Source organism: Triticum aestivum, chromosome 7A, assembly GCF_018294505.1.
Source record: "Triticum aestivum cultivar Chinese Spring chromosome 7A, IWGSC CS RefSeq v2.1, whole genome shotgun sequence".
Classification (NCBI taxonomy): Eukaryota; Viridiplantae; Streptophyta; class Magnoliopsida; order Poales; family Poaceae; genus Triticum; species Triticum aestivum.
In genome coordinates this window covers 22,166,608-22,238,696 of record NC_057812.1, presented here as the reverse complement: position 1 = coordinate 22,238,696, position 72,089 = coordinate 22,166,608, and the positions used below count along the sequence as shown (strand labels likewise).

General features: G+C 44.3%; 2 protein-coding genes and 1 long non-coding RNA gene across 3 annotated transcripts; 1 reads left to right on the top strand and 2 right to left on the bottom strand.

Moving 5' to 3' along the window:
* Window positions 1-41,232: 41,232 nt before the first annotated feature.
* Window positions 41,233-45,334, top strand: LOC123149160 (GDT1-like protein 5). Its single transcript, XM_044568714.1, has 12 exons — window positions 41,233-41,411; window positions 41,506-41,574; window positions 42,407-42,466; window positions 42,545-42,592; window positions 43,070-43,158; window positions 43,272-43,308; window positions 43,390-43,437; window positions 44,372-44,440; window positions 44,541-44,585; window positions 44,686-44,747; window positions 44,829-44,901; window positions 44,992-45,334. The coding sequence occupies exons 1-12, from the start codon at window positions 41,391-41,393 to the stop codon at window positions 45,067-45,069; spliced, it is 699 nt and encodes a 232-aa protein (XP_044424649.1). The 5' UTR covers window positions 41,233-41,390; the 3' UTR covers window positions 45,070-45,334.
* A 7,614-nt stretch (window positions 45,335-52,948) lies between these two features.
* LOC123154683 (disease resistance protein RPM1-like) lies at window positions 52,949-68,899 on the bottom strand. Its single transcript, XM_044573344.1, has 6 exons — window positions 68,641-68,899; window positions 65,904-65,917; window positions 64,227-65,459; window positions 54,910-55,076; window positions 53,454-54,463; window positions 52,949-53,345 (listed from the first exon to the last, which is right to left on the bottom strand). The coding sequence occupies exons 1-5, from the start codon at window positions 68,708-68,710 to the stop codon at window positions 53,485-53,487; spliced, it is 2,463 nt and encodes an 820-aa protein (XP_044429279.1). The 5' UTR covers window positions 68,711-68,899; the 3' UTR covers window positions 52,949-53,345; window positions 53,454-53,484.
* On the bottom strand, window positions 66,724-68,187 carry LOC123154684 (uncharacterized). Its single transcript, XR_006476989.1, has 3 exons — window positions 67,899-68,187; window positions 67,237-67,558; window positions 66,724-66,965 (listed from the first exon to the last, which is right to left on the bottom strand). It is a non-coding gene; the product is annotated as an uncharacterized lncRNA (long non-coding RNA).
* Window positions 68,900-72,089: the final 3,190 nt, after the last annotated feature.

Genomic DNA, 72,089 nt, shown 5'->3' with positions numbered 1-72,089 from the left:
TTTCAAATTTATTTCATAATTTTTGGAGTTACATAAGTTTACTGAACCTTCAGATTACTACAGACTGTCCTGTTTTAGACAGATTCTGTTTTTCGTGTGTTGTTTGCTTATTTTGATGAATCTATGAGTATCGGGGGGTATGAACCATGGTGAAGTTGGAATATAGTAGATATAGTTCTAAAATGAAATTGGAATGAGTTTGAAACAGTACCTAAAGGTAGTGATTTGCTTTATTATACTAACGGATCTCACAAAGTTTTTGTTAAAGTTTTTTGTGGATGAAGTGTTCGAAGAACGAGGAGTTACCGATGTGAGAAGAATAAAAAGAGGCAAGAGCTCAAGCTTGGGGATGCCCAAGGCACCCCTATTAAATATTATAAGGATACTCAAGCATCTAATCTTGGGGATGCCCCGGTTGGCATCCCATCTTTCTTCTTCAACAATTATCGGTATACCTCGATTTTTGTTTCATTCACATGATTTGTGTCCTTTGTGTTTTTTTTTTGTTCTTCCTTTATGAACCATGCTAGTATGAGATAGCCCTTCATTGATTTATAGAATGCTTCATGTGCTTCACTTATATCTTTTAAGTATGATCTTATAGAATTGCTCTTTGTGCTTCACTTAAATCTTTTGAGTATGGTTTTATAGAATGCTTTGTGTGCTTCACTTATACATTTTGAGCTTGGACATTGGTTAGTTTATATTAATTGTATAAAGCTCCATGAAATTCACTTATATATTTTGGAGTATGAATAATACTATCATCTAAAGCGGGTTTGGAAGAGTGTCAACTCTAGGAACTAGTGATCCCGCTATTCCGAATGAGAAGAATTTTGCTTATGTGGAGAGTAGAAAAATTTCTATGCTTGTAGATCATGAAAAGAATGCTTTATGTGATGGTTATATTGTTGAAATCATTCATGATGCTACTGAAAATTATTATGAGGGAGGAATACATGCTTGTAGGAGTGCAATAATATCAAGTTTTCTCTCTATGTGCTTAAAGTTTTGAAGTTATACTTGTTTTTCCTTCCTATGCTAGTTGATTCTTGTTCCCATAAATTGTGTTCTCACAAAATCCCTAGGCATAGGAAGTGGGTTAGGTTTAAATGTGCTAGTCATATTCTTCATGATGCTCTCTTTATGTTCAAGTCTTATCTTTCATGTGAGCATCATTGAAATCATCATGCGTAGCTAAAAGACATTAAAGAAAAGCGCTTGTTGGGAGACAACCCAATATTTACCCTTACTATTTTTGTGTGTTTACATGATTAAGATACTGTAGTAATCATGTTTTATAGATTTTGTTTCAATAAAGTGCCAAGTAAGACCTTTGGGAAGACTTGGGTGAAAGTTAATGTGATCTTGCTGTAAAAAACAGAAACTTTGTGCTCACGAGATTAGCTGCCATTTTTTACAGAAGAGTGATTTGGTGCTGATTATTTTTGAAGAAGATTAATAGACAAATTCCTCACGTCCACCAATTTATTTCATAATTTTTTGAGTAGCATAAGTATGGTTAGTGTTCAGATCATTACAGACTGTTCTGTTTCTGACAGATTCTGTTTTCATTGCATAGTTTGCTTGTTTTCTAGTTTCTATGACTTATATTCCTCAATATAAATTATAGAAATGATATGGTAAAGTAGGCATTGTGTGAGAACAATCACGTCTTTGTCTTTGACAGTACCAAGGTGAATGGTTTACTCTTTATCATACTAACCTATCTCACGAAGTTCCGTTAAGTTTTGTGTGATTGAAGTTTGCAAGCTTTGGGTGAGATATCAATATGAGGAGAATAAGGAGTGGAAAGACCCTAAGATTGGGGATGCCCAAGGCACCCCAAGGTAATATTCAAGGAATACTCAAGCGCCTAAGCTTGGGGATGCCCCGGAAGGTATCCCCTCTTTCGTCTTCAAAACTATCGGTATACCTTACTCGGAGCTATATTTTTATTCGTCACATGATATGTGTTTTGATTGGAGCATATTTTCGATTTTACTTGCTGTTTGAATAAAATCATTGGATCTGAAATCTTAAATGAAAAAGAATCCTCCCATGGCTAGTTAATTATTTGACTACTCAGTGTCCTTCACTCATATCTTTTTGGAGTAGTTTGTCATTACTCACGTGCTTCACATATATCCTATGAGTAAATGGTTGAATGAATTCAATATCATAAATCTCAATTTATATATGTTTCATATGCTTATACCATGGGGAGTAATGACTTCACATAGAATAAGTATAGTTAGTAAACTTATTGAAAGTTAGCAAACGTAGAATTGGTCACTTGAACAATTCATGAAAGAATATTGAAGGAAGAGAGATTTCACATATAAATATACTATCTTGGACATCTTTGTAATTGTGAGCACTCATTAAAATATGACATGCTAAAAGGTTTATGTCGGACAAGGAAGACAACGTAATGGGTTATGTTTTCTTATATTCAAAATAAAGTATATTGTCTTGGATCCTCCAACATGTTGAGCTTGCTTTCCCCCTCATGCTAGCCAAATTCTTTGCACCAAGTAGAGATACTACTTGTGCTTCCAAACATTCCTTAAACCAGTTTTGCCATGAGAGTCCACCATACCTACCTATGGATTGAGTAAGATCCTTCAAGTAAGTTGTCATCGGTGCATGCAATAAAAATTGCCCTCTAAATATGTATGATATATTAATGTGGAGAAAATAAGCTTTATACGATCTTATGACGTGGAAGAAATAAAAGCGACAGACTGCATAATAAAGGTCCATATCACAAGTGGCAATATAAAGTGATGTTCTTTTGCATTAAGATTTTGTGCATCCGACCATAAAAGCGCATGACAACCTCTGCTTCCCTCTGCGAAGGGCCTATCTTTTACTTTTATCTTCTACCTTATGCAAGAGTCATGGTGAGGGAGTCCTGGATTAGGGGGTGTCCAGATGGCCGGACTATACCTTCAGCCAGACTCCTGGACTATGAAGATACAGGATTGAAGACTTCGTCCCGTGTCTGGGAGGGACTTTCCTTGGCTGGAAGGCAAGCTTGGTGATACGGATATGTGGATCTCCTACCATTGTAACCGACTTTGTGTAACCCTAACCCTCTCCAGTGTCTATATAAACTGGAGGGTTTTAGTCCGTAGGACAATATACAGAACAACAATCATACCATAGGCTAGCTTCTAGGGTTTAGCCCCTCCGATCTCGTGGTAGATCTACTCTTGTACTACCCATATCATCAATATTAATCAAGCAGGACGTAGGGTTTTACCTCCATCAAGAGGGGCTGAACCTGGGTAAAACTTCGTGTCCCTTGCCTCCTGTTACCATCCGGCCTAGACGCACAGTTCGGGACCCCCTACCCGAGATCCGCCGGTTTTGACACCAACGTTGGTGCTTTCATTGAGAGTTCCTCTGTGTCATCGCCGTTAGGCTTGATGGCTCATACGATCATCAATAGCGATGCAGTCCAGGGTGAGACCTTCCTCCCCGGACAGATCTTCGTCTTCGGCGGCTTCGCACTGCGGGCCAATTCACTTGGCCATCTGGAGCAGATCGAAAGCTATGCCCCTGGCCGTCAGGTCAGATTTGGAAGTTTAAACTACACAGCTGACATCCGCGGGGACTTGATCTTCGATGGATTCGAGCCACTGCCGAGCGTGCCACACTGTCACGACGAGCATGATCTTGCTCTGCCGCCGAACAGTGCCCTGGAGGCCGCACCCGCATCGGCTTCGACCCTTAATTCGGAGCCAACTGCGCCGATCGAGGATGGGTGGTTGGACGCCGCCTCGGGGGCTGCGATCCCAACGGTGATCGAGCCGAACACCAGCCCCGCACTCCGCGAGACTCGTGACTCCAAGGAGCCGGACTCCTCTCCGGACTCCGAACCCTCCGCGCCCCTGCCGATCGAATCCGATTGGGCGCCGATCATGGAGTTTACTGCCGCGGACATCTTTCAGCACTCGCCTTTCGGCGATATTCTGAAGACACTAAAGTCTCTCTCTTTATCAGGAGAGCCCTGGCCGGACTACGGTCAGCAAGGTTGGGATACGGACGATGAAGAAATTCAAAGCCCACCCACCACCCACTTTGTAGCCACTGTCGACGATTTAACCGACATGCTCGACTTCGACTCCGAAGACATCGACGGTATGGACGCCGATGCAGGAGACGATGAAGAACCAGCGCCTATTGGGCCCTGGAAAGCCACCTCGTCATATGACATATACATGGTGGACACCCCAAAAGAAGGAGATGGCGATGGAACAGCGGAGGATGACCCCTCCAAGAAACAGCCTAAGCGCCGGCGTCAGCGGCGCCGCTCAAAATCCCGCCAAAGCAAATACGGTGATTCCAGCACGGGAGATAATAATACTCCGGAGAGTGCCGAAGAAAACCCCCTCCAGCAAGATTCAGCACAGGAGGATGGAGAAGCCAGCCCTCATGAGAGAGCGGCAGACAGAGAGGTCGAGGACGATAATTATATGCCTCCCTCCGAAGATGAGGCAAGCCTCGACGACGACGAATTCATCGTGCCAGAGGATCCCGTCGAGCAAGAGCGTTTTCAACGCAGGCTTATGGCCACGGCAAGAAGCCTCAAGAAAAAACAGCAACAGCTTAGAGCTGATCAAGATTTGCTAGTCGACAGATGGACTGAAGTCCTTGCGGCCGAAGAGCATAAACTCGAACGCCCCTCCAAGAGCCACCCAAAGCGCAGGTTGCTACCCCGATTAGAGGAGGAAGCACTTAAACCTACATCACCAGCACTTGATACGGCCGACCGGCCACCTCGTGGCCGCGACAGAGAGGCCTCTCGGCCCTCCACTCAAGCCGCACCCCGTACCAAGGCACGGGAAAATGCGCCAGACCTGCGAGATATGTTGGAGGACAAGGCAAGGCAAACAAGATCGATCTACGGATCGCGTGGGCGCCCCACGACTCGAGACGATAACCGTCACGCCGGACACAAATCCGGTATGGCCGAACACAGTAGACAAAGCTCATTGGAGCTACGTCGTGATATAGCCTAATACAGAGGCGCCGCACACCCACTATGCTTCACAGACGAAGTAATGGATCATCAAATCCCCGAGGGTTTCAAACCCATAAACATCGAATCATATGATGGCACAACAGATCCTGCGGTATGGATCGAGGATTATCTCCTTCATATCCACATGGCCCGCGGTGATGATCTCCACGCCATCAAATACCTCCCACTCAAGCTTAAAGGACCAACTCGGCATTGGCTTAACAGCTTGCCACCAGGATCAATCAGTTGTTGGGAGGACCTGGAAGCCGCATTCCTCGACAATTTCCAGGGCACTTATGTGCGACCACCAGACGCCGATGACCTAAGCCACGTAATTCAACAGCCAGAGGAATCGGCCAGGCAATTCTGGACACGGTTCCTAACAAAGAAAAATCAAATAGTCGACTGTCCGGACGCAGAGGCCCTAGCAGCCTTCAAGCACAATATCCGTGACGAGTGGCTTGCCCGGCACCTTGGACAGAAAAAGCCGAAATCTACGGCAGCACTCACGACACTCATGACCCGCTTTTGCGCGGGAGAAGACAGCTGGCTTGCTCGTAGCAACAATATGACCAAGAACCCTGGTAATTCGGATACCAGGGACAGTAGTGGCAGGTCGCGTCGCAACAAGCAGAAGCGCCGCATTAACGGCGACAATGCTGAGGATACGGCAGTTAATGCCGGATTCAGAGGCTATAAATCCGGTCAGCGGAAAAAGCCATTCAAAAGAAATCCTAGGGGCCCGTCCAGTTTGGACCGAATACTCGACCGCTTGTGCCAGATACATGGCACCCCCGAAAAGCCGGCCAATCACACCAACAGGGATTGTTGGGTGTTCAAGCAGGCAGGCAAGTTAAATGCCGAAAATAAAGACAAGGGGCTGCATAGCGATGACGACGAAGAGCCCCGGCCGCCGAACAACAGTGGACAGAAGGGTTTTCCCCCACAAGTGCGGACGGTGAACATGATATACGCAACCCACATCCCCAAGAGGGAGCGGAAGCGCGCGTTAAGGGACGTATACGCGGTAGAGCCAGTCGCCCCAAAGTTCAACCCATGGTCCTCCTGCCCGATCACCTTTGATCGAAGGGACCATCCCACTAGCACCCGTCATGGCGGATTTGCCGCATTGGTTCTAGACCCAATTATTGACGGATTTCATCTCACTAGAGTCCTTATGGACGGCGGCAGCAGCCTGAACCTGCTTTACCAGGATACAGTGCGGAAAATGGGCATAGATCCCTCGAGGATTAAGCCCACCAAAACGACCTTTAAAGGCGTAATACCAGGTGTAGAGGCCAACTGTACAGGCTCAGTCACACTTGAAGTGGTCTTCGGATCTCCGGATAATTTTCGAAGCGAGGAGTTAATCTTCGACATAGTCCCATTCCATAGTGGCTATCATGCACTGCTCGGGCGAACCGCGTTCGCCAAGTTCAATGCGGTACCGCACTACGCATACCTTAAGCTCAAGATGCCAGGCCCTCGAGGAGTAATTACGGTCAATGGAAACACCGAACGCTCCCTCCGAATGGAGGAGCACACGGCGGCCCTTGCAGCGGAAGTACAAAGCAGCCTCTCCAGGCAGTTCTCCAGTCCGGCCATTAAACGTCTGGACACCGTCAAGCGTGCCCGGAGTAACCTACAACAAGACCGCCTGGCACGTTCCGAGCAGGCGTAGCAATGCGGCCCCAACCCCAGCCCTCGCAAAAATGCGACACCAGTGCTTCGCGTACATAACTACGCTCTAGAAATACCATGGGTACAGGGGGAGGGGCACCATCACGGCACGCCCGAAACACGGCTTAAACCGCACCAGGGGCTGCCGATTTTTTAATTTTCTCTTACTTTCAGGACTCCATTCTTCGGAAGGCCTGTTCGACAGTTCAATTGCCGCACAAACGATGCAAGAACCAGGGAAGCAGACAAGCCATGCCGCATTACGGAACTCCCAGGTGGTCTCTATCACGAGCAGTATACCTGTTTCGCATACCATTCCGCAGCCTGCCCCTGGAACGGACATGTTAAATAGTCCAACCTTTTGCTTATCGCATTATTTGTATCGTTCTGCTTTGATCGCAGCCCTTTTTAATAAACAATGCATAGCTTTTGTCTATTTTTGCATTACTCTTTTTTTACAAATATATGTTCCTTAACGACATGTTGCACCCGTACACTTTGGTACGGCCAAAATACGCCAGGGGCTTTAGTACCCCTCAATATGGTGTGAGAAGTCCGAACACTTTAACAAGTGCGGCACCCCGAACTTATAGCATTATATGCATCGGCTCCGAATCATGTCTTGGGTCAATAGTTGGGTTTGCCCGGCTCCTATGTTTTGGTGCCTTACGTTCCGCTATGTCGGCTAAGGTAGCACTAGGAGAACTACTGCGATTGTGCCCCAGTTGAGCTGGGTCGAGCACCTCAGTAGAGAAAGCTAAAACTGACTGTCATGATGAAGCGAGAGCTGGTCGCTGTTCGAGAGGTTTTTCGAGTCCCTAAAGACTTATGCCGCTTAGAGCGAGGAGTCGGCTCTGTCCGGCCAAGGCGTGGATAGCGCCCCGAACTCGGTCTTCCGAATACCAGGGGCTTCGCCGAAATTTAAAATTATAGAATTCTATGGCTAAGTGAGAGTGTTCACGCATTATAGTCCGATTGCCTTGTTCGTTGTGCTGAGCGCCTCCCTCGAAGGACCCAAACATGGGAAAAAGAGCGCTCAGGTTTATCCCCGAACACCCCAGCACTAGCGGCACGGGGGCAGAAGCCGACGACTCGCCATCTCTCAGAATTGATAAACAGCCGCACAGAAGGTAATATTTTAAATTCCAACAGCATTGCTTAGCGCATATGAACAAGTTTTCAGCGCACAGGACAAAACGAGCGAGTTTTACTCAAAAATTACATCCCTGGAACATTCATCCGCCATAAGGCGGGCACCCTTCAGAACATCCTTATAATAATTCTCGGGCTTGCGATGCTCTTTCCCCGGCGGTGGCCCGTCCTTCACAAGCTTCTCAGCATCCAGCTTGCCCCAGTGCACCTTAGCACGGGCAAGGGCCCTATGGGCACCTTCAATGCAGATGGAGCGCTTGATGACTTCGAGCCTTGGACAGGCCCCCACCAGCCGCCGCACCAGCCCGAAATAGCTCCCAGGCAGAGCCTCTCCAGGCCACAGCCGAACTATGAGGCCCTTCATGGCCTGTTTGGTCGCCTTGTGGAGCTCAACCAGTTGCTTCAGCTGGTCGCTCAGGGGCACGGGGTGTCCGGCCTCAGCATACTGAGACCAGAACACCTTCTCTGTCGAGCTGCCCTCCTCGGCTCGATAGAATGCGGCGGCATCGGACACGCTACGGGGAAGATCTGCGAATGCTCCTGGAGAGCTCCGGATTCGGGTAAGTAACAAGTAACTCACGTTTATGTGTTTGCTTTGCATAAAGAATGCCTTACCCGCCGCTATCTTTTTCACCACATCCAACTCCTAGAGGGTCTTCTGGGATTTGGCCTTAGCAGACTTGGCATTTTCAATAGCCACCGCGAGCTCGGACGCTCACGTCTTTGAGTCAAGCTCCAAACTCTCATGTTTTTCATGAGAGCCTGGAGCTCTTGCGCACCTTGCCAACCTGGGCCTCATACTTCTCCCGCTCGGTGCACTTCGTGGCCGCCCTCTTCTCGGCCTCGGACAGTGCTTGCTTAAGGGTCACCACCTCAGACATGGCCCCTACAATAGCCACGATAATCCTGTCATTTTTTGCAATTGCACCTTTTTTATATATATTTAAACAAGGTATTTCTTACCTTCCTTGTCCTCGAGCTGCTTCTTGGCATGCTCGAGCTCTTGCTCGGACTGCTCGAGGTTCTGCTTTAGCGTGTCCACTTCCGCAGTCAGTGCGGCGGATGCCAGCAGAGAAGCCTGCATATGCATATTGACTCCTTTTTGTTAGACTCTTGCGAATTTTATTTGATCCTCTATTCGGCTTTTCTTCCCGAACGCCAAACAGAGCATCAGGGGCTACTGTCTATGCAGTAATATTATTTACACATTCCTTACTTACCTCAAAGCCTGTTAAAAGGCTAGCACAAGCTTCAGTCAGTCCGCTCTTGGCGGACTGAACCTTCTGGATGAGTGCGGTGCTCCTCGTCGATGGAGGCGCCTTTGAGCACCTCCAACGGATTGTCCGGCGCCTCCGGTTGGACGGGGGTCACCGGCACGATGGGCTTGCTCCTCTTGGAAGGAGGTCGCCCGCCGGACTCTGGAACCTTTGAAGGTTCTGGAGCGGTGTCCGGCCTAGTGCCGGACTTGGAGCCCTGGGGGGTTTTATCCCCTTTACTCCTGGAGTCTGGGAGGTCGCCTTGCGGCGCCTCCAGGACCACCTCCTCCTGGCTTGGAACCTGTTGGGACAACACTTCGGCGTCGTCCGTAGGGCGGGGGGAGGTAGCCGTCAGAAGCAAATTCACATCCGACGAGTCCAGTGAACCGCTCGACGACGCGTCGAGCCAGTCTTTGGGTGGGCTGCATAATCATATTCGACATAAGGGAAAGCTGTGCAATAAAGGAATACTATGAATTACTCTGGTATCCGGATACTTACGATTTCGCCAGGGGCTTGGCCCTGAGCGGCCACTCCTCTCCGCCATCGTCGGTGTTGGTGGAGTAGTCCGGAGGAAGCGTTTTCCCCTTCTTGGACCCTTCGGCCTCCCCAGTGAGGGCGGCCTTCCTTTTCTTCTCTCCCCCCGCTGAAGGGGGGAGAGGTCTCTTCTTCCTCCTCTTCGTCTTCACGGGAGGAATGCGCCTTGGAGCCGTCGGATGATGAACCCGACACCTCCTGGAGCCGGGCACTTGTTCGAGTCCCCGTGGCCTTCTTCGTGGCCTTCTTCTCCGGCACCACATAGGGTGCCGGAACCAGCAGCTTCGCCAAGAGGGCATCGGCTGGGTCTTCGGGCAAAGGAGCCGGACAGTCGATCTGTCCGGACTTCGCCTGCCAATCCTGTCAAAGGTAAGGGAGCTTAGATCCCGCATAGAGTTAAACTATGAAAAACTAATACCCTGTAAAAGGTACAAACAACTTACCGCGCTAGCGTGACGCTGCGTGTTGAATCCGCGATCCTCGGTAGCAGATGCGGGAGCCTCAGCGCCCTTGAAAAGCACCTTCCAGGCATCTTCGTACGTCATGTTGAAGAGCCTGCTCAGAGTTCGGTGCTGCGCCGGGTTGAACTCCCACAGATTGAAGGCCTGTTGTTGACACGGGAGGATTCAGCGGATGAGCATAACCTGGACTATGTTGACAAGCTTGAGCTGCTTGTTCACCAGGGTTTGGATGCATGTTTGCAGTCCAGTCACCTCTCCTTTGCTGCCCCACGACAGGCCCGTCTCTTTCCAGGACGTGAGCCGCGTTGGGGGTCCGGACCGGAACTCGGGGGCTGTGACCCACTCAGGGTCGCGCGGCTCGGTGATGTAAAACCACCCCGATTGCTACCCCTTCAGGGTCTCCACAAAGGAGCCCTCGAGCCATAAGACGTTGGGCATCTTGCCCACCATGGCGCCTCCGCACTCCGCCTGGTTGCCGTGCACCACCTTCGGCTTGACATTGAAAGTCTTGAGCCATAGGCCGAAATGGGGGCGGATGCGGAGGAAAGCCTCGCACACGACGATAAACGCCCAGATGTTGAGGATGAAGTTCGGGGCCAGATCATGGAAATCCAGGTCGTAGTAGAACATGAGTCCCCGGACGAATGGGTGGATAGGAAAGCCCAATCCACGGAGGAAGTGGGGAAGGAACACTACCCTCTCATGGGGCCTTGGGGTGGGGAGGAGCTGCCACTCTTCGGGAAGCCGGTACGCGATGTCGTTAGACAAGTATCCGGCCTTCCTCAGTTTTTTGATGTGTCCCTCCGTGACGGAGGAGACCATCCACTTGCCTCCCTCTCCGGACATGGCTGGAGAAGGTTGAGGTGGGGAGTGCGGACTTGGGCGCTGGAGCTCGAGTGCGCGAAAATGGATAGGCAAAGGAGGAAGAAGGCGTAGGTGAAAAGGTGGATCCTTATCCCCTTATATGGGTGGACGCAACTACGTGTCCCCACCAGCCTGGTAAAACTCGCTTATCTCCAAGTTTAATCAATGGCGCAGTTGGGTTACCCACGCCCGTATTGATGAGAATCCCGGAATAAGGGGACACGATCTCTGCTTTAACAAGATGTGCCAAGGAAACCGCCTCGCGTGACACGCTGAGGTGGGATAATAAAACGATTCGAATAAAGGCTTGGCTGTGGTGTTGTCATGCTACGGAATACGGCAGCCGATTAGATTTGTGTAAATATTATTCTCTCTATGGCAATATGTGGAAACTTATTTCGCAGAGCCGGACACTATCTTTGTGTTCAAAATCTTCTATGAAGTACTTGGAGGAGGAACCCGCCTTGCAATGCCGAAGACAATCTGCGCGCCGGACTCGTCGTCATTGAAGCCTGGTTCAGGGGCTACTGAGGGAGTCCTGGATTAGGGGTTGTCCGGATGGCCGGACTATACCTTCAGCCGGACTCCTGGACTATGAAGATACAAGATTGAAGACTTCGTCCCGTGTCCGGGAGGGACTTTCCTTGGCGTGGAAGGCAAGCTTGGCGATACGGATATGTGGATCTCCTACCATTGTAACCGACTTTGTGTAACCCTAACCCTCTCTGGTGTCTATATAAACCAGAGGGTTTTAGTCCGTAGGACAATATACAGAACAACAATCATACCATAGGCTAGCTTCTAGGGTTTAGCCTCTCCGATCTCGTGGTAGATCTACTCTTGTACTACCCATATCATCAATATTAATCAAGCAGGACGTAGGGTTTTACCTCCATCAAGTGGGCCTGAACCTGGGTAAAACTTCATGTCCCTTGCCTCCTGTTCCCATCCGGCCTAGACGCACAGTTCGGGACCCCCTACTCGAGATCCGCCGGTTTTGACACCGACACATGGTGATCTTTGTTGGGGAATGTAGTAATTTCAAAAAATTTCCTACGCACACGCAAGATCATGGTGATGCATAGCAACGAGAGGGGAGAGTGTTGTCCACGTACCCTCATAGACCGAAAGCGGAAGCATTAGCACAAAGCGGTTGATGTAGTCGTACGTCTTCACGATCCGACCGATCAAGTACCGAGCGCACGACACCTCCGAGTTCAGCACACGTTCAGCCCGATGACGTCCCTCGAACTCCGATCCAACCGAGTGTTGAGGGAGAGTTTCATCAGCATGAAGGCGTGGTGACGATGTTGATGTTCTACTGACGCAGGGCTTCACCTAAGCACCGCTACAGTATTATTGAGGTGGACTATGGTGGAGGGGGGCACCGCACACGGCTAAAAGATCAAACAGATCAATTGTTGTGTCTCTGGGGTGCCCCCCCCGCCCCCATATATAAAGGAGCAAGGGGGGGTGTGGCCGGCCATAGGAGGAGGCGCGCCGGAGGAGTCCTACTCCCACCGGGAGTAGGACTCCCCTCCTTTTTCCTAGTTGGATTAGGACTTGGGGGGGGGGAAGGAGGAGAGAGGGGAAAGGAAAGGGGGGCGCCGCCCCCCTCCTTGTCCAATTCGGACTGGGGGGGGGGCTGCCCCTTGGCCGCCTCTCCTCTTCCTCCACTTGGGCCCATAAGGCGCAATAGCCTCCGGTGGGTTTCGGTAACCCCTCCGCTACTCCGGCAAAATCACAATTTCACCCGGAACACTTCCGATATCCAAACATAGGCTTCCAATATATCAGTCTTCATGTCTCGACCATTTCGAGACTCCTCGTCATGTCCGTGATCACATCCGGGACTCCGAACAACCTTCGGTACATCAAAACACATAAACTCATAATAAAATTGTCATCGTAATGTTAAGCGTGCGGACCCTACGGGTTCGAGAACTATGTAGACATGACCGAGACACGTCTCCGGTCAATAAGCAATAGCGGAACCTAGATGCTCATATTGGCTCCTACATATTCTATGAAGATCTTTATCGGTCAGACCGCATAACAACATACATTGTTCCCTTTGTCAACGGTATGTTACTTGCCCGAGATTCGATCGTCGGTATCTCAATACCTAGTTCAATCTCGTTACCGGCAAGTCTCTTTACTCGTTCCGTAATACATCATCCCGCAACTAACTCATTAGTTGCAATGCTTGCAAGGCTTATGTGATGTGCATTACCGAGAGGGCCCAGAGATACCTCTCCGACAATCGGAGTGATAAATCCTAATCTCGAAATACGCCAACCCAACAAGTACCTTCGGAAACACCTGTAGAGCACATTTATAATCACCCAGTTATGTTGTGACGTTTGGTGGCACACAAAGTGTTCCTCTGGTAAACGGGAGTTGCATAATCTCATAGTCATAGGAACATGTATAAGTCATGAAGAAAGCAATAGCAACAAACTAAACGATCAAGTGCTAAGCTAACGGAATGGGTTCAAGTCAATCACATCATTCTCCTAATGATGTGATCCCGTTAATCAAATGACAACTCATGTCTATGGTTAGGAAACATAACCATCTTTGATCAACGAGCTAGTCAAGTAGAGGCATACTAGTGACACTCTGTTTGTCTATGTATTCACACATGTATTATGTTTCCGGTTAATACAATTCTAGCATGAATAATAAACATTTATCATGATATAAGGAAATAAATAATAACTTTATTATTGCCTCTAGGGCATATTTCCTTCAGTCTCCCACTTGCACTAGAGTCAATAATCTAGTTCACATCGCCATGTGATTTAATACCAATAGTTCACATCACCATGTGATTAACACCCACAGTTCACATCGACATGTGACAAACACCCAAAGGGTTTACTAGAATCAATAATCTAGTTCACATCGCTATGTGATTAACACCCAAAGAGTACTAAGGTGCGATCATGTTTTGCTTGTGAGAGAAGTTTAGTCAATGGGTCTGCCACATTTAGATCTGTAAGTATTTTGCAAATTTCTATGTCAACAATGCTCTGCACGAAGCTACTCTAGCTAATTGCTCCCACTTTCAATATGTATCCAGATTGAGACTTTGAGTCATCTAGATCAGTGGCAAAACTTGCATCGACGTAACCCTTTACGACGAACCTTTTGTCACCTCCATAATCGAGAAACATATCCTTATTCCACTAAGGATAATTTTGACCAATGTCCAGTGATCTACTCCTAGATCACTATTGTACTCCCTTGCCAAACTCAGGGCAGGGTATACAATAGGTCTGGTACACAGCATGGCATACTTTATAGAACCTATGGCTGAGGCATAGGGAATGACTTTCATTCTCTCTCTATCTTTTGCCGTGGTCGGGTTTTGAGTCTTACTCAACTTCACACCTTGTAACACAGGCAAGAACTCCTTCTTTGACTGTTCCATTTTGAACTACTTCAAAATCTTGTCAAGGTATGTACTCATTGAAAAACTTATCTAGCGTCTTGATCTATCTCTATAGATCTTGATGCTCAATATGTAAGCAGCTTCACCGAGGTCTTTCTTTGAAAAACTCCTTTCAAACATTCCTTTATGATTTGCAGAATAATTCTACATTATCTCCGATCAACAATATGTCATTCACATATACTTATCAGAAATGCTGTAGTGCTCCCACTCACTTTCTTGTAAATAAAGGCTTCACTGCAAGTCTGTATAAAACTATATACTTTGATCAACTTATTAAAGCGTATATTCCAACTCCAAGATGCTTGCACCAGTCCATAGATGGATCGCTGGAGTCTTGCATATTTTGTTAGTACCTTTAGGATTGACAAAACCTTCTGGTTGCATCATATACAACTCTTCTTTAATAAATCCATTAAGGAATGCAGTTTTGTTTATCCATTTGCCAGATTTCATAAAATGCGGCAATTTCTAACATGATTCGGACAGACTTAAGCATAGATACGAGTGAGGAACTCTCATCGTAGTCAACACCTTGAACTTGTCGAAAACCTTTTTGCGACAATTCTAGCTTTGTAGATAGTAACACTACTATCAGCGTCCGTCTTCCTCTTGAAGATCCATTTAATCTCAATAGCTAGCCGATCAATGGGAAAGTCAATCAAAGCACATACTTTGTTCTTATACATGGATCTCATCTCAGATTTCATGGCCTCAAGCCATTTCGCGGAATCTGGGCTCATCATCGCTTCCTCATAGTTTGTAGGTTTGTCATGGTCAAGTAACATGACCTCCAGAACAGGATTACTGTACCACTCTGGTGCGGATCTCACTCTGGTTTACCTACGAGGTTCGGTAGTAACTTGATCTGAAGTTACATGATCATCATCATTAGCTTCCTCGCTAGTTGGTGTAGTAGTCATAGGAACAAATTTCTGTGATGAACTACTTTCCAATAAGGGAGCAGGTACAGTTACCTCATCAAGTTCTACTTTCCTCCCGCTCACTTCTTTCGAGAGAAACTCCTTCTCTAGAAAGGATCCATTCTTAGCAACGAATGCCTTGCCTTCGGATCTGTGATAGAAGGTGTACCCAACATTTTCTTTTGGGTATCCTATGAAGATGCACTTCTCCGATTTGGGTTTGAGCTTATCAGGTTGAAACTTTTTCACATAAGCATTGCAACCTCAAACTTTAAGAAACGACAGCTTAGGTTTCTTGCCAAACCATAGTTCATATGGTGTCGTCTCAACGGATTTAGATGGTGCCCTATTTAATGTGAATGTAGCTGTTTCTAATGCATAACCCCAAAACGATAGTGGTAAATCGGCAAGAGACATCATAGATCGCACCATATCTAATAAAGTATGGTTACGATGTTTGGACACACCATTACACTGTGGTGTTCCAGGTGGCGTGAGTAGTGAAACTATTTCACATTGTTTTAACTGAAGACCAAACTCGTAACTCAAATATTTTACTTCTACGATCATATCGTAGAAACTTTTATTTTTGTTACGATGATTCTCCTCTTCACTCTGAAATTCTTTGAACTTTTCAAATGTTTCAGACTTGTGTTTCATCAAGTAGATATACTCATATCTGCTCAAATCATCTTTGAAGATCAGAAAATAATGATACCTGCCGCGAGCCTCAATATTCATCGGACCACATACATCAGTATGTATGATTTCCAACAAATCCGTTGCTCGCTTCATTGTTCCGGAGAACGGAGCCTTAGTCATCTCGCCCACGAGGCATGGTTCACAAGCATCAACTGATTCATAATCAAGTGATTCCAAAAGCCCATTAGCATGGATTTTCTTCATGCGCTTTACACCAATATGACCTAAACGACAGTGCCACAAATAAGTTACACTATCATTATTGACTTTGCATCTTTTGGCTTCAATATTATAAAAATGTGTATCACCACGATCGAGATCCAACAAACCATTTTCATTGGGTGTATGACCATAGAAGGTTTTATTCATGTAAACAGAACAACAATTATTCTCTAATTTACATGAATAACCGTATTGGAATAAACATGATCCAATCATATTCATGCTCAATGCAAACACTAAATAACATTTATTTTAGGTTTAACACTAATCCTGAAAGTATAGGGAGTGTGCGATGATGATCATATCAATCTTGGAACCATTTCCAATACACATCATCACTTCACCCTTAACTAGTCTCTGTTTATTCTGCAACTCCCGTTTCAAGTTACTATTCTTAGCAACTGAACTAGAATCAAATACTGAGGGGTTGCTATAAACACTAGTAAAGTACACATCAATAACATGTATATCAAATATACCTATGTTCACTTTGCCATCCTGCTTATCTACCAATTACTTGAGGTAGTTCCGCTTCCAGTGACTAGTCCCTTTGCAGTAGTAGCACTCAGTTTCATGCTTAGGTCCAGACTTGGGTTTTTCAATTGAGCAGCAACTTGCTTGCCATTCTTCTTGAAGTTCCCCTTTCTTCCCTTTGTCCCATTACTTGAAACTAGTGGTTTTGTTTACCATCAACACTTGATGTTTTTCTTGATTTCTACCTTCGTCGATTTCAGCATCACGAAGAGCTTGGGAATCGTTTCCATTATCCCTTGCATATTATAGTTCATCACGAAGTTCTACTAACTTGGTGATGGTGACTAGAGAATTCTGTCAATCACTATTTTATCTGGAAGATTAACTCCCACTTGATTCAAGCGATTGTAGTACCCAGACAATCTGAGCACATGCTCACTGCTTGAGCTATTCTCCTCCATCTTTTAGCTATAGAACTTGTTGGAGACTTCATATCTCTCAACTCGGGTATTTTCTTCAAATATTAACTTCAACTCCTGGAACATCTCATATGTTCCATGACGTTCAAAACATCTTTGAAGTCCCGATTCTAAGCCGTTAAGCATGGTCCACTAAACTATCAAGTATTCATCATATTGAGCTAGCCAAATGTTCAGAACATCTGCATCTACTCTAGCAATAGGTCTGTCACCTAGCGGTGCATCAAGGACATAATTCTTCTGTGCAGCAATGAGGATAATCCTCAGATCACAGATCCAATCCGCATCATTGCTACTAACATTTTTCAACTTTGTTTTCTCTAGGAACATATAAAAATTAAACGGGGAGCAACATCGTGAGCTATTGATCTACAACATAGATATGCTAATACTACCAGGACTATGTTCATGATAAATTAAAGTTTAGTTAATCATATTACTTAAGAACTCCCACTTAGATAGACATCCCTCTAATCATCTAAGTGATCACGTGATTGATATGTCTCCGTCGTATCTACTTTTCCAAACACTTTTGCCCTTGTTTTCGACTCTAACTTGTATGATTTTAATGGGACTAACCCGGACTGACGCTGTTTTCAGCAGAATTACCATGGTGTTGTTTTATGTGCAGAAAACAAATATTCTCGGAATGACCTGAAACTCCACGGAACATCTTAGAAAAAAACAATAAAAAATCCTCGCCAAAGATGAAGACCAGGGGGCCCACACCCTTCCATGAGGGTGGGGGCGCCCCCCCTAGGGCGTGCCCCCTACCTCGTGGGCCCCCTGTTGCGTCTCCGACTCCAACTCCACCTCCATATATTGAGTTTCGATGAGAAAAAAATCAGAGAGAAGAAATCATGATGTTTTACGATACGGAGCCGCCGCCAAGACCTAAAACCTCTCGGGAGGGCTGATCTGGAGTCCGTTCGGGGCTCCGGAGAGAGGGATTCGTCGTCGTCGTCATCATCAAACATCCTCCATCACCAATTTCATGATGCTCACAGCCGTGTGTGAGTAATTGCATCATAGGCTTGCTGGACGGTGATGGGTTGGATGAGATTTATCATGTAATCGAGTTAGTTTTGTTAGGGTTTGATCCCTAGTATCCATTATGTTCTGAGATTGATGTTGCTATGACTTTGCTATGCTTAATGCTTGTCACTAGGGCCCGAGTGCCATGATTTCAGATCTGAACCTATTATGTTTTCATGAATATATGTGAGTTCTTGATCCTATCTTGCAAGTCTATAGTCACCTACTATGTGTTATGATCCGGCAACCCCGAAGTGACAATAATCGGGACCACTCCCGGTGATGACCATAGTTTGAGGAGTTCATGTATTCACTATGTGCTAATGCTTTGTTCCGGTTCTCTATTAAAAGGAGGCCTTAATATCCCTTAGTTTCCAATAGGACCCCGCTGCCACGGGAGGGTAGGACAAAAGATGTCATGCAAGTTCTTTTCCATAAGCACGTATGACTATATACGGAATACATGCCTACATTACATTGATGAATTGGAGCTAGTTCTGTGTCACCCTATGTTATGACTGTTACATGATGAACCGCATCCGGCATAATTATCCATCACTGATCCGGTGCCTACGAGTTTTCCATATACTGGTTCTCGCTTATTTACTTTCCCGCTGCTACTGTTACAATCACTACAAAATACCAAAAACATTACTTTTGCTGTCTTTACTTTTGTTGCCGCTACCACCACTATCATATTACTTTGCTACTAAACACTTTGCTGCAGATACTAAGTTTCCAGGTGTGGTTGAATTGACAACTCAGCTGCTAATACTTGAGAATATTCTTTGGCTCCCCTTGTGTCGAATCAATAAATTTGGGTTGAATACTCTACCCTCGAAAGCTGTTGCGATCCCCTATACTTGTGGGTTATCAAGACTAATTTCTGGCGCCGTTGCCGGGGAGCATAGCTCTATTCTTTGAGTCACTTGGGATTTATATCTGCTGGACACTATGAAGAACTTGAGAGATCCAAAAACCAAGATCTATCCCTCAACTACGAGGGGAGGTAAGGAACTGCCATCTAGCTCTGCACTTGATTCACCTTCTGTTATGAGTAAGTTTGCGACACCTACATCTGCTTCTGCTATTCGTTCTGATATGTCGCATGTTATTGATGATGCCACTTCTGCTATGCATGATACTTATGATGAAACTGCTTCTATGCCTGATACTACTGTGCCCCTTAGTGAATTTCTTGATGAACAAATTGCTAGGGCTAGAGAAAAAGAAATTATTGAATCTGAATACGATGATGATAGTGATGATGAAAATATGCCTGTTATTCCTGAGGGTTATCTTTTTGATATGGAATCTTCTGCCGCTATTTTGCTTGCAAAGATAGATATGAGCTTAAGAGGTTATTAATTAAATGGAACAAAGAATCACTTAGAGATAAAATGAGACCTGACCCTGCTTTTGCTACTTCACCTATATGTGTTCCTGATAAGGATTATGAATTCTCTGTTGATCCTGATATAATTACTTTGGTTGAATCTGATCCGTTTTATGGCTATGAATCTGAAACTGTTGTGGCACATCTTACTAAGTTAAATGATATAGCTGCCCTGTTCACTAATGATGAGAGATCGCGTTACTTTTATATACTCAAAATATTTCCGTTCTCATTAAAGGGTGATGCTAAGATATGGTTTAATTCTCTTGATCCTGGTTGTGTGCGTAGTCCCCAGGATATGATTTATTACTTCTCTGCTAAATATTTCCCTGCTCATAAGAAACAAGCTGCTTTGAGGGAAATATACAACTTTGTGCAAATTAAAGAAGAGAGTCTCCCACAAGCTTGGGGGAGGCTTCTCAAGTTACTTAATGCTTTGCCTGATCATCCTCTTAAGAAACCTGAAATACTTGATATCTTTTATAATGGACTAACCGATGCTTCCAGAGATTACCTGGATAGTTGTGCTGGTTCTCTTTTCAGGGAAAGAACACCGGATGAAGCTGAAATTCTATTGAATAATATGTTGACAAATGAAAATAATTGGGCACCTCCTGAGCCACTCCTGAGCCATCTCCTGCTCCAATTACTGAGCCTATTCCTAAACCAACTCCGAAGAAGAGAGGTGTTCTATTTCTCAGTCCCGAAGATATGCAAGAGGCAAAAAAATCTATGAAAGAAGAAGGTATTAAAGCTGAAGATGTTAAGAATTTACCTCCTATTGAAGAAATACATGGTCTTAATATACCGCCTGTTGAAGAAACATATGATCTTAATTATTTATTTACTGAAGAACCTCCTGATCCCGATATTCCGACACAAGTACTAAAGGTAAATTCTCTCTATAGATATGATAAAGCTGAAGTCCCTCCTACTAAAATTGCTAGTCAGTGCTTGGATGAGTTTGATAAATTTATGTATAAGCAAGACGACTTCAATGCTTATTTCGGTAGACAATTAAAAGAAAATGATTATATGATTAGACGCTTGGGTGATTATATGGCTGATATTAAAGGTGAACTTAAACTTGTTAGCAAACATGCTTCTATGGTTACCACTCAAGTAGAACAAGTACTTAAGGCTCAAAAAGAAGTGCTTGATGAAATGAATAGTAAGAAAAATGATTATGTTGTTAGAGTGGCTACTAGAACTGGTAGAATGACTCAGGAACCTTTGTATCCTGAAGGCCACCCTAAGAGAATCGAGCAAGATTCCCAAAGAAATAATATTGATGTTCCTAGTTCTTCTAAAAAGAAGAAGAAGAAAAATGATAGAACTGTGCAAACTTCTAGTGAACCTATTGCTGAACCACCTGATAATCCAAATGATATATCTATGTCTGATGCTGAAACACAATCTGGTAATGAACATGAACCTAGTAAAAATATTAATGATGATGTTCATGATGATGCTCAACCTAGTAATGATAATGATGTAGAAATTGAACCTGCTGTTGATCTTGATAACCCACAATCAAAGAATCAACGTTATGATAAAAGAGACTTTGTTGCTAGGAAACATGGTAAAGAAAGGGAACCTTGGGTTCAGAAACCCATGCCTTTTCCTCCGAAACCATCCAAGAAAAAGGATGATGAGGATTTTGAGCGCTTTGCTGAAATGATTAGGCCTATCTTTTTGCGTATGAGATTAACTGATGTGCTCAAAACAAATCCTTATGCTAAATATATGAAGGATATCATTACTAATAAAAGAAAGATACCGGAAGCTGAAATTTCCACCATGCTTGCTAATTATACTTTTAAGGGTGGAATACCAAAGAAACTTGGAGACCCCGGAGTACCTACTATACCTTGCTCCATTAAAAGAAATTATATTAAAACTGCTTTATGTGATCTTGGAGCCGGTGTTAGTGTTATGCCTCTCTCTTTATATCGTAGACTTGACTTGAATAAGCTGACACCTACTGAAATATCTTTGCAAATGGCTGATAAATCAACTGCTATACCTGTCGGTATTTGTGAGGATGTGCCTGTTGTGGTTGCAAACGTTACTATTTTAACGGACTTTGTTATACTTGATATTCCCGAGGATGATAGTATGTCTATTATTCTTGGAAGACCTTTTCTTAATACTGCAGGGGCTGTTATTGATTGCAATAAAGGCAATGTCACTTTTCATGTTAATGGTAATGAGCATACGGTACACTTTCCGAGGAAACAACCTCAAGTTCATAGTATCAACTCTATTGGAAAATTTCCATCGATTATATTTGGAGGTTTTGAATTTCCTCTTCCTACTGTCAAGAAGAAATATGATATACTTATTATTGGGGATGTGCATATCCCCGTTGAGGTAACTTAGTGTTATTCGAAATTTCTCCAGTTTCATGATTATCGGAATGAGTTTGTTAACAAGACTTGATCAACCTTGTTAGTGATTCTTTTTGATGAGCATGAGATGGATTAAACTAGAAGCACAATATTCTGTACCCTCTCTATACTTTATGTTATTTATATTAAATAAAGTAAAAATAGTATTTTCTGTCTGTTTCCTGACTTATCCGTGCAATATAAAAATATCCCGAAAATAAAAGTCCTCAGAATGCCATGCCAATTTAATATGATTTTTTCGGGAATATTTGAGGATTTACTGTGCAAAAATTACCGCGGGAGGAGCTGCCACCTGGCCACGAGGGTGGTGGGCGCCCCCCCTATAGGGCGCCCCCCTGCCTCGTGGGCCCACGGTGGCCCTCCTCCACTTATCCCAGCACCCATCTTCTTCCTCTATCTCACACAAACCCGAAAAACCAACTCAAGCACGAGTTCCAACCACTTTTGCTGTGATTTTTGATCTCCTTGCTCAAAGCACCTCTCGCAAAACTGCTTGGGGAGATTGTTCCTTGGTATGTGACTCCTCCATTGGTCCAATTAGTTTTTGTTCTAGTGCTTTATTCTTTGCAAATTTGTGCTGCATAGGTGACCATGTTCTTGAGCTTGCATGTCAAATTTATATGGTTCCAAGTAGTTCTAATGCTTGATATAGGCTCTAGGTACTTGTAGGAGTAGTTGCTATCAGTTTTATTGAAGTTGGTTCACTTTTATTTTGAAGTTACTAAAAATTTCAGAATTTTTCAGAGAAAAACAATATGTTTAGGAAGATGTTCCAAGGTGGTTCCTCTAAGAAGCAAGGACCCAGGATTGCTATGCGCGATGCTGACGAGGATCCACCAAGAGACGCTCCAGTACGGCCTTGCGAATGGCCGTCGGAAAATTTTATGGACCGTGCGGGAATTAAAGAAGAATTCAAAGCATATTTGCGCAATGCCGGTCTTGAGGATTTTGAGGCTAACAAATGCCCCCAGTATCATGATCTCACAAGTTCATTTGTGAGGAGGTTTGAGTATTCATCTTCGCGTAATTCTCCTTCAGTCATGTTTGATCTTTATGACAAATCTTATACCATGGACCTAGAGGATTTCACTTCTGCTTGCAAACTTCCATCATGGGGTAGTATTAGGGATCCCCCTAAATCTGAATTTAGAAACTTTCTTGCTAGTATAACTGTGGGGGAATCTAGAGATATAACGCAGGCTACCATAGGGAGCATTCACTTTCCTGCTATACATTATTTTGCTCTCTTCATCGGTAGATGCATAAATGCTAAGGATGAAGCATGTCACATGTGTGTCCCTGATCTTAGCATTCTTAGGAGTGCTGTGTTAGGAGACCAATCTTATCATATGGGAGCCATTGTAGCTCGTAGGTTGCATCATAATAGACATAATGGAGATTTCTTTGGAGGAATTTATGCAACCCGCTTAGCTCATTTTCTTGAGATAGACATTCGTGAGGGTGATATGGAGTTGCCTCCTGCATACTTAGATTATAACTCTATGGCTTCGCACCAGTTTGTTGAGAGGCCTGAATCACCTCTCTTATATCGCTTAATTTTTGATAAATGATGTGTTTTCCGTATTACTCTCCCTGCTCATGCCTTCTTTGATTCACAAACAAAAGGAAGATATGTTATTACCAGAGAGGAGGCAGAAGAGTACGAGAGGAGAGCGGAGGCAGCCCGACTCCACGCTGCAGCTCAGCAGGCGATAACCGCTGCACATAAGTACGACCCCAACAACTATTATTATGGATATCCGCCAGGCCAGCCGTGGCCATAGACCAACTTAGGCCAAAAGCCTAAGCTTGGGGGAGTACGTATTTCTCACCGACATTACATTTATGCTCACACACACTCACTGCTAGATGTCAGTGCTCATACTTTTTCATTGTATCATCCATGCTAGTTTATTTTCTTTTTCCCGTTTTCTTCTTGTATGTTTGTTAAACCTTAAGAAAAACCAAAAAAAATTAGTAGTAGTTTATTTTTCTGCTGTAGTAGTAATAATTAAAAAGAAAACCCCAAAATATTTCCCGTTCTTCTTTTGCTTGTTGGGAGCTTTCCTGTGTAAATAGTTTTATTTCTTTTCTTTTCTTTGGGGGTCAGTAGGAGAAGACCATAATTAAATTGTTGAAGTGGCTCTTATATGCATTATTGTTGATTAACCCAGAGCCCATATTGCCTTGTCTTCTCCTGTTTATTGAATGCTCGCAGACTCCAGCTTAGTCCAATGCATGTGCACTATTATTATTATTCACACCGTTCGGTCATGCAAGTGAAAGGCAATTATGATGATATATGATGGACTGACTGAGATGAGAAAAGCTGGTATGAACTCGACCTCTTTTGTTTTTGTAAATATGATGAGCCCGTCATTCTTGATTCAGCTTATTATGAATAAACATGTTTGCAATGACAATTAGAGATCATAGTTGCTTGTGCCATGCTTGATTAGCTATGAGTTATAATGATTTACCTTGTGTGCCAACATGCTATTGAGATGATTATGATGTGGTATGATGGGGTGGTATCCTCCTTTGAATGATTTAAGTGACTTGACTTGGCACATGTTCACGCATGTAGTTGAAACAAAATCAACATAGCCTTCACGATATTTATGTTCATGGTGGATTATATCCTACTCATGCTTGCATCCAATGTTTATTAATTTTAATGCATGTACATGGCTGTTGTCGCTCTCTAGTTGGTCGCTTCCCAGTCTTTTGCTAGCCTTCACTTGTACTAAGCGGGAATACTGCTTGTGCATCCAATCCCTTAAACCCCAAAGTTATTCCAGATGAGTCCACCATACCTTCCTATATGCGGTATCTACCTGCCGTTCCAAGTAAATTTGTATGTGCCAAACTCTAAACCTTCAAATAAACATTCTGTTTTGTATGCTCGAATAGCTCATGTATCAACAAAGGCTGTCCTTATCTTCCGTGTTAGGCGGGTTATTCTCAAGAGGAGTGGACTCCGCTCCTCACTCACGAGAAAATGGCTGGTCACCGGGATGCCCAGTCCCATGCTTTATGCAAACTAAATCAAAATTAATTGCAAACAAAACTCCCCCTGGGACCTGATGTATGTTGGAGGCACTCGTTGTTTCGAGCAAGCCATGTATTGATGCTTGTTGGTGGAGGGGGAGTATAAACTTTACCATTCTGTTTGAGAACCGCCTATAATGTGTTTAGCATGGAATATATCGCCATCTCTTAGTTGTTACGTTGACAATGAAAGTATACCACTCAAAATACAATTTATCTCTATTGCAAAACCGATCTCTGGCACCTCTATAAATCCCTGCTTCCCTCTGCGAAGGGCCTATCCATTTACTTTTATGTTGAGTCATCACCCTCCTATTAAAAAGCACTAGCTGGAGAGCACATCCGTCATTTGCATTCATCACTGTTAATTTATATTGGGTATGACTATGATTGGATCTCTTTTACCATGAATTACAATGTCTAGTCAGTCCTTGATCTTTAAAGGTGCTCTGCATTTATGTTTTGCGGTCTCAGAAAGGGCTAGCGAGATACCATCTTGTTATATCATATTATGATTGTTTTGAGAAAGTGTTGTCATCCGAGATTTATTATTATGACTTGCTAGTTGATTATGCTATTGGTATGAGTAATGATAAGACCTGAGAATTATTGCAAATGTGGTTAGTTATGATCTATGCTGAAAACTTGAATGCTGGCTTGACATAGTTACAACAACAAGAGCAAACAGAGTTTGTAAAAGTTTTTCTTTCTTTCAGTTTGTCAACTGAATTGCTTGAGGACAAGCAAGGGTTTAAGCTTGGGGGAGTTGATACGTCTTCGTCGTATCTACTTTTCCAAACACTTTTGCCCTTGTTTTGGACTCTAACTTGTATGATTTGAATGGAACTAACCCGGACTAACGCAGTTTTCAGCAAAATTACCATGGTGTTGTTTTATGTGCAGAAAACAAATATTCTTAGAATGACCTGAAACTCCACGGAACATCTTAGAAAAAACAATAAAAAATCCTCGCCAAAGATGAAGACCAGGGGGCCCACACCCTTCTCACGAGGGTGGGCCCCCCTAGGGGGCGCCCCCTACCTCGTGGGCCCCCTGTTGCGTCTCCGACTCCAACTCCACCTCCATATATTGAGTTTCGATGAGAAAAAAATCAGAGAGAAGAAATCATCGCGTTTTACGAACGGAGCCGCCGCCAAGCCCTAAAACCTCTCGGGAAGGCTAATCTGGAGTCCGTTCGGGTCTCCGGAGAGGGGGATTCATCGCCGTCGTCATCATCAACCATCCTCCATCACCAATTTCATGATGCTCACCGCCGTGCGTGAGTAATTGCATCGTAGGCTTACTGGACGGTGATGGGTTGGATGAGATTTATCATGTAATCAAGTTAGTTTTGTTAGGGTTTGATCCCTAGTATCCGTTATGTTCTGAGATTGATGTTGCTATGACTTTGCTATGCTTAATGCTTGTCACTAGGGCCCGAGTGCCATGATTTCAGATCTGAACCTATTATGTTTTCATGAATATATATGAGTTCTTGATCCTATCTTGCAAGTCTATAGTCACCTACTATGTGTTATGGTCCGGCAACCCCGAAGTGACAATAATCGGGACCACTCCCGGCGATGACCATAGTTTGAGGAGTTCATGTATTCACTATGTGCTAATGCTTTTTTCCGGTTCTCTATTAAAAGGAGGCCTTAATATCCCTAAGTTTCCAATAGGACCCCGCTGCCACGGGAGGGTAGGACAAAAGATGTCATGCAAGTTCTTTTCCATAAGCGCATATGACTATATACGGAATACATGCCTACATTACATTGATGAATTGGAGCTAGTTCTGTGTCACCCTATGTTATGACTGTTACATGATGAACCGCATCCGGCATAATTATCCATCACTGATCCGGTGCCTACGAGTTTTCCATATACTGGTTCTCGCTTATTTACTTTTCCGCTGCTACTGTTACAATCACTACAAAATACCAAAAACATTACTTTTGCTGTCTTTACTTTTGTTGCCGCTACCATCACTATCATATTACTTTGCTACTAAACACTTTGCTGCAGATACTAAGTTTCCAGGTGTGATTGAATTGACAACTCAGCTGCTAATACTTGAGAATATTCTTTGGCTCCCCTTATGTCGAATCAATAAATTTGGGTTGAATACTCTACCCTCGAAAGCTGTTGCGATCCCCTATACTTGTGGGTTATCAGTGATCCAAATCAACTAAACCATAACCGATCATCACGTGAAATGGAGTAGCTTTCAATGGTGAACATCATTATGTTGATCATATCTACTATATGATTCACACTCGACCTTTCAGTCTCAGTGTTCCGAGGCCATATCTGCATATGCTAGGCTCGTCAAGTTTAACCTGAGTATTCTGCGTGTGCAAAACTGGCTTGCACCCGTTATAGATGGACGTAGAGCTTATCACACCCGATCATCACGTGGTGTCTGGGCACGATGAACTTTGGCAATGGTGCATACTCAGGGAGAACACTTTTATCTTAAAATTTAGTGAGAGATCATCTTATAATGCTACCGCCGAACTAAGCAAAATAAGATGTATAAAAGATAAACATCATATGCAATCAAAATATGTGACATGATATGGCCATCATCATCTTGTGCCTTTGATCTCCATCTCCAAAGCATCGTCATGATTTCCATCGTCACCGGCATGACACCATGATCTTCATCATCTTGATCTATATCAATGTGTCGTCACATGGTTGTCTCGCCAACTATTGCTCTTGCAACTATTGCTATCACATAGCGATAAAGTAAAGCAATTATTTGGCTCTTGCATCTTATGTAATAAAGAAAGAACCATAAGGTTTCTGCCAGTTGCCGATAACTTCAATAAAACATGATCATCTTATACAACAACTTATATCTCATCACGTCTTGACCATATCACATCACAACATGCCCTGCAAAAACAAGCTAGACGTCATCTACTTTGTTGTTGCAAGTTTTACGTGGCTGCTACGGGCTGAGCAAGAACCGTTCTTACCTATGCATCAAAACCACAACGATAGTTTGTCAAGTTAGTGTTGTTTTAACCTTCTCAAGGACCGGGCGTAGCTACACTCGATTCAACTAAAGTTGGAGAAACTGACACCCGCTAGTCACCTGTGTGCATAGCATGGCGGTAAAACCAGTCTCGCGTAAGCGTACGCGTAATGTCGGTCCGGGCCGCTTCATCCAACAATACTGCCGAACCAAAGTGTGACATGATGGTAAGCAGTATGACTTATATCGCCCACAACTCACTTGTGTTCTACTCGTACACATTACATCAACGCATAAAACCTGGCTCTGATACCACTGTTGGGGAACGTAGTAATTTCAAAAAAATTCCTACGCACACGCAAGATCATGGTGATGCATAGCAACAAGAGGGGAGAGTGTTGTCCATGTACCCTTTTAGACCCAAAGCAGAAGCGTTAGCACAACGCGGTTGATGTAGTCGTACGTCTTCACGATCTGACCGATCAAGTACCGAACGCACGGCACCTTCGAGTTCAGCACACGTTCAGCCTGATGACGTCCCTCGAACTCCGATCCAGCCGAGTGTTGAGGGAGAGTTTCGTCAGCACGACGGCGTGGTGACGATGTTGATACTCTACTGACGCAGGGCTTCGCCTAAGCACCGCTACAGTATTATTGAGGTGGACTATGGTGGAGGGGGGCACCGCACACGGCTAAACGATCAAACAGATCAATTGTTGTGTCTCTGCGGTGCCCCCTGCCCCCGTATATAAAGGAGCAAGGGGGGGCGGCCGGCCATAGGACGAGGCAAGCCGGAGGAGTCCTACTCCCATCGGGAGTAGGACTCCCCTCCTTTTTCCTAGTTGAAATAGGACTTGGGGGGGGGAGGAGGAGAGAGGGGAAAGGAAAGGGGGGGGGCGCCCCCCTCCTTGTCCAATTTGGACTTGGGGGGGAGGGGCACGCGGATGCCCCTTGGCCGCCTCTCCTCTTCCTCCACTTGGGCCCATAAGGCCCAATAGCCTCATGTGGGTTTCGGTAACCCCTCCGGTACTCCGGTAAAATCACTATTTCACCCGGAACACTTCCGATATCCAAACATAGGCTTCCAATATATCAATCTTCATGTCTCGACCATTTCGAGACTCCTCGTCATGTCCGTGATCACATCCGGGACTCCGAACAACCTTCGGTACATCAAAACACATAAACTCATAATAAAACTGTCATCGTAACGTTAAGCGTGCGGACCCTACATGTTCGAGAACTATGTAGACATGACCGAGACACGTCTCCAGTCAATAACCAATAGCGGAACCTGGATGCTCATATTGGCTCCTACATATTCTACGAAGATCTTTATCGGTCAGACCGCATAACAATATACGTTGTTCCCTTTGTCATCGGTATGTTACTTGCCCGAGATTCGATCGTCGGTATCTCAATACCTAGTTCAATCTCGTTACCGGCAAGTCTCTTTACTCGTTCCGTAATACATCATCCCGCAACTAACTCATTAGTTGCAATGCTTGCAAGGCTTAAGTGATGTGCATTACCGAGAGGGCCCAGAGATACCTCTCCGACAATCGGAGTGACAAATCCTAATCTCTAAATACGCCAACCCAACAAGTACCTTTGGAAACACCTGTAGAGCACCTTTATAATCACCCAGTTACGTTGTGACGTTTGGTGGCACACAAAGTGTTCCTCCGGTTAAAGGGAGTTGCATAATCTCATAGTCATAGGAACATGTATAAGTCATGAAGAAAGCAATAGCAAAAAACTAAATGATCAAGTTCTAAGCTAACGGAATGGGTCAAGTCAACCACATCATTCTCCTAATGATGTGATCCCGTTAATCAAATGACAACTCATGTCTATGGTTAGGAAACATAACCATCTTTGATCAACGAGCTAGTCAAGTAGAGGCATACTAGTGACACTCTATTTGTCTATGTATTCACACATGTATTATGTTTCCGGTTAATACAATTCTAGCATGAATAATAAACATTTATCATGATATAAGGAAATAAATAATAACTTTATTATTGCCTGTAGGGCATATTTCCTTCAATCTTCGCCTTTCCTTTTTACATTTTATCCTTTGGGAAGCACATTGTGTTGGAAAGATCCTGATATATATATATATATATCCAATTGGATGTAAGTTATCATGAACTATTATTGTTGACATTACCCTTGAGATAAAAGGTTGGGAGGTGAATCTATAAGCCCCTATCTTTCTCTATGTCCGATTAAAACTTTGAGCCCATAAATATCATGTGAGTGTTAGCAATTGTGAAAGATTAAATGATAGTTGAGTATGTGGAGTTTGCTAAACGAAAGCTCTGACATAGATCCTTCCTGAAAATAAGATGAATTGCAATTGTTTGATGACTGAGAATATAGTTTGTTAGTTTCAAGAAAGTTTGTGATCTATACTTTAACATGTGAATAGCTTGTTACTTGATCATGAAAAGTTTTATGAAGATGAGCTATTGTTATGATATATAATGATGTTATAAAAAGTGATTGAAACTACCATTGATGAAACTTATGCACTTGCTAGCATTCACACTTCATAAATTATTTCTTTTATCATTTACCTACTCGAGGACGAGCAGGAATTAAGCTTGGGGATGCTGATACGTCTCCAACGTATCTATAATTTGTGAAGTATTCATGCTATTATATTATCAACCTTGGATGTTTTATATGCATTTATGTGCTATTTTATATGATTTTCGGGACTAACCTATTAACCTAGTGCCCAGTGCCAGTTTCTGTTTTTCCTTGTTTTTGAGTTTTACAGAAAAGGAATATCAAATGGAGTCCAATTGACGTGCCAATTTTTGACGATTTTTTATGGACCAAAAGAAGACCCCGGAGTAAAAGAGTTGGGCCAGGAGAGTCCCGGGGCGTCCACGAGGGTGGTGGGCACCCCCCAGGCGTGTGGTCCTGCCTCGTGGACGCCTCGGGCACCTCCTTGACGTGAGACCGACGCCAAAAATTCCTATAAATATAGAAACCTCGGAAAATTAACCTAGATCGGGAGTTCCGCCGCCAGAAGCCTCCGTAGCCACCGAAAACCAATCTAGGCCCTCTCTGGCACCCTGCCGGAGGGGGCCGTCATCACCGGAGGGCATGGAGGAGGATCCCGGAGGGGCCATCATCACCATGAAGGCCAAGCACCAGAGGGAGAACCTCTCCCCATCTAGGGGGGATGCCATGGAGGAGGAAGCACAAGGGGGAGAACCTCTCCTCCTCTCTCTCGGTGGCACCGGAGTGCCATCGGGAGGGGAATCATCGCCGCGATGATCGTCTTCATCAACATCACCATCACCATCATCACCCTCATCTCTTTTACGCGGTCCACTCTCCCGCACCCCGCTATAATCCCTACCTGAACATGGTGCTTTACGCCACATATTATGATCCAATGATGTGTTGCCATCCTATGATGTTTTGAGTAGATATCTTTTGTCTTTGGGTTGATTGATGATCTATATTGGTATGAGTTGTATGTTTTACTTTGATGTTGTCCTATGGTGCCCTCCGTGTCACGCAAGCGTGAGGGGTTCCCGTTGTAGGGTGTTGCAATACGTTCATGATTCGCTTATAGTGGGTTGGTGAGTGACTGAAACACAAATCCGAGTAAGGGAGTTGTTGCGTATGGGAATAAAGAGGACTTGATGCTTTAATGCTATGGTTGGGTTTTACCTTAATGATCTTTAGTAGTTGCGGATGCTTGCTAGAGTTCCAATCATAAGTGCATATGATCCAAGTAGAGAAAGTATGTTAGCTTATGGCTCTCCCTCATATGAAACCGCAATAGTGATTACCGGTCTTGTTAATGATTGCCTAGTATAATTCCGCACACCATCCACTCGCTATTTATAATATTTAGTGATATATTCTAACTTCATGATAACATCACGTACTTTTATATCTTAGCTCTTCGATATCATACAAAGTTATCCTCTTCATACCCACAACCTAGTTTTATTTCTCTTTGCTAGTTGGAAGCAAACGTTCGGTGTACGTAGAGTCGTATCAGTGGCAGATAGGGCTTGAGAGAATATTGATCTTACCTTTAGCTCCTTGTGGGTTCGACACTCCATACTTACCACTTCCACCTTTGGAAATTGCTACGATGATTCCTTGCACTCGGGGATTATCACACACTCCCTATACTTTCTGGATTAGTGTTGAACCTAAATAAGTGTTATTTGGTGTTTGCGTTGAGCATGAATATGATTTGATCATGTTTATTGCAATACAGTTATTCATTTAAGTTAGAGAATAATTGTTGTTCTGTTGACATGAATAAAACCTTCTATAGTCATACACCCAATGAAAATGGTTTGTTGGATCTCGATCGTAGTGATACACATATTCATAATATTGAAACCAAAAGATGCAAAGTTAATAATGATAGTGCAACTTATTTGTGGCACTGCCGTTTAGGTCATATTGGTGTAAAGCGCATGAAGAAACTCCATGCTGATGGAATTTTGGAATCACTTGATGCTTGCGAACCATGCCTTATGGGCAAGATGACTAAGACTCCGTTCTTCGGAACAATGGAGCGAGCAACAGACTTGTTGGAAATAATACATACTGATGTATGCAGTCCGATGAGTGTTGAGGCTCGCGGCAGGTATCGTTATTTTCTGACCTTCACAGGTGATTTGAGCAGATATGTGTATATCTACTTGATGAAACATAAATCTAAAACATTTGAAAAGTTCAAATAATTTCAGAGTTAAGTGGAAAATCATCGTAACAAGAAAATAAAGTTTCTACGATATGATCGTGGAGGAGAATATTTGATTTACGAGTTTGGTCTTCATTTGAAACAATGCAGAATAGTTTCGCAACTCACGCCACCTGGAACACCATAGCGTAATGATGTGTCCGAACATCGTAACCGTACTTTATTAGATATGGTGCAATCTATGAAGTCTCTTACCAATTTACCACTATCGTTTTGGGGTTATGCATTAGAGATAGCTGCATTCACGTTAAATAGGGGACCATCTAAATCCGTTAAGATGACACCATATGAACTGTGGTTTGGCAAGAAACCAAAGTTGTCGTTTCTTAAAGTTTGGAGTTGCGATGCTTATGTGAAAAAGTTTCATCCTGATAAGCTCAAACCCAAATTGGAGAAATGTTTCTTCATAGGATATCCAAAGGAGGCAGTTGGGTACACCTTCTATCATAGATCCGAAGGTAAGACATTCGTTGGTAAGAATGGATCCTTTCTAGAGAAGGAGTTTCTCTCGAAAGAAGTGAGTGGGAGGAAAGTAGAACTTGATGAGGTAACTGTACCTGCTGCCTTATTGGAAACTAGTTCATCACAGAAATCCGTTCCTGTGACTCCTACACCAATTTGTGAGGAAGCTAATGATGATGATCTTGTAACTTTAGATCAAGTTACTACCGAACCTCGTAGGTCAACCAGAGTGAGATCCGCACCAGAGTGGTACGGTAATCATGTTCTAGAGGTCATGTTACTTGACCACGACGAACCTACGAACTATGAGGAAGCAATGATGAGCCCAGATTCTGCGAAATGGCTTGAGGCCATGAAACCTGAGATGAGATCCATGTATGAGAACAAAGTGTGCACTTTGGTTGACTTGCCCAATGATCGGCAAGCCATAGAAAATAAATGGGTCTTCAAGAGGAAGACGAACGCTGATAGTAGTGTTACTATCTACAAAGCTAGACTTGTCGAAAAAAGGTTTTGACAAAGTTCAAGGTGTTGACTACGATGCGATTTTCTCACTCGTGGCGATGCTTAAGTCTGTCTGAATCATGTTAGCAAATTACCACATTTTATGAAATCTGGCAAATGGATGTCAAAACTACATTCCTTAATGGATTTCTTAAAGAAGAGTTGTATATGATGCAACCAGAAGGTTTTGTCGATCCTAAAGGTGCTAACAAAATGTGCAAGCTCCAACGATCCATCTATGGACTGGTGCAAGCATCTCAGAGTTGGAATATACGCTTTGATGAGTTGATCAAAGCATATAGTTTTATACAGACTTGCGGTGAAGCATGTATTTACAAGAAAGTGAGTGGGAGCACTACAACATTTTTGATAAATATATGTTAATGACATTTTGTTGATCGGAAATAATGTAGAATTTTCTGGAAAGCATAAAGGAGTATTTGAAAGGAGTTTTTCAAAGAAAGACCTCGGTGAAGCTGCTTACATATTGAGCATCAAGATCTATAAAGATAGATCAAGACGCTTGATAAGTTTTTTCAATGAGTACATACCTTGACAAGATTTTGAAGTAGTTCAAAATGGAACAGTCAAAGAAAGGGTTCTTGCCTGTGTTACAAGGTGTGAAATTGAGTAAGACTCAAAGCCCGACCATGGCAGAAGATATAAAGAGAATGAAAGTCATTCCCTATGCCTCAGCCATATGTTCTATAAAGTATGCCATGCTGTGTACCAGATCTATTGTATACCCTACACTGAGTTTGACAAGGGAGTACAATAGTGATCTAGGAGTAGATCACTGAATAGCGGTCAAAATTATCTTTAGTAGAATAAGGATATGTTTCTCGATTATGGAGGTGACAAAAGGTTCGTCGTAAAGGATTACGTTGATGCAAGTTTTGACACTGATCCAGATGACTCTAAGTCTCAATCTGGATACATATTGAAAGTGGGATCAATTAACTAAAGTAGCTCCGTGCAGAGCATTATAGACATAGAAATTTGCAAAATACATACAGATCTGAATTTGGCAGACCCGTTGACTAAACTTCTCTCACAAGCAAAACATGATCACACCTTAGTACTCTTTGGGTGTTAATCACATGGCGATGTGAACTAGATTACTAACTCTACTAAACCCTTTTGAGTGTTGGCCACATGGCGATGTGAACTATGGATATTAATCATATGGTGATGTTAATTATTGGTGTTAAATCACATGGTGATGTGAACTAGATTATTGACTCCAGTGCAAGTGGGAGACTGAAGGAAATATGCCCTAGAGGCAATAATAAAGTTGTTATTTATATTTCCTTATATCATGATAAATGTTTATTATTCGTGCTAGAATTGTATTAACCGGAAACTTAGTACATGTGTGAATACATAGACAAACAGAGTGTCACTAGTATGCCTCTACTTGACTAGCTCGTTGAATCAAAGATGGTTAAGTTTCCTAGCCATAGACATGAGTTGTCATTTGATTAACAGGATCACATCATTAGAGAATGATGTGATTGACTTGACCCATTTCGTTAGCTTAGCACTTGATCGTTTAGTATGTTGCTATTACTTTCTTCATGACTTATACATGTTCCTATGACTATGAGATTATGCAACCCCCGAATACCGGAGGAACACTTTGTGTGCTACCAAACGTCACAACGTAACTGGGTGATTATAAAGGTGCTCTACAGGTGTCTCTGATGGTACTTGTTGAGTTGGCATATATCAACATTAGGATTTGTCACTCCGATTGTCGGAGAGGTATCTCTGGGCCCTCTCGGTAATGCACATCACTATAAGCCTTGCAAACAATGTAACTAATGAGTTAGTTGCGGGATGATGCATTACGGAACGAGTAAAGAGACTTGCCTGTAACGAGATTGAACTAGGTATTGAGATACCGACGATCGAATCTCGGGCAAGTAACATACCGATGACAAAGGGAACAACGTATGTTGTTATGCGGTTTGACCGATAAAGATCTTCGTAGAATATGTAGGAGCCAATATGAGCATCCAGGTTCCGCTATTGGTTATTAACCGGAGACATGTCTCGGTCATGTCTACATAGTTCTCGACCCCGTAGGGTCCGCACGCTTGACGTTTGGTGACGATCAGTATTATGAGTTTATGTGATTTGATGTACCAAAGGTTGTTCAGAGTCCCGTATGAGATCACGGACATGACGAGGAGTCTCGAAATGGCTGAGACATAAAGATCGATATATTGGAAGGCTATATTCGGACATCGGAAATGTTCCGAGTGGTTCGACCATTTTTTTGGAGTACCGGGAGGTTACCGGAACCCCCCGGGAGAAGTTATGGGCCTTATGGGCCATAAGAAGGAAGCACACCAGCCCACAAGGGGCTGGTGCATCCCCCTTGGGCAGGCGGCCGAATTGGAATAGGTTTGGGGGGTGGCGGCCCCCCTTTTTCCTTATCTCCTACTCCTCCTTCCCTTCCTCTCCTACTCCAACTAGGGAAGGGGGGGAATCCTACTCCCGATGGGAGTAGGACTCCCCTAGGGCACGCCATAGAGAGGGCCGGCCCCTCCCCTCCTCCACTCCTTTATATACGGGGAGGGGGGCACCCCATAGACACACAAGTTGACAAGTTAATCTTTTAGCCGTGTGCGGTGCCCCCCTCCACCATAATCCACCTCGGTCATATCATAGTGGTGCTTAGGCGAAGCCCTGCGTCGGTAGCATCATCATCACCATCATCACGCCGTTGTGCTGACGGAACTCTCCCTCGAAGCTCTGCTGGATCGTGAGTTCGAGGGACGTCATCGAGCTGAACGTGTGCTGAACTCGGAGGTGCCGTGCGTTCGATACTTGGATCGGTCGGATCGTGAAGACGTACGACTACATCAACCGCGTTGTTATAACGCTTCCGCTTTCGGTCTACGAGGGTACGTGGACAACACTCTCTCCTCTCGTTGCTATGCATCACCATGATCTTGCGTGTGCGTAAGAATTTTTTTGAAATTACTACGTTTCCCAACAATTGCCGGCTCAGTCTCTCGGAGGTGCACATATGGATAGGGTGTGCATGTGTGCATTCATAGGGATGAGTGTATGCGCCCGCGTCTGTACTGTATTAAAAAAAAACTTAAGTAGTATACTCAAATCTCCAAAGAAAAAACTTAAGTAGTATACTCCCTATCCCTAGTACACCCTTCATTCAGAATATAAGATGCTTTGAATATTTTAATATGAACTATATACGAGCTAAAATGAGTGAACAAACACACTAAAAAATGTCCGTGTTTACATACATTCGATCCAGAGAAATATTTTATATTTGTGAACAGAGGGTGTAGTAATGTAGAAGCAAATTAAAATCTACTGCGTCCGGGGTTAGAAATGGTCAACGAGATGCGCCGAAGCTGACATAAGACGATGTGTGTGTGGAGCTGCGGATATCCACCAGCAGGCAGGCAAGAAAACGGCAGCTTGCACATTGTCAACCAAGCAAGCAGCTCAGTTTTAACAAACGAGCTGACACAACACCAACAAATCGGATGACACCGATTTTCTAAAATATTTTTCAGTGCCACCCTTCTATGATTCCATACATGAGATAAAATGTCAACGACCACAAATAATAGAAAAGCTGGACATGGAGGCAGTAGACAAACTTGCAACAAAATATCGGCTCCACTACTACGAAACAGCAGCGCATCTTTTCGCTTGCTTTCAACATATGCTAATGTTGGTATTTGGTTCTAGCTTCCTAATTCAGCCTTCTTGTTGTGTTGAGTATCTCCTTTAGTTAAAGAAAATTTTAGTCGCGGTATGATATATCAATTTCTCGTATTGACTCGTGGGACATTATAGCTTCACTTTCTCCAATCTTGGTCTTTGAACCGAACAAACCGAAAAGACCAAACATTTTCATTCTATCAAGACGCACGGATTAATGGGTGTGCGGTTAGTCATATTGCCCATGATCTTCTTCCCTTCGTGCGGGTTCTGAAATATATATATTATTCGATCGAGTGTATATAGTTTGTTATTACGAGTTAATAATAATAATTTTGCTGTAATTGACTATAGCATAACCCCAGGTGTGTTCAAATTCTCGTGGAACAACCCATCGGAACGCAGGCCTTCTTTGGTTCATAGGATAGGAATTTTATAGGAATAGGAAAATCATAGGAAGTGAGATGACATGTATGTCAATTCCTATAAAGAAAAAGATACCATTTGGTGCATATGATAGGATTTTTTTTCATTGAGTCTAGGTTAATGTTTTTTCCCTTCAAAACATGAAGGATTGATTCCTATCCTACATAGGGATAGGAATTCATTCCTACAAACCAAAGGGCTTCAAAGAAATTTTTCCTTTGCAAATCCTATCCTATAGAATTCATATAAAAATCCTACAAACCAAAGAAGGCCTAAGTATTGTTTTGTTTAGTTATGTGGGCTTGAGTCAGATAGGTCAATATTATGAAACAGTAATACTATTTAGGAGGCTTACTTTGAGATATTATGCTTAGATCACTTCTCCATCGTTGTTTGAGAATTTTGAAGTGTGTTTAGCAACTCTCACAAAGTCAAGGCCGAGATTGGAGCGCGGCGGTCCGTTGCCTAGGTGCATCTGCACCTGTGAACGAACAACAAATTCAAAAAAAAAAATTGGCATCTAAGATGCTCGAATGCGTCATGTGCATGCAAACATTCATGGTGTCTGGACATTTGAGAAGGCGGTGACAGAAAAAAACAAAATTTGACCGTGAAAGGAACCTTAAAAGAAACTTTGTTTTTTTTTACCTAGATGTCCTCAAATGTCCGAACACCGTGAAAATTTGCACTCTTCTGCCCACTTGAGCATCTTCGATGTCAAAGAGTTTCAGAATTTGTTTACCTTTTCTTAATTTATTGTTCATCGAGTGCCGACGAACCTGGGTTCAGACACGGATGACGGCGGAGATTGCGCCACTTGAATCATATTTTTTCTCCCATACGATTCCATTGGGATCGGGTTCCACTATCGTGAGATAATAACAGAATAAAAGTTCAAAATGTCTTGGCGCAAAAACGACAAATGGTGGTCTAGATGACGAGGCCACCGTGATGTTTTTGAAATACCGGACGGAACCAACAGAGCCATGCTGCCATCATGGAGCTTGGTGCAAATGTGTGGTGTTCTCTTTCAAAACTTCCCGTCCACTTCATCAAATTCAAAACTACAATTTCTGTTTTGTTTTTTTTCTGTAACGTGTGTGCATCATGGATTGACTTTTAAACCGATAGCCGCAAGACAACAAGCAATCGAACCCCCACACTGCACAGCGTCACCCATTTGTTTTTGCAGGGCACGTCGGCATCGCCATCGTCATCGTCGTTGGTATTATAATCTCAACTGGAGTATCCGACGTCGATGACGGAAGTATGGCATTATCAATCCTTGCTCTGTTTATTTATTTATGACATAATACACGCACTGCTGTGCGTCATGTGTATGCTATCTGAGCTGGCATACTCGTCATGTCGATGGTAAAAAAGCTGTGACATTATTTATTTTAACCTTTTGTCACCATGACATACACGTATTGCGATGCGTCATCAGCATCTACCACATTCTTGGTAAATGTGTTCACATTGTTTGTCTCTGATATTCTATCTATTAGTATATGATACTGTATTATGGTATTATGAATCGTGACAATGACATATACCATGTATCTGGGCAGTGCCGTGATCTTTTGCTTGTACTACCACATACTCCCTCCGTCCCATAATACTTCTACATAAAAGTGTCAAAAACACTTTTATATTATTATGGGACGGAGGGAGTACATAGTCTTTTTGGCTCGGTCGCTCTCCGCCGCACTCTGTTCCGAGTAGCACAATCTAAAACAAATCCGCAGGAGAACAAGCCGTTCCCTCTTGTGGCCAGGGAATCCGATTCAAAAGCATTTCTTTGGACGGGGCAGGTGGATCGAAGGTGGGCACATGCAACGCAAATGGGGAATAAGATGCATATGCAGCCTTGTGCGATCTGTGTTTTGGATGCTTTTCGTCTCTATCATATTACGTTTTCTTTTCTTTTCTTTTGCCCGCCCTAGCTAGCTAGATCTCAATCATTAACGTGGTAAGAATAGAGAAATAACAAAACGGAACGTAGCAGCGCATATGCTGTTGTTGGGGGAGAGAAACGGTCCATATGCGAGAGTATGCATGGAACTGAAATAATAAAAGAACTCAACTTGCCCCTTCGCCTCTCCTCCAAGCGAACAGGCGTTTATGCCTTTCGCCGCCGATCTACCATGTCTCTTGTAGCCTCACGGCCATGGGGCACGATAGATCTCAACTCTTTCAGTGAAAGGGTCTTGTTTTAAGGAATTTTTATTTTTGCCACTTTAGCTTTTGATCATTTTGCTTATGCCACTCTCAAACTTGACATTTCACTTTTATCATTCTTAGTTTTTGACAATATATCACAATTGCCATTCCGTGGCAAAAGTAATAATTCTAGAGTGACAATTGTACTACATTGTCAAAATTTAAGAGTGACGAAAGTGAAATAAAAAGTTATTGCTTTTGCCATGGAATGACATTTGTGATGTATTGTCAAAAACCAAGAGTGGCAGAAGTGATATGTTAAATTATAGAGTGGCATAAGCAAAGTAGGTAAAAGCTAGAGTGGCAAAAACAAAGTTTTCTCTTTTGCTTTGGTATGTTTTTTGAATTTTGCTAAGGTCTTGTGCCCTGTTTAAGAAGACGAAACGACGGCAGCTTCTTAAAGATGGAGTAAAGTTCTGCGTGCCGGAGGCGCGTTTAACATCCTCGGAGGGCGTGTGAATGTGTGTCTCTAGCGGATCTCGTAGAATTCGATCGGTGGTCTTCTTTGGTGGATCCGCTCGGATCCAGCCTCGTTCGTATACCTCAGTGTGTCTTCAGGTTGGGATCCTTTTGATCCATGTTTCTCTTGTGAGCGGAGGTTTCTGTTTTCGTGCGCTGATGCTATGTTGTCTTAGCACGACGGTTTTTTGACCGTCTGTCAAAACAAGTTTTGCCCGGCTTCGCATGAGGGAGGGGCGATGACGGCGAGGCACCTTCGGCCCGTTGCAGTGCTCGTAGTCGTCGCTAGGTGCTTTACAGATCTGGATGCAATTTTTATCATTTCAGGGCTTTTTTAGGGGTGTTTTAGGTTTTTGTTGTACTACCATGATAATGATGTTGAATCGATTGGAAGTTTTATTTCTATAGAATAGAATAGAATAGAATAAACCGCCGAGAAAAGAAAGAAAGGAGCACAAATGCGGCCGCCATATGCCAACCATCGGTATATATTTTTTCTTTAGTTCTGTCTAGAACACATTTAGATGTGACATAGATGTGAATTAGACAAACTGTTTCTTTTTTTTTTGAGATGGGGAGCCAACCATGAGTTGACGCACGAAAGCAGCACACCCCTTCCTTCCCTCTTTTATCACTGCCTCCGTCCGTCCCTCCCGAGCCCACGCAGCACCTCCTCTCCTCGCCCCCCGAGATCGGAATCGGCGCCCCCTCCCTCCGCCGCCGCCGCCGCCGCCGCCATGTCGCCGTCTCTGCTCGGGGTCAGCTCCCTCCCCCTCTCTCTTCCTCCGCAGGAAGGCAGGCAGGCGGGTGTTGCTGAATTGACCTTGTTTTTGTGGTTCCTTCCTGCTGCAGGGGCTCACCAAGTCGCTGGCCATGACCGTGCTCTCCGAGGTCGGCGACAAGACCTTCTTCGCCGCCGCGGTACCCCCACCTCCCCTCCCATCCCCTCCCCGCAAACCAACCAACCAATCACTTTCCTGCGACTCGTGGAAATTTTCCTGCGCGAGCAGCCTGTTCGACGATATGCCGCCGTCGCTCTGTTGGGTCAGGGGACTCAGGGGACTGGTGGAGGAGGGAGTCACGCGGCAGCAGCTGCAGATTTCCGCCAAGCGCTGACCCAATTCCTGGATTATTAGCTCGGATCAGCTCGCCAACAGCGAGTAGATCTTAGCTGAGATTAGCAGCAGCACGGGTCATCTCATCTGCTCCTTTTTCTACCCGACTTGGAAAAAAGCAGAGGATTAGGAGTACTACCAGCTCGGTTTTCCGTTCCTCTGTTACTGGAATCGGCTGGCTGTTTTCTTGGATGATGAATCAGCCTGCTACTGCTAGTACTACCTTCAGCTCGCCGCACATGGTTTACACGCATAAAGAGGCGTCTCTTGTCCTTTTCTTTGTTTTGATTGACTCCGGGCCTGCTTGCTGCGCTTCCCGATTCTGCTAGCCGCACCTCCACTTCCCTTGGACTGTTGCTAGTTTTTGGTCACAAGATGGATGCATGCTCGTCCGTCCTTTCCCACCGAAAACTGTTTCACCACCTGACCAGGGTAAACCTTTAGAATGATTGATGTGTTTGAGCCAGGGCCTGGAGTAGCAGGACAAACATAGTCAGTCCTCTTTAGAGATACACTGACGGTCATTCCCCACTTCTACAGAGATTTTCCTTCCTCTTTTCTTTTTACTCTGCTCTGTTTCTGTTTTGTGTGTTTCTTCATGTCTTGGCTCACCATGTTTTCCATTTACCTTCTACAAGATTCTGGCCATGCGCCATCCCCGGAAGCTCGTCCTTGCTGGCTGTCTATCGGCGTTAACAGTGAGGATCTTTACGAACGCTCTAATCTAATGTAATGGCCTGTTTTTTCTGCTTGACTGATCCAGTTCAAAATTCTAGGTGATGACCGCTTTATCTGCTTCTCTCGGCTGGGCTGCACCAAATCTGGTATATATGTTTTCATTTGCATATTCACCTTAGTGTGTCCAAAGGCTTCTGTGTACGATACCTATATTCTGTAATAGTTGCTTTGACACTGTGGTGGTGGTTAGTATATCTGAACAGCAAGCAACCAGGCAGAAAAGAACAAACCCATTCAGAGGAACTTATTATTGAAATTATGCTAAGCTCTATCCAATGCCAATACTTGATGGAATTGTTTTGTTTTTCGTTTGAGCATGGAGAATCACATTTGGAACCCTTGTCCTGATTATAGCTTCACAATAAATCTTGCAATATCAGTTATTACAATCCTCATACGTGTATTTGTTGGACCAATGGTGTGCTTCCTCTGAACCTGCTGGTGGATGTTACCACCATCCCTTTTCCCTCAACTGTCTTGTTGTGATGATGATAGGCCAAGATTTTCTGCTTAAAGGGTTACCTTGCAAGAAAGCACAGTTAACGTGTTCTTTGTTCGAGCAGATATCACGTAAATGGACTCATCATATCACCACTCTGCTGTTCTTTGTGTTTGGCATCTGGTCATTGTGGGAAGGCTTCAAAGAAGAAGGGTATTGATCTTGCTTGATTGCTTGTTTGCTTTTTAGTTGGTTTACTATGTAGTTGCTTTATGTGATTGGCATTTTAGTGAATGATTTCACTAACTCACTAACTTTTATCGCAGAGAGTCAGAAGATCTGGCTGAATTGGAAGCAAAGCTGGTTTGCAAATTTCATTCTTACCTTACGTCCTATTGAACTGTAGGTCAAGTAGCTTATAGCCAACTTCTGCCAAATTTTCAGGATGCGGACTTTAAGACTAACAAAGGGGAATCGAAAAATAAATCAAAGGTCAGTGGCTCAGCGCATGTGTGACCTGCCCATTTAGATCATCTTTTTCTTATATCGGAATGTTGGCAAATTTTTGTGGCCTTCTCCATTTTCACACTCAAAATGTAGATGTCATTAGATAAAATGCAAAACACCTTTTCCCTTTCAGCAGTCAGAAGAATGATTTCTGGTCTCCAGATATTTTCATTTATCTTGGGAAATGTTAAACATTGTCAATTCTAATGTGCGAATGCAATTGTTGTTGCTTGCCCCAAGTTATACCGAGTATATGATTTTCATATTATATTGGTAAAAAATACAAAAATGAAAATTCCACCTCCATGTATATCCCTTTTTGTTATTTCTTATTTGTGTGAACTATTAATTTTGTTTTAGCAGAAACACAGTTTTGAGAACCTGCTTACTGAGGGGTGAGTGGAAACTTGCTTTTTCGCTACATTCTCTTTCTTTTTGACAAGTTACTATCCTTTCTTTGGGCGTGGATTTTGTGCACCTGGGCTATGTGCTCTCTTTAGTTCAGGAGATCCAATTTCCCCCCCTCGCATATTGCATGTAGGTACTAGAATTAACTGTATATCTGGAAGATCTCGTGTGAAATGTGTCGATTATAGTTTGCATGATGATAAAGACAAGATTGAGTAGCTAGAAAAAACTTATTTTTGGGTGTTTAAGTTTGTTTTTAATGCACAGGCCACAAGAATCCAAAAGTTTGCACTAAACTTGAAATTAGTGCATAATAAATACTCAGTCATCAACACATGAGATTTTTTAAAGGACGAGAATTTTGTTTGTTTGTGGCTTTGCGTCCGGAGCACATGCTCCAGACCTCTTTTGGGCTTTGCCGACTTTTAATATGAGCTCACGGAGCATCACATATTAATTCTTCTTTGTATGTTTACCTGGACGTGCAACTCAAATATTCTTCACATATTAGGCAACTGAAGATACAAAGAAAAAGCAAAGGCCATTTCTCATGCAGTTCTTCTCGCCAATTTTTATAAAGGTATCAACTAGACAACTACTGATCTATGGAAATGGCAGACAGTTATGGTGCTTGTGGTTCCATCTTGACATTTACATGTCCATTCATTTGTGTGCTGTAGGCATTTTCCATCACTTTCTTTGGTGAGTGGGGTGACAAGAGCCAGGTAAGTTGCACACAAAGACTGTTCTATTCGCCCCCTTCCAAAGCAACTTTGATGTTATTGTTAGATGATCTGGTATATTCCTTACCCTTTTGCTTCTCAGATTGCTACAATTGGCTTGGCTGCTGATGAAAACCCATTCGGTGTCGTCATCGGGGGAATCATGTGAGGGCTGCTTCTTTTGTACAGTCTTTAGAAATGGTTCACTCTGTGTTGCTGACAGAACCTCTCTTGTATTGTGCTCAGAGCTCAAGCACTCTGCACTACCGCTGCCGTGATGGGAGGGAAGAGCCTGGCCTCTCAGATATCCGAGAAGATGGTAAGAACTGCTGTCCGAAGCCTGTTTCGCGTGCTCCCTCTGAACAACTCAAATGCCTTCACATCTAACACGATGCTTATCTCGTTTCAGGTTGAATTGTCGAGCGGGGTGCTATTCCTGTTGTTTGGCATAATGTCCTTGTTGTCAGGGCCAGAAGGGCAATTGTAATTTCCCCAGGAACTTCGGCAGGACTCTGCCAGACTCCTGGAGTAGTTACCAAGCTTACCTTATTTGATGGGTGATGGCGACGAAAGCCGGCCGTCCTTCACCAACTGGATGGCGATTCATTAGTTTAGTCAACACATCATTGTAACACTTGGCTTGCCACTCATAAATAACTTGATGTTACTGAAATCTTCTATGCTGATGGCTTTCCTGCTGGTTCTGAAACCTGGAAATATTCAGTAAAAACTGCTGAGAAATTGCTGTAGAATTCTCTTGCTCGCTGTATGGGCTTTGGCACTGAATCTCGAAAGGCGACGAGTAGCTTTGAGTTGGGTTATTTGCCTTTAAAAGGTTCAGATGATTTTTTGTCTTGCTTAGTTTTCTTTGTTTCATATTAGGGTTGATACATCATACATTACTGGTGCCGCAGTACTGTATCAACATGGCACAGAACCTGTCGTGCCTTGAAACCATCAGGCTACATATTATACGTCATACATCTGCCTTAAAACAATCCAGGCACATGACCACTGCAATATGAAGCAAGTGACGCTTTGATTGAAGTTTTAGTGAATTCTGCTACTATAGAACACTCCACATTTAGTTGTACAGTTACCTGACCAAATAACCATCCACGAATGCTTCGCTGCTTCCGTAGAGGATATCTCTCATTTAAAAGCCTCAAAGTTTGAAATTTGAGCCATGTAAAATAAAGAGGGGATCAAACTGATGTAGTACCAGCCAGTATGAATACTCTGTTTTTTGGGTACTAGTAGGAGAAAAACTGAAAGAAGAATACGGGATATTAAGAGGGCGATGTTCTATGGTCATGCAAAACTTCAAGCTCAAACACATTACGGGATGCGTTTTAACTTGAATTTTCACATGACAATAGAACATCCCACATTTTTTTAGATTTTTTTTTTGAAACTTTCAAATATGGTTTCCACAAAGTTCTCTCTGAATGTTGGTTTCCGTATGTTATTCTTTCCCTACCACACACAGTATGTTCTTCCGATGGTCAGCTTGGGTGAACTCCAAAAGAATTGCAGACAGTGCAAAATTTCTCTAGCAGAGATGTGCAGTGGGCGATACAACAACGACAGTTATATATGTTCAGGATTGACTGCACCGAAGACATGCGACTCCATCAATCTTCTGTACCGGCCTTGTTCAAGCTCTGCCTCGTTGGCGCCATGCAACAACAGGAGCTCGATCACAAAATCTTCCCAGTCAATGCCAACACCATTGCAACATGGGCTTGATCTTTTCCGTTTCTTCTTCTTCTTCTTCTTCTTCTTCCCAGAGTCAGGAGCATCGATTCGACGGCGCTTGGCGGCTTCGATCCGTGCTCTCCTCTGCTTCTGCTGCAGCTGAAGTTGTCCGGCGGTGAACGACGGCGGAGGGATGCCGCCGGCATCTGCTGCTACCTCCTCCTCAAGCCTGGTCCAGCCATCACCATCGTCCAGCGAATCCATCCATGGCTCCAGCTCCAGCCATGCCCTCCACCGCTTCCTCCGGCTGGCAGCTTAATTTACCGGCCTCCGCAAGTTGCTTCAGCTCGGAGAGCCTCTTGAAGACGCGCGGTGGTATTTAACATCCACAACTGAAATAGTAGACGTACGATAACATAGATACTCCCTCCGTTCACAAATTAAGATGTTTTGAATATTTCAAATTTGAACTATCACACTAAAACACAAACAATTACGTATATGTTAGAAGGGAGAGAGAGGATTAGTGGAATAGTTCATTATACTGCTTGAGCCTCGTGGGCATATATATAGGAGTACATGATCTACTTGAAGTACAAGTCAAGCCCGAATATTTCCTAGTCTAACCTGGAGTGGATATCAAGGCATGCACAACAGTGCGTATGCATCCGTTGTTTACAGCGGCGCATGCACATAGCTTAACCAACTCACGCATGCACATGCACATAGATTATCCATCCAACGAGCCATAGACTACTAACCAACAAACTAGCTTATCTATCCAACCAAGTCGTGATTATCGTAACAAACAAACAATGTATATATATATATATATGCAGTAGCAGGGGAGGGAGAGGAGGAGAGGATGAGCCAACCAACACAAATACAAAGCAGCAGCTTCACTTGCGAGTTGACACAGCGGCCGGCGATCTGTCCACCATGGACGGGCACATCAACCTAGGTGACCACCACTTCCTCGTCTGTCCTTCTTTTTCTTTTTTCCTTCCATATAAACTTCATGGATGTCCAGGTCATGCCAACTCGTACATATTATCTCAACGGAAGACACTAAATCAGCCACAAGAAGAGGCAGTAAAGGAGAAAGTCTCGGAGATAGGAAGTCCGTATGGAGTACAAGAGCTGACCAATATAGAGTACAAGAGCTGACCAATGTGGAGGCGTGGAGCAGACTGACAATGGAAATACACATGCTCATGCCTTTATTCTCCATGTTTGCTAAAAGAGAGCTGCCCAGGTCTCCTGTGTGTCTCTCTCTCTCCCCTTGCCCCCGTGCTCCTTTTTCCTTTCTCTCTCTCTCTCTCTCTCTCTCTGCTCTTCTCATCTCACCGTCGTACTTTGTTTACAGAAGCAACCATGGATGCTCCGCGTTCAAGGTGTACAAGGCCGATTTGGAGTGGTTCCCTCGCAAGCCTCTGCTATTCCCCACCTCTCACGGCGTTCTGCATCTAGATTGTTTTCTTCAGTGGCAGGAAGGTGAGTGAGAGGACCATATGTCAGGGTGTTTTGGTTTAAAGAGAGATAACTGGGGATGAGTTCACGACCATGTTCCTGCTAATTTTTGGCAATATGGTTCAGAGAGTGGTAACTATTTGGCCAAACAAACATCTTCCTGTCTTGATATGCCTTTTTATTTTTGGTTATTTGTGAGAACTTTTAGTACATGTCTTTGTTATAGCTAGAACTTCTGACAACTTTGAAGCAAGATTGTTCAAAGAAATTGTTCCATGGAATAGCTAAACGATAATGCTATTATTGATTTATGATACTCCCTCTGTCTCATAATATAAGAGCGTTTTTTTACACTAGTGTAATGTCAAAAACACTCTTATATTATGGGACGGAGGGAGTAGTTTGCATATACAGAAATAGATATATTCAAGCCTGTAATGGCTAACAGCCAAACTATTCTTGATACTCTTTTCCCCTTATCTTAAAATCATCATATACAAATTATAAGCTTTCTAACATCTGCATATTTCAGGTTTCCAAGGAGGTACAGAAAGCAAAGTTCAAACAATTCAGTGCAGCAGCAGCAACACCTCCAAGGTGAGAAATATGTGCCTATTTATCCTTCTTTGCTAGCTGTGTTCCTCTGCCGGGCATCGACCATGATCTCCATGTCGCCACTAAGGCCATGGCTCCTGGGATCCAGGACGCTGAGCTCGCATGGTCTAGGCCACTATCGATTTTTTTTCTCTTGGTCGATGGCCTCTTTCGCCTATGGTCGGATCTGTGCGTCAGCGTCCACAGGAGGATTAGGATCTGGCTGTGCTCCATGACCATCACAACCAAGCCGGGGAGCGCCAGAGATCACAACTTGAAAATTTTAACTGCAATATTTGTTGGTCAGTGTCCTCCTCTGAAATTGTTCGTAAGGTAGTGCTTTATTCTGTATAGCATCCTTGGAAGATTGTGTGGTGTGATGCTTTATTTATAAAGCGGGTGTAGAGCCCTTTTTGTTATTCTGTATAGCAAAGGGAAAGAGCCTCAATTTGGTATAGCAATGGGGGTGATCCTTCGTTGGAAGAAACATTGGTGTGAAACATATAGACTTACTGTTTTTTAATACTAGCATAGTGTTGGTTGTTAATTTTAAGTGTGTCATCAGTTTTTCAGCTAATGAAGTTATGCTCACGACATGGAGGACTTCAAGGACAACCTACCTGATTAGTGAACTAGGCCATTTACTATACAAATAGTTATTTTGTTACAAGTTACGCCTGTTGCTTCTAAATACTACACTTTTGGTTGCATTTTGCAACTAAGGACAACACAAGCAGACTCTAAAACATTCGAGCAATGCCCAAGGTTAGGCCTTTTTTCCACTATTGTGAACATGGACGTTGAGTAGGTAATTTTTTTTTGCGAGGGACGTTGAGTAGGTAATTGCTCCTAAAAGAAACCTAATTAATGTAGTGTTGAACCTAATTTTGAGATGATTTTTATTCTACCATTGTACAGTGCACATTAGCATCGTCTAAATACATATGTCTCTTGGGGTTTCTTTTTGGTGGCAAATTGATTCTTGCAATCATAGCGGAAAGGCCAGCAATAAGGCACTTTAGACTGATGAAACTTGCATAAGTATTCCTCTTTGTGATACGATTTCACCAAAAGTTTCAACATTGAGATGTTTTTACTTAGTTAAAGCCCGAACTGAGGCACCCACCCATACATGTATAAGCTCCAAAAACATAAAACAATATGCAAAGAAATTTTTCAGCTTTCGGGCTATAAGCATTAGACATTTTCATAAGAAATGCTGAATGTTAGTATCAATTGAATCAATTTGACCTTAACGCAGTGCAGGTACTGTTAAATCTGTAGTTGTAATTTATTCATCTGTAACTTGATTTTCTTTTCACTTCTGTTTTTATAAATTCATGTAGTCATCTATAATAATGATTTTTTTTCTTTTGAGAGAGAAATTGTGTGTCTGCTCTGGTTTCAGTTTTACCGTCAGCTCCTTCCAATCCGTAACTACTTATAGACTACTTCATACGGATGGGTTTGCAACTTTGTGTACAGAATGCTTCAACACTTCTATTTTCTATAGGACTTGGATTAATAATCTCCAACAATATGGTCATGCTTCTTATATTCTCTTTCAGTTCTAAATACATTTGTGCTTTTCTCTATGTTGTACTACTAAACTATGTGTGATAGACTAAACATAAAAATATGACGGGGTGTTGGTTTCAGCCACAGAAAGAATTGATTTGGAGAACAAAGGGAATTTTCGGCGGACGAAGAACTCGCTCGAGATGCTCCAGTGATGATTTTATATAGCGTTTTATCTAAACCTGGGTTCCTTCTTTAAGACTGGGCAGTGCCATATGATGTGAAGCCGGTGTAATAAATTTTTCATTTGGCATCGGTGGTGATGTGGCAACCTTTTAGACAATTTGGCACCTGTAACACAGTGGAAAACCTCATACGAGGTGGTTGCCTTCTTGGTTGTTGCGGCTTCTGAATTAAGTGTACCACTATGTTTAAAACGCCATGATCAGAAGTTGTGGTGGGGGTACCGATTGACTCTTATTACATGACTATTCCTAAGATTGATTCTTATTGGGTCAGGGGCATGTGATTTCGTTCTCCCAGTGCAACGCACGGGCCCTTTTGCTAGTCACACTAAAACACAAACAACAACATATATGTTAGAAGGGAGAGAGAGGATTGGTGGAATAGTTCATTATACTGCTTGAGCCTCGTGGGCATATATATAGGAGTACATGATCTACTTGGAGTACAAGGCAAGCCCGAATATTTCCTAGTCTAACCTATGTTTCCTAATACAATCACGTTACTCAACATCCCCCCCCCCCCCCAGTCACAACGGTAGCAACGCAGACGGTGAGACTGGAGAAGAATCCGAAGGCAAGCCGACGGACAACCCCCCACAGTTGTAACGGTCGATGCATCGCGGAGTCGTGGCTGGAATGGAAACCAACGAGGTTGCTCAAGCAGGCGGTAGCCCTTTGTGCCGGTTGTCGATGTAGCCAAGAGCGTGGGTAGTGGAGCCGTGGTCGAGGTAGCCGTGCGAAGAATGCCGTGGTCGATGTCGAGTCGGGGTGGCCGGTGTCGAGGAAGTCGCCGTGGAGCCGCGGGCGCAAGAGGGCGCCGAGTTAGCATGGGCGCAGTGGTGTCGAAGTAGGGGTGCGCCGGGAAGAAAATGTTGTTGACGACGCGTCGCGGCGGGTTTGCCAAGCCCGGGGACACATCGTGGACGAAGGCACGCACCGGTGTTGCCAGCACCGGGCATGCGTAGACGGACGAAGACGAAGTTGATGAAGCGCCGACCAGGCTTGCCAGGCCCGGGGACACGTCGTGGATGAAGGCACGCATCGGTGTTGCCAGCACCGGGCATGCGTAGACGAGGGACCTGCACGAGCTGTACGAAGACGAAGGGGGTGGACGGGCGGCGGCGACTACGAAGGTAACGGCGGCTGCGGCCAAAGAAGAGCGGCGGCGGCGGCTAGGTTAGGAGTGCGGTGGCGGTGCTCGAAGGAGGCGAAGGACCCTGACAGCGTGACGATGACCGGCGCGGACTGTGGCGTTCCCGCGCCAAGGGAGACGGCGTGGCGCATACCACGGGAGGTCGACGCGCGGTGACGGCGGAGTGGACCACGGGCCGCGACGCTACGGCCCGAAGGGGCGACGCAACGGCGGCAGGCGGGACGGGGCGACGGCGGGGACCACGGGCCGCGACTCTGCGGCCCGAAGGGGCGACGCAACGGCGGTTCGCGAGTTGGTGCAGCCACGGGGACGGCCTTAGGACGGCGGTGCGGACCGCGTGCCACGCTCGCTACGGCCCGATGGGGCGACGCAGCGTCGGCGCGAGGGTCGGTGCAGCCACGGGACAACCTGGAGCGGATGGCCTCGGGGCGGCGCGTGACCGCGGGCCGCGACACTACAGCCCGAAGGGGCGACGCAGCGGTGACGAGGGTCGGTGCAGCCGGGAAAAGAGCCACGGGGCGGCGGCGCTGTGGCCCGACGGGGCGATGCAGCGGCAGCCCGTTGCTCGATCGGTGGAGGGGTGCGCCGAACTCGGGGACGATCTTCACGGGACCTGCGGAGGCGCGCGTAACCAACAGGCCAGGTCGGTCGCACGACATAGATGAGGCGGATCGCGGCGGGGAGCGGGTGATCAAGCCGATCACGCGCGAGGTCGGGGACGCCGCTCGATGGAGGCGTGGTGGCGGCGGAGTCTGGGATGAGGCCGGCGACGACGGACGGCATGGGACGTCGTGCGGACGAGCTTGTCAGCACCGGCACCCCGGCTGCCAAAGCAGCGCCGGCGCCCGGGCAGCGATGCCCGAGCGACCAACGGAGCAGCGACGCCCGAGTTGAGGCAGCCGACGAGCCTGATGCAGCCGTCCCGACGCAGCTGAAGACGAGGCCGGCGAGGTAGACCGCCGGGCCACCGTGCAGACGCGACGGAGGCGGGTGACATGGATCGATGGGCGGGCCGGTGCGCTAGCGACGGCTATGATTGGCCGTCGCATGGCGCGAGGCCGCCGGGTCGGGGCGATGCAGGTGTCCTAGTTGGAGCAGGGCGGTGATGGCCGGCGTAAGGCGACGCGCGGACCGACGCGCAGACGGTGGCTGGCCCGGACGGGCCGACTCGGCGCGCGTGGCCACCGGGTCGGAGGAGAGGCCGGCTGGTCGCGCCGGGGTCGGAGTAGAGGCGGACGGGGGTCGACGGCGGCGGTGGGCGACGCAAACCGATCAAGATTAGATCGGAAAACCAAAAAGAAAAACGCCGACCAAAATGACCCGCGAGAGAGCAAAAAAAAAACCCAAAGCAAGGGCTCGGGAAAAGACTCTCTAGAGCAGCCGGCCAACATGGCCGGCGGACGAACCCTAGGTACGGGCGGCGCGGCCCCCGGTGGCGGTCATGTTGGCCGACCGCCCCGGGGGCGGCGCGCGGGTCCGGAAGCGGCGGTGGCTAGGGTTTGGATCGTGATTAGACTGATACCATATTAGAAGGGAGAGATGATTGATGGGATAGTTCATTATACTGCTTGAGCCTCGTGGGCATATATATAGGAGTACCTGATCTACTTGGAGTACAAGGCAAGCCAGGATATTTCCTAGTCTAACCTATGTTTCCTAATACAATCACGTTACTCAACAATATAAACTGAAATGAGTGAACAAACACGCTAAATCGTGTCTATAATATATACATCCAATTTGTGAACAGAGGGAATAGTTCACAACTAGCACACACAAATGCAAACAGGTAATGCAAAATACAAACATCCTGAATATGAAAACACGACCCAGTCTCAGTCTTACAATAAGCGTTCTAAAAGCCACAGTTTGAAACAATCAATAGGCAAATATCATGACAAGCAAAAGCACACCAACACCAATAGTAGCAGGATGCTTTTGTAGGTGGAGGTGGAAGTAGCAGCAAAGGGTCCCGTAGTGCTTCTTGAAACATCAGAGGAAACCCGGATGGTATAGTAGATCAGCAACAGAGGAAACACTGGTTGTACATGTAGTGAAGCTTGTTTCTTCCTTCCAGCAGGTGACCTACATAACCAACAACATACGAACATTTTAGAAGTTGTACGATTAGAGATGAGGAAACCAGAGTAGTGGTAGTACTAGTTAGTTGGCAGGTGCGTGGATATAGCTTACGTATGTATACATTGCCGACCACTATGGCAAGTCAACATCGGAGAGTATGCTGCCATTGTGTCCCTTCAATTGCCGAAAATTGGCGCAACAGCATCAAGAATTCATTGCTGATTTCGTAGAAGACTAGACGCTGTAGGGGCACGAGGAACTCAATGCCAGGTGAGACCTCCATCAAGCTGCTGAGGTTGATCAAGTATAATTTTTCCAGGCTTGCCATGGCACCTTGTTGTATTTGTAGCTGATTCAGATTAGGCAGATCTATTAGATAGAGAATCTTTAGCTTTGGAAACCACCCCGTGAAAAATGCCAGCTGCTCTCCATTATATGCTTTGGTGAAATCTAGAAATGTTAAGTTTGACAAACAAGAAAGAGATGGCAGGGGTTCTTCTATCAACTGTGACCAAGACAGAACTAATTCATGCAAGTCCTGTCCCCCAGAAGCTTGGAAGAGAGGAGACTCCTCCAACGCCCCTTCCGCTAGACGGCCCCTCAAACATAGCTTTTGCAGGTTTGGCAGGAGGACATTCAACAATAGAACCTCGTTTTCATCGCTTGCACTCACAGATAAGTCGGACAAAGATTGCATCTGAAACAAAGACTCACTGATGCGTCCACTGCAGATTCCCTTCACATTCCATAACCTCAAGCTTCTTAGTTGCCTCAGCGCCCCTAAATGTCTAAGAGACTCATCCTGTAATTCCAATGCTTGTAGCGTCTGCAAATTTATTAGATTTCCAAGACCATTAGGAACACGCACACCACGACAACATTGCAACCCTCTCCAATATGGGTCAATTGTTTTCTCAGCTAATAAGTGCCTAAGCTTCTTCAGTTTCACAATCCCACTAGGCAACTCATGTATATCAGATCGAGAAAGGTCCAATATCAACAAATTTGAAAGCTTCTCAACAGACTTCGGGAGCATCTTCACTTTTGTATTACGCAAACCCAAATGGCGGAGATTAAAAAGATCTCCAGTAGCATCTGGAATCTTCTCGATGGGTAGACCACTTAGGCCCCGTTCGGAAGTACGCCAGCTTCCGGAAATAGCTGGCTTCCAGCTTCTCGCTGGCTTTCCGCTTCTCAGAAAACGCGTTCGGCTGGCACTGAGATACTTCGGAGTGGCATTCCTATGTAATTTCGAGGAACTCAGAAAACGTTTCGACACTGTAGCACTTCGGGGTGGCATTCCCATGTAATTTCTAGCTGTGTGTTCTTTTGAGATAGAGAAAACGTTTCGACACTGTGGCACTTCGGGGTGGCATTCCATGTAATTTCCAGCATCTCCAACTTCTCATTTTTCACGAAGCTGGGCGAAGGCTGCTCCTTGGCTCCGCGATAATTTGCACTGCTAGCGACTCGATCTCCAGAAGCTGGATTCTAGGAGCTGAACCGTTCGTGTGGCTTCTCGCTTGCTTCTCGCGAAGCTAGAAGCTGGAGGAGATCCGAACGGGGCCTTAATTCCAGTACTGTCATGTATCTTGACTCCTTACATAGAAGAGGTAGTAGAGTGGGTGATAGCATGCTACTGTCCAGTGCAATGAAAGTTCGAAGTTGGTGTATACTAGAAAATGACTGTTGAACACCCTTATTTAGTTTGTGCATTACCAATCGATGTCCATCCTGTTGGGGAACGTAGCAGAAATTCAAAATTTTCTACGCATCACCAAGATCAATCTATGGAGTAATCTAGCAACGAGGGGAAGGAGAGTGCATCTACATACCCTTGTAGATCGCTAAGCGGAAGCGTTCAAGTGAACGGGGTTGATGGAGTCGTACTCATCGTGATCCAAATCACCGATGATCCTAGTGCTGAACGGATGGCACCTCCGTGTTCAACACACGTACATCCCGGTGACGTCTCCTACGCCTTGATCCAGCAAGTGGAGAAGGAGAGGTTGGGGAAGACTCCATCCAGCAGCAGCACGACGGCGTGGTGGTGATGGAGGAGCATGGTACTCCAGCAGGGCTTCGCCAAGCACCGCAAGACGAGGAGGGAGATGGGTAGGGCTGCGCCAACAGGGAGATTGAATCGCGTGTTGGGCTGCCCCTTTGCTCAAGTATATATAGGGGGAGGGGAGGGGCTGCTCCCCCACCTAGGGTTCCCTCCCTAGGGGTGGCGGCAGCCCCCAGATCCCATCTGGGAGGCGGCCAAGGGGGAGAGAGAGGGGGGCGCACCTAGGGTGGGCCTTAGAGCCCATCTGCGCCTAGGGTTTGCCCCCTCTCCTCTTGAGGACGCCTTGGGCCTTGGTGGGAGGCGCCCCAGCCCACCTAGGGGCTGGTCCCTTCCCACTATTGGCCCATGTAAGCCTCCAGGGCTGGTGGCCCCACCTGGTGGACCCCCGGACCCTTCCGGTGGTCCCGGTACACTACCGGTGATGCCCGAAACACTTCCGGTGGCCAAAACCATACTTCCTATATATTAATCTTTACCTCCGGACCATTCCGGAACTCCTCGTGACATCCGGGATCTCATCCGGGACTCCGAACAACATTCGGTAACCATGTATATCTATTCCCTATAACCCTAGCGTCATCGAACCTTAAGTGTGTAGACCCTACGGGTTCGGGAGTCATGCAGACATGACCGAGACAACTCTCCGATCAATAACCAACAGCGGAATCTGGATACCCATGTTGGCTCCCACATGCTCCACGATGATCTCATCGGATGAACCACGATGTCGAGGATTCAATCAATCCCGTATTCAATTCCCTTTGTCTAGCGGTACGATACTTGCCCGAGATTCGGTATCCCGATACCTTGTTCAATCTCGTTACCGGCAAGTCTCTTTACTCGTTCCGTAACACATCATCCCGTGATCAACTCCTTGATCACATTGTGCACATTATGATGATGTCCTACCGAGTGGGCCCAGAGATACCTCTCCGTTTACACGGAGTGACAAATCCCAGTCTCGATTCGTGCCAACCCAACAGATACTTTCGGAGATACCTGTAGTGTACCTTTATAGCCACCGAGTTACTTGTGACGTTTGGCACACCCAAAGCACTCCTACGGTATCCGGGAGTTGCACAATCTCATGATCTAAGGAAATGATACTTGACATTAGAAAAGCTTTAGCATACGAACTACACGATCTTTGTGCTAGGCTTAGGATTGGGTCTTGTCCATCACATCATTCTCCTAATGATGTGATCCCGTTATCAACGACATCCAATGTCCATGGTCAGGAAACCGTAACCATCTATTGATCAACGAGCTAGTCAACTAGAGGCTTACTAGGGACATGGTGTTGTCTATGTATCCACACATATATCTGAGTTTCCTATCAATACAATTCTAGCATGGATAATAAACGATTATCATGAACAAGGAAATATAATAATAACCAATTTATTATTGCCTCTAGGGCATATTTCCAACAATCTCCCACTTGCACTAGAGTCAATAATCTAGTTCACATCGCCATGTGATTAACACTCACAGGTCACATCACCATGTGACCAACATCCAAGAGTCTACTAGACTCAATGATCTAGTTCACATCACTATGTGATTAACACTCAAAGAGTTCTGGGTTTGATCATGTTATGCTTGTGAGAGAGGTTGTAGTCAACGGGTCTTGCCATATTCAGATCCCTATGTATTTCGCAAAACTTTATGTCATATTGTAGATGCTGCTACCACGTTCCACTTGGAGCTATTCCAAATTGTTGCTCCATTATACGTATCCGGTATCTCTACTAAGAGCTATCCGGATAGGTGTTAAGCTTGCATCGACGTAACTCTTTATGTCGAACTCTTTATCACCTCCATAACCAAGAAATATTTCCTTATTTCTCTAAGGATAATTTTTGACCGCTATCCGGTGATCAACTCCTAGATCACCTTTGTACCCTCTTGCCAGACATGTGGCAAGGCACACATCAGGTGCGGTACTCAGCATGGCATACCGTATAGAGCCTATGACAAGAACATAGGGGACGACCTTCGTCCTTCCTCTTTCTTCTGCCGTGGTCAAGCTTTGAGTCTTACTCAACTTCACACCTTACAACTCAGGTAAGAACCCCTTCTTTGACTGATCTATTTTGAACTCCTTCAAAAACATGTCAAGGTGCGCGTTCTTTGAAAGTATCATCAGACGTCTTGATCTATCTCTATAGATCTTGATGCCCAGTATGTAAGCAGCTTTATCCAGGTCTTCCTTTGAAAATTACTCTTCAAACAACCGTTTATGCTTTCCAGAAATTCTACATTATTTCAGATCAACAATATGTCATCCACATATACTTATCAGAAATATTGTAGTGCTCCCACTCACTTTCTTGTAAATACAAGTTTCTAGCAAACATTGTATAAACCTAAAAGCTTTGATCACTCCATCAAAGCATATATTCTGATTCCGAGATGCTTGCTCTAGTCCATAGAAGGATTGCTGGAGCCAGCATACCTTTTAGCATCCTTAGGATCGACAAAACCTTTTATTGTATCACATACAACTTTTCTTACGAAAACTGGTAAGAAAACTTGTTTTGACATCCATCTGTAAGATTTCATAATCGAAAAATACAGCTAATGCTAACATGATTCCGACGGACTTAAGCATCGCTACGGGTGACAAATTCTCATCGTAGTCAACTCCTTGAACTTGTGAAAAGACTCTTTCCCACAAGTCGAGCTTAATAGACGGTAACATTACCGCCCACGTCTGTCTTCTTCTTAAAGACCCATTTATCTCAATGGCCTGCCGATCACCGGGCAAGTCCATCAAAGTCCATACTTTGTTCTGATATATGGATCCAATCTCGGATTTCATGGCTTCTAACCATTTGTCGGAATACGGGCCCACCATCGCTTCTCCATAGCTCGTAGGTTCATTGTTGTCTAACAACATGATATCTTAGACAGGATTACCGTACCACTCAGGAGTAGTACATATCCTTGTCGACCTACGATGTTCGATAGCAACTTGATCTGAAGCTTCGTGATCACTATCATTAACTTCCTATTCAACAGACGTAGGTGCCACAGAAAACATCTTTCTGTGTTGCATCACTTTCTGGTTGAAATAAAGGTTCAACAACCTCATCAAGTTCTATCATCCTCCCACTCAATTCTTTCGAGAGAAACTCCTTCTCGAGAAAGGACCCGTTCTTAGCGACAAACAATTTGCCCTTGGATCTGAGATAGAAGGTATACCCTACTGTCACCTTTGGGTATCCTATGAAGATGTGTTTGTCCGCTTTGGGTTCGAGCTTCTCCGGCTGAAGCCTTAAGCATCGCATCCCCAAACGTTAAGAAACGACAACTTTGATTTCTTGCCAAACCAATGTTCTTATGACGTCGTCTCAACGGACTTAGATGGTGTCCTATCTAAAGTGAATGCAGCTGTCTCTAACGCATAACCTCAAAATGAAAACGGTAGATTGATAAGAGACATCATAGATCGCACCATATCTCATAAGGTTCGATTACGATGTCCGGCCACACCATAACCCAATGGTGTTCCAGGTGGATTCAACTGTGAAACAATTCCACAATATCTTAAGTGTTTGCCAAACTCATAACTCAGATATTCTCATTGATTAGATCGTAGGAATTTGATCTTCTTGTTATGATGATTCTTAACTTCACTCTGAAATCGCTTAAACTTTTCAAACGTTTCAGACTTGTGCTTCATTAAGTAAATATACCTATATCTACTCAAATCGTCAGTGAAGATGAGAAAATAGCGATATCCACCGCACGCTTCAATTCTCATTGGATCACACGCATCAGCATGCATGATCTCCAACAAGTCACTTGCCCGTTTCATTGTACCTGAAAACGGGGTCTTAGTCATCCTGCCCATGAGGCATGGCTCGCATGTGTCAAGCGATTCAAAATCAAGTGACTCCAAACATCCATCGACATGGAGTTTCTTCATGCATCTTACGCCAATATGACCTAAGCGGCAGTGCCACGAGAAAGTGGTACTATCATTATTAACTCTACATCTTTTGGCGTGAACATGTGTATTACCACGACCGAGATTCAATGAACCATTCACATAGGGTGCATGACCATGAAAGGTATCATTCATGTAAACAGAATAACCATTATTCTCTAACTTAAATGAATGACCGTATTGCAATGAACATGATCTAATCATATTCATGCTCAACGTAGACACCTGATAACATTTATCTAGGTTCAATACTAATCCCGAAGGTAGATGGAGCATGCGATGGTGATCTCATCAACTTTGGAAATACTTCCAACACACATCGTCACCTCGCCCTTAGCTAGTCTCCATTTAGTCCGTAGCTTTTGCTTCAAGTCACCAATAATAGCAACTGAACCGGTATCCAATACCCAGGTGCTACCAGGAGTACTAGCGAGGTACACATTAATAACACGTATATACTTTGTTGAAGTTGCCAGCCTTCTTATCTACCATGCATTTGGGGTAATTCCGCTACCAGTGACCGTCCCCTTTACAATAGAAGCACTTAGTCTCGGGTTTGGGTTCAACCTTGGGTTCCTTTACTGGAGCGGCAACTGGTTTGCCATCCATGAAGTTTCCCTTCTAGCCCTTGCCCTTCTTGAAACCAGTGGTCTTATTAAACCATCAACACTTGATGCTCCTTCTTGATTTCTATCTTTTGCGGTCTTAAGCACCGCGAACAGCTCCGGGATCAACTCCATCCCTTGCATGTCATAGTTCATCACGAAGATCTAGTAGCTTAGTGATAGTGGCTAGAGAACTCTATCAATCACTATCTTATCTGGAAGTTTAACTCCCACTTGATTTAAGTGATTGTAGCACCCAGACATTCTGAGCACATGCTCACTAGCTGAGCTATTCTCCTCCATCTTGTTGGCAAAAGAACTTGTCAGAGGTCTCACACCTCTCAACACGGGCATGAGCCTGAAATCCCAATTTCAGCTCTTGGAACATCTGATATGTTCTGTGGCGTTCAAAACGTCATTGGAATCCCGATTCTAAGCCGTAAAGTATGGTGCACTAAACTATCAAGTAGTCATCAGGATGTGTCTGTCAGGTGTTCACAACATCCACAGACGACGTTGTAGGGGTTTACACATTGAGCGGTGCATCAAAGACGTAAGCCTTCTGTGTAGCAGTGAGGACACTCCTCGGACTACGGACCTAGTCCGCATCATTGCTTACAATATCTTTCAACTTGGTCTTTCTCTAGGAACGTATTGAAACAGGGAGCTACAAGGTGAGCTATTTATCTACAACATATTTGCAAAGACAATTTAGACCATGTTCATGATAATTGAGTTCATTTAATGAACTCCCACTCAGATAGACATCCCTCTAGTAATCTAAGTGAAACATGATCCGAGTCAACTAGGCCGTGTCCGATCATCACGTGAGACGGACTAGTCAACATCGGTGAACATCTTCATGTTGATCGTATCTTCTATACGACTCATGCTCGACCTTTCGGTCTTCCGTGTTTCGAGGCCATGTCTGTACATGCTAGGCTCGTCAAGTCAACCTAAGTGTTTTTGCTGTGTAAATCTGGCTTACACCCGTTGTATTCGAACGTTAGAATCTATCACACCCGATCATCACGTGGTGCTTCGAAACGACGAACCTTCGCAATGGTGCACAGTTAGGGGGAACACCTTTCTTGAAATTTTAGTGAGGGATCATCTTATTTAAGCTACCGTCGTTCTAAGCAAATAATATGTAAAACATGATAAACATCACATGCAATCAAATAGTGACATGATATGGCCAATATCATTTTGCTCCTTTTGATCCGCATCTTCGGGGCTCCATGATCATCGTTGTCACCGGCATGACACCATGATCTCCATCATCGTGTCTTCTTGAAGTTGTCTCATCATCTATTACTTCTACTACTATGGCTAACGCTTTAGCAATAAAGTAAAGTAATTACATGACGTTTAAGTTGACACGCAGGTCATAAATAAATTAAGACAACTCCTATGGCTCCTGCCGGTTGTCATACTCATCGACATGCAAGTCGTGATTCCTATTACAAGAACATGATCAATCTCATACATCACATATATCATTCATCACATCCTTTTGGCCATATCACATCACAAGGCATATGCTGCAAAAACAAGTTAGACATCCTCTAATTGTTGTTGCAAGTTTTTACGTGGCTGCTATAGGTTTCTAGCAAGAACGTTTCTTACCTACGCCAAAACCACAACGTGATATGCCAATTTCTATTTACCCTTCATAAGGACCCTTTTCATCGAATCTGATCCGACTAAAGTGGGAGAGACAGACACCCGCTAGCCACCTTATGCAACTAGTGCATGTCAGTCGGTGGAACCAGTCTCACGTAAGAGTACGTGTAAGGTCGGTCCAGGCCGCTTCATCCCACGATGCCGCCGAATCAAGATAAGACTAGTAACGGCAAGTAAATTGACAATATCGACGCCCACAACTGCTTTGTGTTCTACTCGTGCATAGAAACTACGCATAGACCTAGCTCATGATGCCACTGTTGAGGAACGTAGCAGAAATTCAAAATTTTCTACGCATCACCAAGATCAATCTATGGAGTAATCTAGCAACGAGGGGAAGGAGAGTGCATCTACATACCCTTGTAGATCGCTAAGTGGAAGTGTTCAAGTGAACGGGGTTTATGGAGTCGTACTCGTCGTGATCCAAATCACCGATGATCCTAGTGCCGAACGGACGGCACCTCCGTGTTCAACACACGTACAGCCCGGTGACGTCTCCTACGCCTTGATCCAGCAAGGGGAGAAGGAGAGGTTGGGGAAGACTCCATCCAATAGCAGCACGACGGCGTGATGGTGGTGGAGGAGCGTGGTACTCCAGCAGGGCTTCGCCAAGCACCGCAAGACGAGGAGGGAGAGGGGTAGGGCTGTGCCAACAGGGAGATTGAATCGTGTGTTGGGCTGCCCCTTTGCTCAAGTATATATAGGGGGAGGGGAGGGGCTGTGCCCCCACCTAGGGTTCCCTCCCTAGGGGTGGCGGCAGCCCCCAGATCCCATCTGGGAGGCGGCCAAGGGGGAGAGAGAGGGGGCACACCTAGGGTGGGCCTTAGAGCCCATCTGCGCCTAGGGTTTGCCCCCTCTCCTCTTGAGGATGCCTTGGGCCTTGGTGGGAGGCGCCCCAGCCCACCTAGGGGCTGGTACCTTCCCACTATTGGCGCATGTAAGCCTCCGGGGCTGGTGGCCCCACCTGGTGGACCCCCGGACCCCTTCGGTGGTCCCGGTACACTACCGGTGATGCCCGGAACACTTTCGATGGCCAAAACCATACTTCCTATATATTAATCTTTACTTCTGGACCTTTCTGGAACTCCTCGTGATGTTCGGGATCTCATCCGGGACTCCGAACAACATTCGATAACCACGTATATCTATTCACTATAGCCCTAGTGTTATCGAACCTTAAGTATGTAGACCCTACGGGTTCGGGAGTCATGCAGACATGACCGAGACAACTCTCCGGTCAATAACCAACAACGGGATCTGGATACCCATGTTGGCTCCCACATGCTCCACGATGATCTCATCGGATGAACCACGATGTCGAGGATTCAATCAATCCCGTATTCAATTCCCTTTGTCTAGCGGTAAGATACTTGCCCGAGATTCGATCGTCGGTATCCCGATACCTTGTTTAATCTCGTTACCGGCAAGTCTCTTTACTCGTTCCGTAACATATCATCCCGTGATCAACTCCTTGATCACATTGTGCACATTATGATGATGTCCTACCGAGTGGGCCCAGAGATACCTCTCCGTTTACATGGAGTGACAAATCCCAGTCTCGATTCATGCCAACTCAACAGACACTTTCCATATATAAATCTTTACCTCCGGACCATTCTGCAACTCCTCGTGATGTCCGGGATCTCATCCGGGACTCCGAACAACATTCGGTAACCGCGTACATACTTTCCCTATAACCCTAGCGTCATCGAACCTTAAGTGTGTAGACCCTACGGGTTCGGGAACCATGCAGACATGACCGAGACAACTCTCCGGCCAATAACCAACAGCGGGATCTGGATACCCATGTTGGCTCCCACATGTTCCACGATGATCTCATCGGATGAACCACGATGTCAAGGACTTAATCAATCCCGTATACAATTCCCTTTGTCTAGCGGTACGATACTTGCCCGAGATTCAATCGTCGGTATCCCGATACCTTGTTCAATCTCGTTACCGGCAAGTCTCTTTACTCTTTTCGTAACACATCATCCCGTGATCAACTCCTTGATCACATTGTGCACATTATGATGATGTCCTACCGAGTGGGCCCAGAGATACCTCTCCGTTTACACGGAGTGACAAATCCCAGTCTCGATTCGTGCCAACCCAACAGACACTTTCGAAGATACCTGTAGTGTACTTTTATAGCCACCCAGTTACGTTGTGACGTTTGGCACACCCAAAGCACTCCTACGGTATCCGGGAGTTGCACAATCTCATGGTCTAAGGAAATGATACTTGACATTAGAAAAGCTATAGCATACGAACTACACGATCTTTGTGCTAGGCTTAGGATTGGGTCTTGTCCATCACATCATTCTCCTAATGATGTGATCCTGTTATCAACGACATCCAATGTCCATGGTCAGGAAACCATAACCATCTATTGATCAACGAGCTAGTCAACTAGAGGCTTACTAGGGACATGGTGTTGTCTATGTATCCACACATGTATCTGAGTTTCCTATCAATACAATTCTAGCATGGATAATAAACGATTATCATGAACAAGGAAATATAATAATAACCAATTTATTATTGCCTCTAGGGCATATTTCCAACACATCCATCTCAAGAGAACCCCCACAATTATCCTCATATGTAACACCAAAATGGTTCTTCTTGCACAAGTCAACTGCCAATTTACGTAAGATATCGTGCATTCTGAATTCTTTCATCCTACCAAATGAGTTCCTCTCAACAAGTTGTAAAATGTTCCTATCAATCAACTCCTTCAAATAGCCTTCTGCCACTTCTTCTAATGTGCTTTCACCCCTTCCCTCAATGAACCCCTCAGCTATCCATAACCTTACAAGTTCCTTCCTTTTGGGAAGATGGTCTTCTGAAAATAAGCTGCAGTACAAGAAACAACTTTTCAAGTGTGTTGGAAGGTAGATGAAGCTCAGATGTAAAACATTCCTTATCTGATCGAGCCTCGAATTATTATTTAGCTCCCAATTCAACTGACCATTTATTATTCTCCATTCTTCCACAGTTTTCTCACGCACACGCAAGAGGCTACCAACTAACACAATAACAAGAGGCAAGCCTTTGCATTTTCTAACTATTTGCTCAAACCAAGACTTCAACTCCACGGGACATTCATGGTTGGTATCTCTTGGAAAGGCTTTCTTACAAACGAGATCCCATCCCTTGTCTTCTGGTAAAGCTTCCAATGTTAAGATGTGTCCTCGAGAGGCCAGTGCAGCAACATCACATTCTCTTGTTGTGATTATTAGTATACTGCCCTTATCATTATGAATAAGCACCCTAGACATTTCATCAAATGCTTCTGGAGTCCAAATATCATCCAATATGATTAAATACTTGTGTTGTTCTAGAAACTTGTTCAATGTCTCCTCAAGGCATGTGATGTCCATACCTGTAGTGTTTGATAGAATGTTGGCTTTATTATCTTTGGAAAGTTCCTTACTTCTATTCCTTAAGACATCCTCTCTAGAATACGTTTGAGAGATGGAGACCCAAGCATGGCACTGGAATCTCTCTCTCTCCTTCTTGTAGACATTTCTAGCTAAAGCTGTTTTACCGAGTCCTCCCATTCCAAGCAGCGCAATCACCGAGCATTTCAAATCATCACCTGCCAACCACTGTTCAAGTCTTTCTCTGTTTTTATCCACTCCCACTATATCTTCATCAAGGGAACGTGAGAAGTTTGCTAGATCTTTGGACCTCTTGACAATATAATTCAAGTTGCTAGTATCCCCATTGATTGTCACTGGAACAAAACAGTTTTTTGTCTCGGACAAGTGTGAAAGGTCTTTCTCTATTTCCTTCACCTTGAAAGCTATCCGGTTCAAATAAAGCATAGATCTCGGCTTTTTGCATCCTTTCTTCAGGTAAAAGCAACATCCTATATCATGTTCCCGACCAACTAGACACAGGTACTCATCCACTACATCCTCCATCACATGTGCTACTTTCCTCGCCTCCTCCAACCAGCCCTCATACACTTGATTGTTGCGGTTTTGTATGCCCATTTGGCAGAGAACATCATGCATTATGCGAAGCTCACTAGCAACATGGCCCATGTTGCCTTGTAGCTCTAGCAGTTGTGTCCTGTACTTCGCAAATTGTGTGTTTGCCTGGTCTACCACTCTAGTCGCCAAGGCTATTCCAATCTTCTTAATGGTCAGAAAAATCACAATCTCCGCCATTATTTTCCGAGAATTGCCAATAATTCACTACTGTGTGGTGGTCTAGCTGTATATTTTCCACAATACCATTGCAATGGCCACTGCAAAATGATGTGATACATTAACCTGACTATTAATGCATTGCGCTAGTAACAAGCACTTGTGAAAATATTTCAAAAATCTCAAACCACAATGGAAAGGTGAAATACACATCTTCTCTCAACGTAATCCTCATAAACCACAATGCCAAAGTAATACTCATAATGATTTCACAATTAACTTATCTAACTCTAACTTACGTAATGTCGTAATCAAACAAAATAGTACTTATGACAGGCAGGTCCATGAGAATTCTAAAGCACTAGAGACTGTGCTATAGTCGAATGTGATAAACTTACTGTTACTGACCAGAAAAAATGAGTGATACTAAATAACTGACCATGCATGCTCCGCTTCGAAATAGAGATATCTCAGCTTAAAAGTCCCCCAAATAAGTAGTCAAGTAGTCAACTGTAGCAAACTTAATTTTACTAACTGACAAGTAGGGCTGGACACGAGCCGAGCCGAGCCGAGCTTGATCCGAGCCTGGCTTTGGCTCGCTCTGGAGCGGCTCGGCTCGGCTCGCTCAGCCAACGAGCTCACTTTAGGCGGCTCGGCTCGTTTTTGCAATGGCTCGGCTCAGACCGAGCCGGCTCGTGAGCCAGCTAGCGCCACAACATCTGGGAGGCAGCAGAACCTGTTTTTACAGACCATTTTTGATCTTCTATAGCAATTAAACCCATAATTTGTAAAAGAAGCACTTTTTATTATTAAAAATGTAACATCTAGCAGTCTATGGTTTAAAAAAATGATCATAGTGATGAAAAATAAGCTTTTTTCTATGAAAAGTGTAGAAATTGAACAAATATGACTAAGAAAGAATTGGGCATCATTGCTTTTGAATTTTGGACAGCTCCTCCTTTGAACTTTATACGGCAAAAATATTGAACGTTGACAGCCAAACAATGCAATTCTGCATAGCATAACACTTAGTGCTTTGACATCAAAATGAGAATCTTCCTCCTCAAACAGAGTATCTTACTCACCCTCTTCCTCCTCATTCTCTTCCTCTTCATAATCCTTCTCTCCTTGCTTATCATGCTCCATTGCCTAGCACAGAAAAACAGCACACACATGAGCTTGGACACGCATATATTTGACTTTTTGATAGCAAGAAGAGCACATCCATGAGCTTGTACAAACATATATTTGACTCTTGGATACCAAAAACAGCATATACATGAGCCTGTGCAATCTTATATTTGACTTTTGGATACCAAAAACAACACATACATGAGCTTGAACACACATATATTTAACCTTTGGATAGCAAAAACAGCAAAAACATGAGCTTGGACACACATATTTGGCACAACCATACCGGTGAAGATGTAGTCTCCCTCTCGGAGTCGTTTGCGAAGCCGTTGGCAGCGGCGATCGTGGCACACACGCTGGCGTCGGCGGGGTCAGCGAGATGTCAAGGCGGTGGAGTTTTTTTTTACCCGTAATAACAACTTGGCGAGCGGGACAATGCCGTAATTCCTTGGCCCGCTTCCTTGGCAGCGACACAGCCCTTGCCCTTCCCCTTCTGCTTCCTGGGGTAGGCGGCTTAGTCTTCATAATGGAGACCAAGCACCTCTCTTTCTCCTTCTCCTCCTCCTCTCCTTTCCCTTTTCCTTGTCCATTCTTGCGACAGTGGGGCTCTTCACACATCAGCAAAGAACAAATGGTCAATCATCAACAAAAAGTTAAATAGATAATAACCAGTCTACACAATCCAGCACAAATAAATTCATCCATCCATCTAATAAATTGGTGCAGCATCCATCCTAGCTAGCGGCACTTCTCCAGCCAACGAGCACAAGCATCCATCCATCAAATTCGCCTAGCATTCATCCATAGCTTTTCCTAGCTAGCTGCACTCTCCAGCCGACAGCCACAAGCATCCATCCATCCATGATCCATCCATAAAATTCGTGCGTGTGTGCGCGCCGGTGCAGGGAGCTAGGGCTAGGGATGGGAAGGAGAGAGGAGATCGCTTACCTGCCTGTGTCGTTCAACGAGAAACCAGGGGAGACGCGTCCGCCTGCGTCCGTTGTGGTGAGGGAAGGCGGCGTTGCCCATCGCCGTCGATGCCGAGCCCCATGAGTCCAGCTTGCGGCGCGGCGAAGAGGGGTGGCGGCGCCGGGCGGAGAAAGGGAGAAGGGTGAGGAAACTGCGTTGCGTGCGTGCTCTCTCTGTTGCGACCTAATGCGATGCGAGGCCGACGGGATTGGGCTGGGCCTCAACGAGTCACCGAGCTGGACCGGGCGAAACTCGGCTTGGCTCGTTCGAGAGTCGGGCCTATTTTCATAGCTCGGCTCGTCTAATTATCCTATCGGGCCGAGCTGTAACGGGCCGAGCTGGAGCGAGCTTCGAGCCGAGCCTAAAAGCTCGCTCGGACGTCCAGCCCTACTGACAAGAACGAGTGACAGGGAAATGACCTTTCATACATGCATCGTTTCTGTATAGGATATCTCACTTAAAATGCCCCCAAGGTTTGAAAATACCAATCTGCCATACCAGCTAGCTCGCCAATATGAGAACTCTGCTTTTGGATAGTTCGCTAATGTGATCGTTCCAGGTAACTTAGTTCTCTATTTCCTCACTGTCTATCTAATATATCAGATGTATTGCAGGAACAAATAGCTGCAAGAAACAACATACATGCTTTTTATTTGAACTGAAGGAGATTCTTCCGAGTACAACCTTAAGATAGCCAGAAAACTAGGGAAGGACAACACACCTTCCTCTTCGTAGGTTAGGCCCAGGTTAGTCTTGTTAACCACCTTCTGCGCTTCTGAATCTGAAACCATCACAACAATCTTGAAAAGAAGGTACTTGATGCTTGGCTGGTCTTCTTGTCACTGAAGCTTCATCGTTAAGATCCTGAGTCCTTATGGAGACATGGGTATAACTCAGCGCGTGGTAGCTTGTAACCGATGACAAGTGGCTGGATTTGATCTTCAAATCCTCCTTGTTCCTTTTAGCAGTGAAAACCAGAGAATCACCACCATACCTGGCTTATAATGGCAAGGAAAACTGCTTATTTTTCTGTAGCTCAGGCTACACGGTACCCTTTATCTTTGCCATCCATTTATGCATCAAGATCCGTGCAAACACATTTGTCTTTTTTGTTTCTCTCAAACGACACAACATATGAACTTCAAATTTTGCAAAACAACAATACATTCTAACTACAATATAGGAAAAAACTTTCAGATTTTTTCATGCATTTTAAATACTTGAAATAATATTTTTATTCAAAGAAAATCTCATTTTGTATATTTATATCAGACCCAAAAATCTGAAAGTTTTTTCACATATTGATGTTCTAATGTTTATTCAGTCTGCAAAGTTTGAAGTTCATATGTTGTTTCATTTTCGAGAAACAAAAAAGAGAAATCTTCTTGTTGTTAGTTAGTTGGAGAGTACGGATCTTAAAGTAAGGCTGTAGGGTTGAGGATAAGAGGTTCCATGTAGCCCGAGCTACAAAGAAACTTTGTGATCCACTAAGCTACCCAGGATATTTACAAGAGAACTAGGAACAAAACCAAATCAAGGTCAACACACCTGGCTTTTAATCGATGTAGATCCAGCAAGATTTGGACCTGTGGTGGCCTCCTCCTTGCGCACTTCAGGATCTGAAATCACCAAACAGTGTCATGGCTTGGTGATTGGGGAACGCTTAGTCTAGTTGTTGAAGCCATCAAGAAGCAGCCAAACAACCAGACAAAGCTCATACGACCCTAATGTGTTTCTGAGAAAAGCTGGAATGATGATCGACAAACTCTTGCTTCTCTCACCAACCCAATAATTGCTCTTACCAACCCTTGAGATTTCTTAATCCAAACTTTGGAGAACAACTCAAGATGACCAGCTCAAGGAGGGCATCAGGAAGCAGGCATCTTTAGTATAAAATGACACCATCCTAGTATTATGTATGCCGTAGTACCTGTCTCCACTCACCATGAAATTGTTATTAAATAGAAAACTTTGGGTCTTTGTGGATAGTTTAAGGATGATAGTTGGTGATGGCAGCAGGTGAAGCTGTACAAAATGAGCAACTCCGGATGCTGAATTTGGTTCATTGTTCAGGGTCGGCGGCCGCTAAGAAATACAAAAATGCGCAATTTTGTTCTTCAGAAGTGTCCCCACTGTAGGTAAATGAGATCGATAGCATGTTTCCACCGACATTGCGCCTTAATTTCCTCGAGGTAGTATCCCGTCTGACCACAATTGCCATATGACACGTTTTATTTTTTCACTAGAAGCAACATCAAATCAAGTCAAATAATTTGCCGTGGCTAATACTGGTAATCAAAGCTTACAGATCAAGAGGGCAACGCTTTGGGGGGTGCTTAATAATTAATTAAAGGTCGAGCTCGTGGTTACAGAGGACAAAAATAAAACCACGGCGGAGGTATCAGTATGACCTCCGGCACGAGCTCCCGCACTCGTATTGTAGGTCGTCTATTGCTCTTTTACTTTAGCAGCTTTGCGTTGGTTAAAAAAACCATCGTCAAGAAAGAGTCATCCCTTGCGAGCCCTTCTTCGAGCAACATCATTTCTCTCCCGAGTGGGAAGATATGATCCCTAAAATCTGGGAAGAACTTTGAAGGATGGGCGTCAAGGAAAAGAAGCGGTAGGACGTGAAGCCTGGAGAAGAGAAGAAAGAGGAGTATGAAAAAGAGAAGAAGGAAGAAAAGGAAGATGAGTATCATCCAAACCCCTACATGTACAATATTCAAGGATCGATCTCTTCCTAGATCTCCTCTGGTGCTTGCACCACGTGAACGTGAGAAGGAAGCACCAACCCCTGATGAGATAAATGAGAAGATCAACGAACTAGAGAAAGTTTCCAGAGCATGTGTTGATACAATTGGTGAAGTGATAGATGCTTATTGGATGATGAGCAAAAACCTTGAGAACAAGGTCGATGGTCTCTATATAATAAGATTGATGCCTTTGCTGATGCCACTACTAAGCTTTCTCTAGAGACTGAATTTGTAATGAAGGTGTTCTGTGAGCAGTAGAAGAAAATTTTAGGCATGCCATCTCGCTTCAATTGTTACTCTCACATGCACCATGAACAACGACAATCGACAACCTATTATGTCGAGGAAGCAAGTTCCATGATCAAGACTGAAGATGCTGCACCACAAAGTTTCCACTATCTGCACTCACGAGATGCAGCTATCACAAAAAGCGTAGAATTTCTCTAACAGAAAATGTACATGTTCAGGATCGAAACAATCTTCTGTACTGGCCTTGTTCAAGCTCTGCCTCATTCGCGAATGAGCCGACACAGGTAGGTTCTGGGTAAGTTCGTCTCTTCTCCCGTTTTTCCTTTGTTCTTTTTTGTTTTGTTTTTTCTCCTATTATTATTTTTGAAATATTGTAAATACATATATTTAAAATCATAAAAACAAATATAAAACTGAAATTGTGAATTTAATAAAAGTTAACGCAATGTAAACCAATTTTAGCTTAATTCAAAAATGTTGGTAGTGTATTAATAAAAAAATTGTGACATTTTTAAAATGTTCAGACGTTTCAAAAAATATATTTAAAATTATGAAAATGCAATCATATATTTAAAAAAATGTTAAGCGTATATAAAATAAATGTTTCAAGTGTATATGAAAAATACTGAAAGCATGCAAACATATTAGTAAATTTAAAAAATGTTCACACGTTTCAGAATATGATAATCATGTATTTCAAAAATGATAATCATGTATTTCAAAAATGATAAATGTATAGCGAATACATTTTTCAGATATATATGAAAAATGTACATCATTTATGCAAAAGTAGACATAAAAACATTTTAAAATAATATTAATTGTGTATTTCAAATATGTTTAACATATATAGTATAATTTCTTTTCACATGTACATGAAGAAAGCAAAGAGAAAACAAAAGAAACCGATGCAAACAACACACAGAATACGAAAAAAATCACTCAAAAATGTTCTACAACCAATGGAAAACCATAAAGAAAACACACATAAAAAGAAAGAAGGAAAGAAAAATAAATAAAAAACCAAAAGAAATCAATGAAAACCGTAGAAGAAAGAAAACCCGAAGAAAAGTGAATAAAAAAAGGAAGAAAAGAAAACACCAATAAAGACCGAGAAAAACAAAGACAATCATTGTAAATGGAAGGAAACATAAGTTATAACGAAGAA

Coding starts and splice junctions, on each gene's coding strand:
- LOC123149160 (XM_044568714.1), top strand. CDS start 41,391: ATGTCGCCGTCTCTGCTCGGG. Junction 42,467..42,544: donor GCTGTCTATCGGCGTTAACA/GTGAGGATCTTT, acceptor TCAAAATTCTAG/GTGATGACCGCTTTATCTGC. Junction 42,593..43,069: donor GCTGGGCTGCACCAAATCTG/GTATATATGTTT, acceptor TTGTTCGAGCAG/ATATCACGTAAATGGACTCA.
- LOC123154683 (XM_044573344.1), bottom strand. CDS start 68,710: ATGGTTTCAGATTCAGAAGCGCAGAAGGTGGTTAACAAGACTAACCTG. Junction 55,077..64,226: donor GGGGTTCTCTTGAGATGGAT/GTGTTGGAAATA, acceptor GTTCCCCAACAG/GATGGACATCGATTGGTAAT. Junction 54,464..54,909: donor ATGACAGTACTGGAATTAAG/GCCCCGTTCGGA, acceptor ACGGGGCCTAAG/TGGTCTACCCATCGAGAAGA.